Here is a 72,089-nt window from a genome sequence, read left to right on the forward strand (position 1 = left end):
ACTGAAATATTACTCAGCACTAAAAACCAATGAGGTATCAAACCACAAAGAGACGTGGAGGAATCTTTGGGTATATTACTAACTGAAAGAAGCCACTATGGTAAGGCTGTATGATTCCAACTGCACAAGATTCAGTGAAAAGCAAAATGATGGAGATAGCAAACGGCCCCATAGGAGGAGGGAGGGATAAGTCAGCAGAGCACAGAGGACTTTGGGGCAGTGAGACTTTACGTGACACTGTAGCGGTGGGTATGTGTCATCATACATTTACCCAAACTCAGAAGGTGCAATACCAAGTGTGAACCTTAACATAAACCAGGGGCTTTGGATGATAATGATGTCAACACAGGTGCACTGATGATAATACATGTACCATCTAGTGTGGGATATGGACGCTGGGGAGAATCTGTGTATGTGGAGGCTATGAACCTAGAACTCATCTAAAAATACTATAAAAAAATTTTTTTAAAGAATTAACCAGCTCTTGTTAAAAGACCTGGTAAAAAGTCAAGCTTAAAGCATAACTATAGCTGTATTTTGATCACTGCTGTCTTCCCACTCTCATTCATTATTCTGTACATGGAAGGAACTGACGTGCAGAAGGAGAGGCAAAGCTCTTGTTCTCAGATGCTGGGAGAGACGCTAGTGTCGCCATATCCTGCTTGTCTCATCAGCCATGGGCTGACTTGGCCAAGTGCATGCTCTTCCTGGGGGACCCACATGCATTGACCGATCGTGGTCAGAGACAGAGGCCCAGCCATTTCAGCCCAGCCTGGTACCACTCTGATGGTCGTTTCTGCTCCAGAGCTCTCTGTAGGGCTGTTGTTATTAGTCTGCATTGTAGTTTGACCCTTTCCTCCAAGAAATTCCACTTCCTTCATCTCCTTTCCACAGATAATGGTCTCTAATAAAAAACCCCTACACATCAAACTCTATCTCAGTATCTGTTTCTGGAAAACCCAACCTGTGACATCTTGGAAATTAATTACTTAAGTAATAATTGACATAATATATACTCTTACATAATACATTATTGTTAAAAATAGCATGGTTTAGTTTTATCATAGGGGAAACTGATTATTTTATATAGTGACTATCAGAATGAAAGATTCATAAGTTGAATACCAAAAAATAAAAGATAGCTGAGTCTCAAAAAGTGTTTTTAACAGCTATTATGCAAATTCATTATCTCTGTTGTGTTCCTTCAAATATGAGCCACCTCTTTACTTGGCAATATACTCTTTGTTGGGCTTCTCTGGTGGCTAAGACGGTAAAGAATCTCCCTGCAATGCAATAAACCAGGGTTTGAACCCTGGGTCGGGAAAATCCCCTAGAGAAGGGAATGGCAACCCCCTCCAGTATCCTTGCCTGAGAAATTCCATGGACAGAGGAGCCTGGCGGGCTACAGTCCATGGGGTTGCAAAGAGACACAACTGAGTGACTAACTTTCAACTTTTTTTCATATGCCTTGTTATTCACTACCCCCATAACTGCTTTATATTTCATCACACCATTGTATTTGAATATCTGTTATATCTCTATCTGCCTCCCCAGCACCTAGAACAGAGCATGATATATAACAGGTGTTCAATAAATATCGGATGAATAGATAAATGGATAGACAAATAAATGAATAAGTGACTGAGGGCCAAAGACAGAATAAAACATATTCAGACCAATAACGTATTTGACCTCCCTCTTCAGAAGAACGGAGCATGATATTAACTGGCCTCATATGAAATATTCACTATATGTACACAGGAGTATCCAGACCTCTCTGCAAACCACTTTCCTCTGTGCTCTCTCTTCTCCCACCCTCGTGCCTTTGCAGGCCACAGGACTGCAGAGCCTCAGGGAGGCTTACAGGAAGGTGTGTTCAGGGGATCAGGAGCGGTGACAGATGGCTGCATGCCCTCATTCTGCAGATCGCTCTCTATCTACACTGCTTAAAAGCATTTTAACTAGTAGAGGGTGAGACGTGTATTATCTTTCAGTCACAACACAAGTTTCTCGAATCCCAGATTAGCGCCCCGTCCCCTAAACCTCCCCCTTCGTGGATCACAGGCTTGTTGTGGTGAAGGGGCTTGCATAACTCAATGGAGCTATGAGCCATGTCTTGCAGGGCCACCCAAGATGAATGGGTCACAGTGAAGAGTTCTGACAAAATGTGGTCCACTGGAGGAGGGAAATGGCAAACCACTCCAGTATTCTTGCCTGGACAACCCCATGGACACTGTGGAAAGGCAAGAAGATATGACGCTGGAAGATGAGCCCCTCAGGTCAGAAGGTGTCCAGTATGCTACTGGGGAAGAGCGGAGAGTGGTTACTAATAGCTCCAGGGAGAATGAAGCAGCTGGGCCAAAGCAGGAACTTCTTTCTCAACACTTGGCTGCTGTTGCTGCTGCTAAGTCGCTTCAGTTGTGTCTGACTCTGTGCAACCCCACAGACGGCAGCTCACCAGGCTCCCCTGTCCCTGGAATTCTCCAGGCAAGAACACTGGAGTGGGTTGCCATTTCCTTCTCCAATGCATGAAAGTGAAAAGTGACAGTGAAGTTGCTCGGTCCTGTCCAACTCTTATCGACCCCATGGACTGCAGCCCACCAGGCTCCTCCGTCCATGGGATTTTCCAGGCAAGAGTACTAAAATGGGTTGCCATTGCCTTCTCCCAACACTTGGCAGTGGATGGTAAAAGTAAAGTTCAATGCTGTAAAGAATAATATTGCATAAGAAATGCAATATTAGGTTCATGAATCAAGGCAAATTGGAATAACCACAACAACCCCTGAACCTCATAGCCCATAATCCTCTGGGATGGCTTTTATGCTCCTATTGATGCTGGCTACTTTCAGAATTCAGTGAATACTGTTTCAGAAATGGCAACCCACTCCAGTATTCTTGCCTGGAGAATCCCAAGCAGAGGAGCCTGGTGGGCTACACTCACGGAATTGCAAAGAATTGGACATGACTGAGTGACTAGCGTGCACGTACACGCGCGCACACACACACAGGTCTTGTTTGGGGTTGGACTTTCCCCAACATTAGCTCCCTGGCTTGGAATGTTGGCTCATTTTTTTTTTTTTTTGGTCACACTATTTAAAGACAGGAGAATAAACCTGAAGAGGGTAAGTACAGGTGACACAAGAGGCCTGAGATAGACCTGGGACTTTGGTCATGAATCCTAGTCATCAAAACCTGGCACTCACCTTGTCGTTCTCTGACAGGATGGCAGAGAGCACCACTGATTTAAAGATCTAGTGCTATGTGGGAACAACCACGCTCCAATTCCTCCGTGGAAGGAGCTGACCTAAGAATAAAACTGAAGTTCACAGAAAGGCCAACAAGCACTGTCCAGGTTCATATTTTTAAGTTCAGCTGCAGCATCTTGGTCACATCTCAAGGCTGTAATTGTCCAAAAGCTTTCTATGTGAAAAAAAAAAGGATGAATATTAGTCATATGAAATCTTTGAGCTATAGGATCTTTCTTAGTTTCTAAATGAAACTTTTCCAGTTTAAGTAATTTGCAGGGGGCAGGGGCATGGATTGTCACCTTTTCCATTGTTTCCTCAGAAGGAATTGCTCTCATTTCCTTTAGAAGGAAATGAGTAGACAGAACAAATACAGAAGACCCCAAATATCTAAATCAGTAGTTTTAAATTACATAGTCAAACTTCTTAAGATATAATTCTACCTGTATTGCTGAAAATAGAGCTGAGAAATCTTTAGTTCTTGGCTTTTTTTCCATTTTTGTAAGCACTGTTATCACTTCCTCTAAGGTGAAGTGTCTATTATGCAATCCTGTTGGGAATAGCTTTTTCTTCACGAGCAGCTCATCATGCTGTCAGCACAGAGCTCCCTGGAGACCACAACAAGACTCCAAGGGGGAGCATGGGGAGGAAAAAAGGCCCATTTCCCTCAAGGAAGGTGAGTGGAGGAAAGAACTGGATCTATCTTCTCAAGGAGAAGTAGATGGAATGTAAAATCACAGCGTGAAGAACTTGCTGTTCATCCATAACAACCTCTACTCTCTGTGTGTGTGTGTGTGTGTGTGTGTGTGTCACTCAGTCATCTCTGACTCTGTGCAACCCCATGGAGTGTAGGCTACTCTGCCCATGGGATTCTGTAAACCATCTGTGGGTCATTCTGGGGCACTCGATGAACGTTGACTCTGACCCAGAACTTGTCTTGCACCAGCTAATGCAGCTTACAGCAGAGGTAACATTAGGTGAAAACCAGGTTGACAGATTTCCGGTGGTGTAACAGCAATGATCTATTCATAGTTGCTGGCTAGAGAGTTGTGTTGAGAAGGATTTAGGGATTATATCCCAGCTTAGTGGGAAAGAACACTGTGATCAGTCATCAATTAACGATGTCTGCTATGATCACAAAGTTGGACATGTCAGTATTTGGCCTATGGTATAGGTTAACTGACCCTGAGTTAAATGTTTACATTTAATCAGTCAACAAACATTTATTATTACTCATACACTGTGTGCATGGCCCTTTGTTAAATACAGAGTTGATGCAAAGATGAAAAAGACATAATTCCTAAGGAAGATCCAAATCTAGTCAGGAAGATATAGGAAAATAGATCTTTTTAACACAAATGATAATTATATCAACAGAGATGAACACAGGGTATCAAAAGAACATAAGGGAACAAAATATCAATATAATTTTACAGGTATATTGAGATGGGGTCATGAATGATTGAGATCACAAAGTTCCTACAAAGAAAAGAAAGAATTAGAGTAGAAAACACTCACTTTAAACTCTCTTGGGCTTCCCCAGTGGCTCAGCTGTAAAGAATCTGCCTGCAATGCAAGAGACACAGGTTTGATCCCTGGGTCAGGAAGATCCCCTGGAGGAGGGCGTAGCAACCCACTCTAGTATTCTTGCCTGGAGAATCCCATGGACAGAGGAACCCGGTGGGCTACGGTCCATGGGGTTGCAAAGAGCTGAACACAGCTGAAGCAACTTAGCACACACACACACACGGAGAGGAGACAGAAAGGCTGTAAGCAGGAAGGCATAACATTGAAGCAGGAGATTAAAAAATAAAAACGGATAAGGATATGAGATGAGGCCTGAGATGAATACACAAATGCATGCTGATGCGCCATGAATTTGACCCTTAGCTTTTTTCTCCTAGAAGAGAGAAACCTGACAAATTGATAAGGCTATGTTCAGATAGATGCTCAGAGAAAAGGGAAGGAGCTCTGATATGGGCTTCTATGAGAAGGGAATGGGGTAGTGGAGGAGGACTAGGGCAGAGCACAGCAGGAGAGGACAAACCGTGACTCCTGCATCCATGGAAACTTCCAGAAAGAGACCACCAGCAGCCTGATTAGACCAGTCTTAATTGGCCTGTTGTGGTAGTGGGGTGACTTTTTGGATCTGAGATATCTGAGGGAAAAACCCCACAACACTCTTTGTTTGACCACCTTAAGTTTTTATTTTGCTAAATGGTTTATAGAATGTTTTACCCACATGCTCTTGTTACTCAACTTTTCATGTGAATTAGCCAATATTACAAAAAATTCTCAGACCTGCTTTTTTTTTTGGGGGGGGGCGGTTGTAGGGGCTGGGTGGGCAGCCTTATCATGAGTTTCACATGACTTCCAATGTTTTCTGAATTTTTAAAAGGTGGAGTATGCAGTGTAGTTTATTTGAAAAGGCATTATTTCAGAATCGGAAGGTGATATAAAAGGCAGCCTTATTCTCTCACAGTCAGTCAGTCAGTCAGTTCAGTCGCTCAGTCGTGTCCGACTCTTTGCAACCCCATGAATCGCATCACGCCAGGCCTCCCTGTCCATCACCAACTCCCAAAGTTCACTCAGACTCATGTCCATTGAGTCCGTGATGCCATCCAGCCATCTCATCCTTTGTTGTCCCCTTCTCCTCCTGCCCCCAATCCCTCCCAGCATCAGAGTCTTTTCCAATGAGTCAACTCTTCGCATCAAGTGACCAAAGTACTGGAGTTTCAGCTTCAGCATCATTCCCTCCAAAGAAATCCCAGGACTGACCTCCTTCAGAATGGACTGGTTGGATCTCCTTGCAGTCCAAGGGATTCTCAAGAGTCTTCTCCAGCACCACAGTTCAAAAGCATCAATTCTTCAGCACTCAGCTTTCTTTACAGTCCAACTCTCACATCCATACATGACCACTGGAAAAACCATGGCCTTGACTAGATGGACCTTTGTTGGCAAAGTAATGTCTCTGCTTTTCAATATGCTATCTAGGTTGGTCATAACTTTTCTTCTAAGGAGTAAGCGTCTTTTAATTTCATGGCTGCAATCACCATCTGCAGTGATTTTGGAGCCCCCAAAAATAAAGTCTGACACTGTTTCCACTGTTTCCCCATCTATTTCCCATGAAGTGATGGGACCAGATGCCATATCTTCGTTTTCTGGATGTTGAGCTTTAAGCCAACTTTTTCACTCTCCTCTTTCACTTTCATCAAGAGGCTTTTTAGTTCCTCTTCGCTTTCTGCCATAAGGGTGGTGTCATCTGCATATTTCTCCCGGCAATCTTGATTTCAGCTTGTGCTTCTTCCAGCCCAGCGTTTCTCATGATGTACTCCGCATATAAGTTAAATAAGCAGGGTGACAATATACAGCCTTGACGTACTCCTTTTCCTATTTGGAACCAGTCTGTTGTTCCATGTCCAGTTCTAACTGTTGCTTCCTGACCTGCATACAGATTTCTCAAGAGGCAGGTCAGGTGGTCTGGTATTCCCATCTCTTTCAGAATTTTCCACAATTTCTTGCGATCCACACAGTCAAAGGCCCACCTTAAATCATTTTTGGAACAAGATAGAAACAGAAGTAAAAATTTTAAACTTATAAACAAAGGTAGTTTCACGTCCCAGGTTTTCAAAGTCAAGGACATCTTTCTCCCTGTGCGGGACAAGCTTCCAGCCTAGAAAACTACTGAGTCATCTTGGCCACCTGCACTCGTGTGTCCACTCAGAGCCTCTTCTATTCTGACAACTTTGCATCTTTTTTTCTCTAGACCCCGAAACAAGTATGTCCAAGAATCCTCCAAGAATTCAACAGACACTCTCTTCTGGTCAGAGAGCCAGGGCTCACCCGACTGAGTTCAAAACAACCTTGACCTTGGGTTTTGTTTTGCAGATTAAAAAAAACAACAACAACAGTGCCTCAAAAGCACACGAGTGAAATTCCTTCGTCATACTGATAGTATTTTTGTCCTCAGCTTTGAGTCAGAGGAGGCTTGCTAAAGGAAGAAGGAAATCTATTACACAGGCTCCCGGGAGTGAAGTCCCTCGGAGGCTGTAATTGCAGACTCGCAGTCCTCAGGGAGCAAAATCGGGCAGTGGCACTAAGACTTTGGCGACATCGTGTATGTTCTTAAGACTTTGACTTCTGTCAGTCAGCACTACAGCCTAGAGATCTTGCAACAAAAAGCAAGAAGTTCCCAATTCCTCCTACGGATGCTCAGCATCCTAAAGTGGGTGTAGCAGCTTCCTATTAGCAGACGCTCCGGTTGTTTCTATCACAAGAGCTGCTGCAAATGGATGCAGGCAGATCTTCAGGGCACACTGTCGGAGCGGGGATGTGGGGGTCCAACTGCTACCTGCCTTCATGAGTCCTTTCCCAGCAAGGGTCCTCCTACACCCAGCAGCTCACGCCAATAGGAGCTTCCACAGGTAAGGTCTGGGGCGGGGCTGCTTATAAGGATCTCTCAGCCGAGAGGGGGCTGAGTTCTCGCGGGATCCCGGGGGCAGCGCAGGCGCAGGCGCAGTTGCTGCTCCTGCACCAGATCAAGGCGCTGGGTGCAGCGTCTCTGCACACGGCTCCCCCACGCCATCTTGAACAGAGTGTTGGGGGCGGAGCCTTTGCCGTCGTCGCCATCATTTTGCACCAGGCATCCTGTTGGGAAGAGCTGAAGGGAAACCTTTGCACCAGGTGCCTTGGGAACTAGGGAGCTAGACTCAGCGCAGTGAAAACAAGGTGAGACTATCCTTTTTTATCACCTAGGTTCTATTTTCATTCCCTGGGAATATAAATGGGTTTTGCTGGTGACAAACCCCTTCTCTGCCCTGTGTCTCCTCCTCACTGTGTGGATGGGAGAGGGCGCCGAGGACCTGAGTCCTTTTCAGTGAGTGCTTCCTGCTGAGAGAGAGTGTCTGGTAACGTTGGGTGGAAGAGGGGAACTTCTCTTCAGGTCTGTTTGGTTGCCCACAGGCCTCGGCCTTGACCATACTCATCCCTGGACGACCCCCATTGGTGTAACCTTTGGGGGACAAAGGAACCCAGACAGTTTAAGGTCCCTGGCCCCTATATGGACAAGAGAATAATGCTCACATGTCACATTTTTCCTGAAAATGCAGGTCTCTGGCCCTTTGACCCTGATCCAGTGCTTGCTGTGGGGCCTGTCTCCCTGGCCACACTTGGGTGGTTTCTCAGAAGAGAAGCTTCAGGTCAGAGAGTCACAAAAGTGGTCCAAGGGTCTGTTACCCCAGGTCATGTCTCTGGAGTTTGGGGCAGAATATTAGGTCCTGCTGGGTGACAGAGTGCCCAGCAATGTGTAGGGATTAGGGATCATGTAGGTGTATACTCTGTGGCTTCACTGACTGCCCTGATGTCCTGAACTATCCAGTATTCCCCATTGAGTTTCCTTATGGGAAGAATGGGGTGTTACAAGCTGATTGGCCTGGTCTAATAAATAATAAGGCTCTGGTCATTTAGGGTCTGTGTTACAGGGGAGATGCTCAACAGGGCCTCCTGGCAGAGAGAGTACTGTTTTCTCTTGGGCTGTGTATGTCCAGGTTTTAGATGAACTATTGCAAGATCGGCTCCTTTAACTGGTCCTACCTGTGCCAGGGCCCAGATCTCAGGATTCACTCCAGGGAGATGGACTTGCTCTGTTTGGGGAGGTTTGTCCTCAGTCGTTAACATTATCATCTCCAGCCCCTTGTCTAAAGAGACAACAGTCTCCAGTTTGTCTCCCATTAGGTGGAGGGTAACCCCCCAATTTATGTAAGGTATCTCTTCCTAGTAGGAGTGGAGGGCATTCAAGGACGAACAGGAAGGAATGGATGCACATGTGTTCATCCAGTTCCCATCCTAGTGGTAGTGGCTCTATAATTCCCCTTCTTAGGACTTCCCTGAAAACCCCATAATTTTACAGTTCTTATGACTGTTCGCCTGATCTGGTGTTCAGAACCAAAAAAATTACATTGGTGTCAACTAAGAATTCAACAGTGTTTTTGCCCCATATCAAATGTCAGCCAGGGCTCCTTAGGGGTCATTTGGAGTGCCAGCTTAGGAGCCTCCTGGCTCTGTCATTCTTCATCTCTTTGGATCATTTGCTGTCGAGGGTAGTAGTTGAGATCTACCATTTCTACCCCTTTGAGGGGATTATGAGGACATTCTGTCTTTCCTGTTAACTTATGTGTACTTATGGCACACTGATTAGGTCCTGGTTTCCTTGGCTTTCTATCCCTTATTGGGGGCTGAGGTTACTCACCAGGGTTAAAAGGTCTCCGGACAGTTAGTCCAGATTCCTATGCTCTCTCACTGAAGGAAAATAGCCAGTATGTGGTCTTTCCTACAGGCCTTTTTATCGTTTGCCTCTTGAGAGCTACTCACAGGTCTCCCCAGTTTGCTTCAGAGAAACTCATGCTGACTGGACAAGGTCAGGTCACTGGTCGCGTGCCTACCTTGGAACCCTTTCACACTCAGGTGTCCTCGATGCCTTTTCTTGAACTTGGATTGAGTGTCCTCGTTCTCTTCTGTCATGGATACTTGTTACCTGGGCTTTTTCCTGGTTTCACCTCTTGACTCAGAGGGCTGCCCTTGCACTTTTACTAAACTGGAAGTATGGAGAATGCTACTGTTGACCCCCGAGGTTGGCAAGGACAACAAAAAGCTGATGCAGCCACTACACCATGTACAGAAGTCAAGAGGACAGCACTACTGGTGAGACCACAAGCAGGACTGCTGAAGTTCTGTCTTGTCCACAAGCCCCCACTGTCCCCAGGTGTCCAGCACCTGGGGGCCAACCAGAGGCAGCAGAAAGACACACATGAGTTTCAGTCTTCGATCCCCAATGATGCCACAGTGTGACCCCCTCAGAGGGGCACAGTCCAGATGACTATGGGGGTTATGCTGAGTGCACGCCACCCGTGGGTAGGAGGTTATTGGGCAGAGTTGCTCTGAATTCAGCCAGAGGCCACCACCATTCTACCTGTCAGAGTGTCCTCAGAGATTACAGTCAGTCATTCTTGCAGGAGCTTCCCAAAGCCACCTGGGCCAAGCCTGGAGCCTAGCCGACAAGTGCAGGCAAGAAGGCCATGACCTGTTTTATCTGGGTCACCAGAGTTTGTTATTAACCACCCTGTGTCAGTCCTCAGTAAGAGTCTTCTTGCCCTGTGTTGTTTAAGCCAATAAAATGAGACAGGCTTGATTAAGAAGCAAAGGAAGGCTTTCTTCTTTGACCAAAGAATGGAGAGGTGGGAGCTTGTGCTCTAGAGCAGCAACCTTTTTGGCATCAGGGACTGGTTTCATAGAAGACAATTTTTCCATGGACTGTATTGGGTAGGAGGGATAGTTGTGGGATGATTTGAGCACATTACATTTATTGAGTTCGTTGAGCAAGAGGCAGAGCTCAGGCAGTAATGCAAGCGATTGGGAGCAACTGTTAATACAGATGAAGCTTTGCTTGCTTACCTGCCATGCATCTCCTGCTGTGTAGCTCAGTTCCTAACAGGCCATGGACCAGTACCTGTCCATGGCCCTGAGGGATAGGGACCCCTGCTTTAGAGTATATGCTCCCCAAAAGGCTATAGGCAAGGCTGCTTTTTAGGATTCTTTTAAGTGAAGAGAAAAGTGGGATTTTGCAGGTTGGGCACAGCTGTGTTACTCATGCTCCAGATCCAAATATCATTGCACAGCATCTCTGCACACGGCCCATTGTGGCCATCTTGAATTGAAGTGCCAAGTACAGCATTTCTGCACACACTCTACCAAGTTGAGGTGTTGGTGCAGCCATTTTGTACTAGAAACTTTGGTCTGAAGTACTGGGTGTGAGGCCCATGGTTCCCTGTGAGCAAGTGAAATTAGATTAAGCACAAAGGAAAAGGAAAAGAAGGTTAAACTTTATTTTATTGCCCATATTCTATTTTTATTCCTCAAGAATTGTTAATGGACTTTGCCAGTGACAATACCTTCATTTTTAGCCATAAGAGTAGAGTGACAAGTTGTTGACAAAGATAATTACAGTAATACTTCTTAGCTCTGTATCCACATCCTTTTGCCATGGAGCTTGGCCACTCCTGTCTCCCAGGAAATTCATTTCCCCACTCTTGGAACTGGGCTAGCTTGTGACTCACTTTGGCCATTAGAATTTGGAAAAGGGACTTCTGTGGTGGTCTGGTGGTTAACAATCCGCTTTCCAACGCAGCAGACACGGGTTCAATCCCTGGTCAGGGAAGGATTCCCCATGCTAGAGGGCAACTAAGCCTGCACGGCGCAACCTTTGAGTTCACAGTTAAGAGCCCACATATGGCAACTAAGACCTAACACAACAAATAAATAAAATTTTTGTTTTAAAAAAGAACATGGAGAAAGGACTTCCAAATCTCTTAAAGTCTCAAGTTTCCAAAGTCCCTGAAATGAAGACTCCCTCCTGCACATGAGCATTATGTCTCTCTCCCTCCCTTTCCTCTTTATCTCCCTCCCGCCACCCCACTTTCAGAGCCCACAGTCCTCCAGGTAAAGAGCCTGAGCTAACAACCTCTATGTCAGTTGAGATTAGCCAACAGCCAGTACACATGAGGAAGGCCAAGTGGAACTGGCAAATGATTACAGCCACGTGTATGACTTGAAGGGAGAGCAGGAATGTCAAGCTAAGTTATTCCAGTCACCAGCCCAAGGACCAACTGCTGTGTGAAAGTACTCATTTTTGAGAAGATTTATCATGTGTAAGTGGACCACTGATGCCTCAGGAAGTAGTTTCTCTTAGAAAGACTTTGAAACAATGAACAGTATGTTCACCCTGCAAGCCCATAATATCTTTTAACACAGTCTGTGGACTCAGATTTCCTGAGCAAGTGCAGTTGGGCTTGTATTGGATTTAGCAGTAGGTGTTGGGTATTGTAGCTGTTCAGATAGACCTTAACCCTGACCACACTACACAAGCCTGGCTGGCCATAAGCAGTCCCACTTTCAGAAAGACAACTGGCTGCTTAGTGTCTGTCTGAGTGGTGGCCTTATGAGAGATTCTCTGCACAAGGCATCACATATCACTCATGGATGGTTTGCATTGTTGAAAAAAATCTACTCTTCAGTCATCCTTTCTGGCACATGCTGTAAAGAAAGCTGAGCACCAGAGAATTGATGCTTTTGAACTGTGGTGTCAGAGAAGACTCTTGAGAGTCCCTTGGACAGCAAGGAGATTCAACTAGTCCATCCTAAAGGAAATCAGTCCTGAATATTCATTAAAAGGACTGATGCTGAAGCTGAAAGAGGAGAGTAAAAATGTTGGCTTAAAGCTCAACATTCAGAAAACGAAGATCATGGCATCCGGTCCCATCACTTCATGGGAAATAGATGGGGAAACAGTGAAAACAGTGGCTGACTTTATTTTTCTAGGTTCCAAAATCACTGCAGGTGGTGATTGCAGCCGTGAAATTAAGACGCTTACTTCTTGGAAGGAAAGTTATGACCAACCTAGACAGCATATTAAAAAGCAGAGACATTACTTTGTCAACAAAGGTCCTTCTAGTCAAGGCTATGGTTTTTCCACTGGTCATGTATGGATGTAAGAGTTGGACTGTGAAGAAAGCTGAGCACCAAAAAAATGGATGTTTTGAACTGTGGTATTGGAGAAGACTCTTGAGAGTCCCTTGGACTGCAAGGAGATCCAACTAGTCCATCCTAAAGGAGATCAGTCCTGGGTGTTCATTGGAAGGACTGATGTTGAAGCTGAAACTCCCATACTTTGGCCACCTGATGCGAAGAGCTGACTCATTTGAAAAGACCCTGATGCTGGGAAATATTGCAGGCAGGAGGAGAAGGGGACAACAGAGGATGAGATAGTTGGGTGGCATCACTGACTCAACGGACATGAGTTTTTAAGTAAGCTCCAGGAGTTGGTGATGGACAGGGAAGCCTGGCATACTGCAGTCCATGGAGTCACAAAGGCTCAGACAGAACTGAGCAACTGAACTGAACGTTCTTCCCAGTACAAGGAAGGGAAATGAGTCTGAAACTGCCCTGGTTAGCTTCACATGGCTCAAAGGAAAGGATATGTTTGATCTCAATGAACCAGAACACCAGGTTTTTCAAGGTCAAGAAAATCAACTTAATGTGTTGCAATTGGCATTTTTTAAAAAGGTATTTATACACTTATGTTCACTGCAGTGTTATTCACAACAGCCCAGAGATGGAAGCAACCCAAGTGTTCACTACAGATGAATGGATAAACGAAATGTGTTTATACACACAATGGAATATTATTCAGCTTTGAAAGGATGGAAATTCTGGCATGGGCTACAACATGGATGAACCTTGACGTTTGTGAAATAAGCCTTTCACAAAAAAAAAAAAAAGGCAAAATCCACTTGTATGAGAAATCTATAGAGTACTCAAATTCATAGACACAGAGAGTAGAATGGTGGTTGTCAGGAGCTGGGGTTGAGGGGAAGAGGATTATTGTTTAATTGGGACAGAATTTCAGTTTGAGATGATGAAAATGTTCCAGATGGTGGTGATGATTCCACAACAATGTGAATGTACTTAATATCACAGAACTGTATGCTTAAAAATGGTGAACTTTATGCCTTGTATATTTTACCTCAATAAAAAACCAGAATGAAATAGAATAAGATACAGGTTACTTGGATAGATTCACTGTGTGAAAAGTCAAGAATTCAGTGTGTGTGTGTGCATGTGTGTAACACATTTCTGATTGTGGTTTTTTAAAAATTGAGAAAACAGTGCTAGAGGCAAGTCTCCATTTCCCATTTTTGTGGTTCTTTACTTTTTGAATTTGATACACTTTTCCCAATGGAATTGATTTAATTTTGACATTTAGTTATTCGAGCAGAAAAATCCTTTCCCTTGGGCCTTCTCTTCATCATAATCATTTTTCTCCATCTGACTGCTCATGGTAACTAGATTTCACATGCTAGATTAGCCAGGAAATTCATGTACAAACATTCTGTCATCTTGCTCTGTGGACTGTTCATGAAAGCATTGCCATACATTGTGCTGAGTGATTACGACTTGGGGTTTATGCTTCAGTGCAGAAAAACTAGAATTTACCTAAATCTTAGAGTGCAAATTTTAATTTAAAAATTCCTTGGTGGTTATGGTCTTTAAACCTCTCTTACTTGTAGGCATCTTCTCAGTAACATCCAAAACAGTGGGTTGTTCATCTCATGCATGAATGCTTCAGAGACAGTGAAGGACCCCAGTTCATTACTAAGTAGCTTCAATTGTAGAAAGAGTATAAGAACAGTTACATCATGTACTCAGGGAGATAAACCCTTGTCAAAAAGAAGGCATGATAGAGAAAGATTTGTAATCATGCAAAAAGATTGCATGATTATTGTATAATCATAGAAAAAGAAACTCAGAGACAAAATATTGACCTTTAATGTATCAAGACATGGATTTTTCAGTGATTTCCTACAATATACTTGAACTGGAATATAATGCACAGCACCCTAGACACTCCCCTTGGCTAGTACTCCACTGGAGCTTTAGATGTCTCCAAATTCCAAGAAATTAAAACACTTTTAAGGGTTATTTTAAATAAACCAGATAAAGTATGTTATCACATATGTGGAATCTAAAATATACAGCAAATGAATATAACAAAACAAAAATGGACTCACAGAGAACAAATTACAGGTTACCAGAGGGGAGAAGAAAGCAGTGAGGGGCAAGTTAGGGGTAGGTTAATTAAGAGGTACAAGCTACTATGTACAAAATAAATAAGCTACAAGGATATATTGTACCATACAGAGAATAGCCAATATATTATGATAGCTATAAATGGAGTATAACCTTTAATAATTGAATTATTTTTAAGAAAAACAGGATATTGATTTATACCAACTCTTGGAGTATGATTTATAATATGTAGCTTTGGAAATGCATACTAAATCATATGCTAAATATATTCAAATTTATGGTTACCACTATAATATTTAAATGTGATAAAAATAAGCTAACTCAAATTCTTTGTGGAATTAAGTGGGATTGTTAAATTATAGATACATTTAAGTTCTGGAAGAATAAAACTTACCTGGAACCAAGCACACACTCAAAAATCTCCCTAATATACCTCATAACTCTTCTTAACAAAATAATTCATCTACTTTTTGCTGGGGAAAGGTCTGGGAAATACCATTCCACCATTATTAGGAGTAGGACTATGTATTTCATAAAGTTCTATTTTTCCCATCTTTGTAACCTAACAAAGATATAAACTCTGGAATTCTGCCTTTGTTTCTCTGACTTCCTCTTCTGTCTCAAGAAAGGATCCTTAGGTTGAGATACAGGCTTTATTTTACTAAACAAATTTATAGAAATTTATTAGGAAAATTGTCTTTGATAAAGCAGCTATGATTCTGCTTTGAGGGATAAGCTGTTATGCCTCAAAAATGTGAGGAATAATGATAAAAACTGAAAGCTTTTCCCCAAAGATTAGGAACAAGTTAAGGATACTTGGTTTTGCTACTTCTATTCAGTAATACATTGGAAATTTTATCCAGAAGAAATTAAAAAAGACTTAAGCAATGTAAAGACATCCCATGTTTATACATAAGAAGACTTAGTATTATTAAGGTGGCTATTGGACTGCAAGGAGATCCAACCAGTCCATCCTAAAGGAGATCAGTCCTGGGTGTTCATTGGAAGGACTGATGCTGAAGCTGAAACTCCAATACTTTGGCCACCTCATGCAAAGAGTTGACTCATTGGAAAAGATCCTGATGCTGGGAGGGATTAGGGGCAGGAGGAGCAGGGGACAACAGAGGATGAGATAGCTGGATGGCATCACCAACTCGATGGACATGAGTTTGGGTAAACTCCAGGAGTTGGTGATGGACAGGGAGGCCTGGTGTGCTGTGATTCTTGGGGTCGCAAAGAGTCGGACATGACTGAGCGACTGAACTGAACTGATACTCCATAAAGCAATCTACAGATTCCATGCAATTCGTGTCAAAATTCCTCCTCCCTTTCTCTGAAGAAATAGAAAAGCTGGTTCCAAATTCATACGTAATTGCAAGAGACACAGAATAGGCAAAACATCTTGAAAAGTTGAAGGACTCACACATCTCAATTTCAGAACTTACTACAAATCTACCGCAATCAAGACTATGTGGTACTGACAAGGATAGACATAAGGACCAATAAACTATAATCAAGAGTCCAGAAATAAATCTATATCTCTATGACCAATCTGTTTTCAACAAGAGTGTCAAGATCATTCAATATGGAAATAATAGTGTCTCAGCAAATGGTCCTAGAACAACTGGATAAACTGTATACAAAAGAATAAAGTTTGACACTTCTCACACCATCTACAAAAATTAATTCAAAATGGGTCAAAGACGTGAATATAGGAGCTAAGACTATAAAACTCTTGGAAGAAAACATAGCAGTAAATTTTCATATTCTTGAATTTGGCAATAGATTGTTAGATGTGACACCAAAATCATAAACAACAAAAGAAAGAATACATGTAAGTTCATCAAGATTAATAACGTGTGCATCAAAAGACTATCAATAAAGTGAAAGTGTGACCCACAAAGTGGGAGAAAAATTTCCCATTCATATACATGGTAAGGACCTAGTGTCTAGAAGTAAAAAACTGCTATAACTTGAGGACAAAAAGACAAGCACTCCAGAGACAACAAAAAACAAGGGTGAATAGATGTTTTATCAAAGAAGACATAAAATGATGACTAAGTACATGAAACAATGTCATCCAGGAAATCAAACTCACAAGATGCCATTTCACACACTATAGGATGGCTAAAATCAAAAATATCAGGTGTTGGTGAGGATATGGAAAAATTTAAACCCTTGAGCATTGCTGGTGAGAATGTGAAATGGAGCAGTCACTACAGAAAACAATTTGACAGTTCCTCAAGAAATTAAATGTAGCATTACCATATGATGCAGCAATTCCAGTCCTAGGTATATTCCCCAAAGAATTGAAAAAGAAGTGCACATAAAAACTTGTATACAGAATGTTCATAGCAGCACTCTTCATTATAGCCAATAAATGGAAACAGCCCGAACGTCTTTCAGCTGATGAATAGATAAGCAGTTTGGTACATTGACACAATGAAATGAAATGAAGGTATAAAATGAAGCACTGTACATGGTACTGAACCTGGAAAACAGTGCTAAGTAAAAGAAAGCAGACACAAAAGATCACACATTGTATGATTCTGTTCATGTGAAATATACAGAAGAGGGCAATCTGTAGAGACAGAAAGCAGGTTAGTGGTTGCCAGAGGCTGGAGGAAGGGGGAGTAGAGAATGACTGCTTAATGGATATGGGGTTTCTTTTAGTGAGGTGAGAAAAATGTTCTGGAGCCAGTTAGTGCTGATGGTCACACAAGATTGTGAGTGTACTAAAATCCACTAATTTATACACGTTAATGGTTAAGTGATGAATTTTATTCTATGTGAATCTTGCCTTAATTTTTTTAAGTTTGATGAAACCTGGAAAACTGTGATTTGGGGGTATGCTAACTTTGATATCTAATAGTCATAAATAATAATTCTGAGTGTTTGGTTTTGTTTCAGAATTATTCACTATTTTTATATCCTTTTAAATATCCCAACACTGCTAGAACGTATTACATTTTGTACCAAATGGTAAACCCTGAAGTTGGCTCTCTATATTTGTGTAAGTCAAAAAATTAAAAACTTGAACAGCAAAGAGGATTTCTGCAATTTAAGACAGGACTAGGCAAACTACAGTCTGCTGCCTGTTTTCATACAGCTCACCCCCTAAAATTTTTTTACATGTCTTAATACTGATAAAAGCAACAAAACAAATATTTCTTGACATGCATAAATTACAAAAAAATTAAGATTTCAATTTTATTAAAACATAGTCATGTTCATTTGGTTATGGATTGTCAGTAACTTTTCCTGCTGCATCAGCAGATTTCAATAGTTAAAGACTATGAAACAGCACATAAAACATTGACCTGCTTAAACTGGTTCTGCTTCCTTAAGTAGGTTGTTGATTTGGTCTGGAGCCAAACATGTATGTCTCTAAGGTAGGCCTGTATGTTGTTCAGTCATCAGGTTGTGTCTGACTCTTTGTGACTCCATGGACTGCAGCATGCCAGGCCTTCCTGTCCCTTGCCATCTCCCAGAGTTTGCCCAAGTTCATGCCCATTGAACTGGTGATGCCATCCAACCATCTCATCCTCTGTCACCCTCTTCTGCCTTCAATCTTTCCCAGCGTCAGGGTCTTTTCCAGTGAGTTGGCTCTTTGCATCAGGTGGCCAGGGTATTGGAGCTTCAGCTTCAGCATCAATCCTTCCAATGAATATTCAGGGTTGATTTCCTTTAGGGTTGACTGGTTTGATCTCCTTGCTGTTCAAGGAACTCTCAAGTGTCTTCTCCAGCATTACAGTTCAAAACAATCAGTTTGTTGGTGCTCAGCCTTCTTTATGGTCCAGCTCTGACATGTAAGACTCACGTGAGACTTACCTTACTTGATTTCAAGACTGAAATTCAAATAATGAAGACAGTGTGGTATTATTGTCATAGGATAGAAATAGGAATTGACAGAGATAGAGATCTGTGAAGAAGAATATATGGTCCAGAAACAGATGCACATTTATATGGCAAGTTGATTTTCTTAAGATACTAAGGTAGTTGAGTGGGGAAAGAAAAAGTTTTCAATAATTGTTGAATATCCACTTGGATAAAAATTAACCTTCATCCTTACCTCATACTATATATTAAACTTAAAATGAGTGATAGATATTAAAGTTAACACTGTAAAATTTCTCGGAAAAAATGTAAGAAAATCTTTGCAACTTTGTGGTAGGCAGAAATTTCTTAAAACACCAAAAACGGGTCATTAAGGAAGAAAGTGACAAATTAGACTTCATCAAAATTAAAATCCTCTGCTCTTCAAAATAAAAAAGAAAATGCAAAGATATGTTAGCAAAAGGAAATTTTTACAAAAAAAGAATTCTTAACAACTCAGTAATAAGACACATAATCCAGTTTAACGTGGGTAAGATATTTAAATGAAAACTTCACCAAAGAACGTACACAAATGCCAAGTGAGCCCGGGAAGTGCTGCTCCATGTCAACAGTCCTCTGAAAGCACAGGAGATGCCTCTGCATACCAATGGGGATGTCTCATTAAAAGCTGAAAAATATCAAGGGTTGGGGTGGTTATGAGGCAACCAAAACTCCCATTGATTGTTGGTGAATATGTAAAATAGTATAACCATGTAGGAAAACAGCTTGGCAATTTCTTACAAAGTCAGATACACTCTTACCATGTGACCCAGTTATTCTACTTCCAGTATTTTCTCCAAGGGAAAAATAACCTATGTTCAAAGACCTATACGGTAAAGTTCACAGCAATTTCACCCATCACAGCCCCAAACAGAAAACAAGTGTCATTGGAAAACAATCCAGTAATCTCTTACGAAACTAAATATATTCTTACCGTATGATCCAGTGCTATGCTCCTTGGTATTTACCCAAAGGAGTTGAAAACTCATGTCCACATAGAAACCTGCACATGGATGTTTATAGTACCTTTATTCTAACCCAAACTCCAATACTTTGGCCACCTGATGCAAAGAACTGATTCATTTGAAAAGACCCTGATGCTGGGAAAAATTGAAGGCGGGAGGAGAAGGGGACGACAGAGGATGAGATGGTTGGATGGCATCACCAACTCAATGGACATGAGTTTGGGTAAACTCCGGGAGTTGGTGATGGACAGGGAGGCCTGGCATGGTTCAATCCATGGGGTTACAAAGAGTTGGACACGACTGAGCAACTGAACTGAACTGAATTCATAATTACCAAATCTTGGTAGTAATAAGATGGCCATCAGTGATTGGATGGATTAATGCACTGTGGTCCATCCAGACACTGGAATATGATTCAGCACCACAAAGAGATGTGGAAGAATCTTAAAGGTATATTACTAACTGAAAGATGACAGTCTGAAAAGCTTACATACTATATGCTTCCAATTATATGATGATCAAGAAAAGGCAAAACTATGGAGACACTGGAGAGGAGATGAGTGGAAGGAACACAGATGATTTTTAGGGCAGTGAAAGTGCTCTGTATGATGTTATAATGGGTCCAGGTCATGTTTGTTCAAATCCATAGAGTATACAATACCAGGAGTACATCCTGATGTGAACGGCGAACTTTGAATAATTATGATGTGTCAATGAAAAGGACATCTTTTTGGGGTGTTAGTTCTAAAAGATCTTGTAGGTATTCATAGAACCATTCAACATCAGCTTCTTCAGCATTACTGGTTGGGGCATAGACTTCGTTTACTGTGATATTGAATGGTTTGCCTTGGAAACGAACAGAGATCATTCTGTCGTTTTTGAGATTGCATCCAGGTACTGCATTTCAGACTCTTGTTGACCATGATGGCTACTCCATTTCTTATAAGGGATTCCTGCCCACAGTAGTAGATATAACGATCATCTGAGTTAAATTCACCCATTCCAGTCCATTTTAGTTCGCTGATTCCTAGAATGTTGACGTTCACTCTTGCCATCTCCTGTTTGACCACTTGCAATTTGCCTTGATTCATGGACCTGACATTCCAGGTTCCTATCCAATGTTGCTCTTTACAGCATCAGACCTTGCTTCTATCACCAGTCACATCCACAACAGGGTATTGTTTTTGCTTTGGCTCCATCCCTTCATTCTTTCTGGAATTATTTCTCCACTGATCTCCAGTAGCATATTGGATACTTACCAACCTGGGGAGTTCCCCTTTCAGTATCCTGTCATTTTGCCTTTCATACTGTTCATGGGGTTCTCAAGGCAAGAATACTGAAGTGGTTTGCCATTCCCTTCTCCTGTGGACCACATTCTGTTAGACCTCTCCACCATGACCCACCCGTCTTGGGAGGCCCCACACGGCATGGCTTAGTTTCATTGAGTTAGACAAGGCTGTGGTCCATATGATCAGATTGGCTAGTTTTCTGTGATTATGGTTTCAGTGTCTGCCCTCTGATTCCCTCTTGCAACACCTACCGTCTTAGGTGGGTTTCTCTTACCTTGGTCGTGGGTTATCTCTTAATGGCTGCTCCAGCAAAGTGCTGCTGCTGCTCCTTACCTTGGACGAGGGGTATCTCCTCAGGGGTCCCCCTCCTGACCTTGAACGTAGTCAAAAAAAATGTCCTTTTCATTATAGGGGACTGGAATGCAAAAGCAGGAAGTCAAGAAACACCTAGAGTAACAGGCAAATTTGGCCTTGGAGTATGGAATGAAGCAGGACAAAGACTGATAGAGTTTTGCCAAGAGAATGCATGGGTCGTAAGAAACACCCTCTTCCAACAACACAAGAGAAGACTACACATGGACATCACCAGATGGTCAACACTGAAATCAGATTGATTATATTCTTTGCAGCCAAAGAATCGTAGAAGCTCTATACAGTCAACAAAAACAAGACCAGGAGCTGACTGTGGCTCAGATCATGAACTCCTTATTGCCAAATTTAGACTTAAATTGAAAATAGTAGGGAAAACCACTAGACCATTCAGGTATGACCTAAATCAAATCCCTTATGTTTATACAGTGAAAGTGAGAAATAGATTTAAGAGACTAGATCTGATAGAGTGCCTGATGAACTACGGACGGAGGTTCATGACATTGTACAGGAGACAGGGATCAAGACCATCCCCAAGAAAAAGAAATGCAAAAAAGCAAAATGGCTGTCTGAGGAAGCTTTACAAATAGCTGTGAAAAGAAGAGAAGCGAAAAGCAAAAGAAAAAAGGAAAGATACAAGCATCTGAATGCAGAGTTCCAAAGAATAGCAAGGAGAGATAAGAAAGCCTTCCTCAGTGATCAGTGCAAAGAAACAGAGGAAAACAACAGAATGGGAAGGACTGGAGATCTTTTCAAGAAAATTAGAGATACCAAGGAAACATTTCATGTAAACATGGGCACAATAAAGGACAGAAATGGTATGGACCTAACAGAAGCAGAAGATATTAAGAGGTGGCAAGAATACACAGAACTGTACAAAACTTTCGCGACCCAGATAATCACGATGGTGTGGTCACTCACATAGAGCCAGACATCCTGGAATGTGAAGTCAAGTGGGCCTTAGAAAGCATCACTACGAACAAAGCTAGTGGAGGTGATGGAATTCCAGTTGAGCTATTTCAAATCCTAAAAGATGATGCTGGGAAAGTGCTGCACTCAATATGCCAGCAAATTTGGAAAACTCAACAGTGGCCACAGGACTGGAAAAAGTCAGTTTTCATTCCAATCCCAAAGAAAGGCAATGCCAAAGAATGCTCAAACTACCACACAATTGCACTCATCTCACATGCTAGTAAAGTAATGCTCAAAATTCTCCAAGTCAGGCTACAGCACTACATGAACCGTGAACTTCCAGATGTTCCAGCTGGTTTTTGAAAAGGCAGAGGAACCAGAGATCAAATTGCCAACATCTGCTGGATCATGGAAAAAGCAAGAGAGTTCCAGAAAAACATTTCTGCTTTATTGACTATGCCAAAGCCTTTGACTGTGTGGATCACAATAAACTGTGGGAAATTCTGAAAGAGATAGGAATCCCAGACCACCTGACCTGCCTCTTGAGAAATCTGTATGCAGGTCAGGAAGCAGCAGTTAGAACTGGCCATGGAACAACAGACTGGTTCCAAATAGGAAAAGGAGTACATCAAGGCTGTATATTGTCACCCTGCTTATTTAACTTCTATGCAGAGTATATAATGAGAAATGTTGGGCTGAAGGAAGCACAAGCTGGAATCAAGATTGCCGGGAGAAATATCAATAACCTCAGATACGCAAATGACACCACCTTTACCGCAGAAAGTGAAGAGGAACTAAAAAGCCTCTTGATGAAAGTGAAAGAGAAGAGTGAAAAAGTTGGCTTAAAGCTCAACATTCAGAAAACGAAGATCATGGCATCCAGTCCCATCACTTCATGGGAAATAGATGGGGAAACAGTGGAAACAGTGGCAGACTTTATTGTGGGGGGCTCCAAAATCACTCCAGATGTTATTGCAGCTATGAAATTAAAAGACGCTTACTCCTTGGAAGGAAAGTTATGACCAACCTAGATAGCATGTTCAAAAGCAGAGACGTTACTTTGCCACCAAAGGTCTGTCTAGTCAAGGCTATGGTTTCTACAGTGGTCATGTATGGATGTGAGAGTTGGACTGTGAAGAAAGGTGAGCGCCGAAGAATTGATGCTTTTGAACTGTGGTGTTGGAGCAGACTCTTGAGAGTCCCTTGGACTGCAAGGACATCCAACCAGTCCACTCTAAAGGAGATCAGTCCTGGGTGATCATTGGAAGGATTGATGCTAAAGCTCAAACTCCAATACTTTGGCTACATCGTGTGAAGAGCTGACTCATTGGGAAAGACCCTGATGTTGGGAAGGGTTGGGGGCAGGAGAAGGGGACAGCAGAGGTTGAGATGGCTGGATGGCATCACTGACTCGATGGACATGAGTTTGAGTGAACTCCTGGAGTTGTTGATGGACAGGGAGGCCTGGCATGCTGCAATTCATGGGGTCGCAAAGAGTCGGACACAACTGAGTGACTGAACTGAACTGAACTGATGCGTCAGTGCAATCAACTGTCACACATGTACCATCTGATGGGGGGTGTTGGAAGTGGGAGTGGTGTGAATTGTTGGTGGGGGTAGAAAGTATATTGGGAAGCCTATGTACCTGACTCTTAATTTGCTGTAAACCTAAAACTTCTCTTTAAAAAGCTGCACCGTGTTCTTGTAGAGCAGACCAAGAATTAATACTGGTTATGTTTTCTTGTAGTGGCTGTATTGGTCTGCACCACAGAATACCACAAGCTGGGGGACTTGAGCCATGGAAATTCATTTTCTTACAGATTTGGAGGCATAACGTCCAAGGTCAAGTGTTCTCAGGGTTAGTTTCTGGCGAGGGTCTCTTCTCTGCTCACAGAAGGCTCCTTCTCTGTGTCCTCATGCAGCCTTCCCATTGAGAACACACATAAAGATGCTACAGCTGCCAAATTTCCATCTGCAAAACGTGGACTTAACATCCATCTCACAAAGTTAAGAGAATTAAATGAAATTATGTATGAAAGTGATTAGCAAATTACCTTGAACAGAGTAAGTCCTCAGTAAGTGGGCATTACAGATATTATCCCCTACAAGGAAACTCTTCAATACATCTTTGTTTTTGAATCTGAGATCTTAAGAACTAGATATAAAATTGTATTGATTTATAGTCATTTCAATTTTTTCTGCTTTCTGATTGGAAATGATTTATTTAAGCACAATAGCTAACAAAGTTCATTTATTTAAAGTTTGCTAATGGAGAAATAAGACATGTAACACTTCAATAAACAAATTTCTTTTGATTGAAGTTCAAAAATGAGTCTAATTCTGCATTATCTAGAGAGCTAAGGAGCTGTTCAATATGTCACATAGTCTTGCTCACCTAATTGCTTAGTCACAGCTGCATAAAACCTTTTTAAAATTCTGTGCAAATCACAAGTTTAAAAGCATCGGTTATATGTATGCAGAAAGGCTACAAGAGAAAAAGGACTTTGCTTTACTGTACCCCAAAGAAGGCTACCGGCTCTGAATATTTTACTTCAAAAGCTTCTTTCAAAATACCAAAGAAAAAAAGAGTGAAAGTCAGGAGTGTTTTTTACTTGGAGTCTTCAGTCAAGGGCTACTCCTGCTGCCATAGCAACTGGACTGCTAGGTGGCTTTGCAAAGGAAGCATCTCGCCAGACCAGCTGCCTGTGGCAGCTGCCCTCATTTGCATCTTTCTCAGTCAAGTTGCTTCCAAAATGTTTCTAGAACATCGATCTCAATTTCATGAAACCTCAGTTATAACCCCCTCTCTGTTCCTCTCTAGCACAGAGCCAGCTCCGCTCAACAAAATTCAAACCTTGCTCAGTTCTCCCCCTCCCTTCCTGCCCTGGTAGAAGATAGTGATTTATCATGTGATGAACCGAAGATTGCCGGGGACCTAGGAGATGGCCCTCTTGCATCTTAAAATGGGATGCTGGGCCGAGACCTGTTCAGAGTTTTCGTTTTGAGGCACTGCTCCCAATTATTTTAACCAAGACTGGTACTTGGAGAATGGAAGTAGAAAGGAATAGTAGTTGCGGCCTTACACTGTTATTACTTACACCTGTTTCCAGATGCGCTCCCTGTCCCACCTCCTCTCACCCCCCACCATCCCACCAATGGGAAAAAAAAACTCTGAGGCAGAGTTTCTATGCAGGAGTTTATCAGGGAGCACCACCTGTGCAGGACAGGGAAGCAGGTTAGGGCAGAAGGAGCAGTTCAGCTGCAGTTCACTTGTATTAGGGGCTCAGCTGACCCTGCCAGGTGCTACAGCCCTTCAGGGTCAGCCACCCTTTGTCAGGAATTTGGGTAAAATCAGTGCGTCACTGAGACTGACAGCTCAAGGTCATTAGGATTGTAGGATCTCAGAGGTCCCACAGTTTTGCTGGCACCTGGAGAACAAACCACCTGGTGGTGCGGACGGTGCTGGGCTGTGAGTATGCAGGCAAACAGAACGGTGCGCTCAGACAGGGCTAGGTGTGCCTTACAGTGAGGACTCCTGTTCTTGCAAGTTGCTCCAGAAGCAACTCCAGACTTCTGTCCAGCACTTTGGAGCTTGATGCTGAAATTGTAAAGAATTACTCAAAAGGTGTTCTTCCAGAGAGGAAAGCCCTAGGACCTGGGTGTTTCTCTACCTACTTCCTGATCAGGAATTCCAGTTATTAATGTATAAAGCTGCTATGTTTGTGTGTCATTCACATTGGTCTTTTTAACATTGCTTTGAGCTTACTGTTGGGTTTATTATACTGGGGATTTTTTTTTTTTCCCCAAAAATAAGTGCAATTTTCCCTAAATTCATGTATACAAAAACAAGGGAAGTTGCTTGAGGGCTGACTCAAATTGTTCTACTTAAAAACACTCTTTAAAATATATAGCAAAGTTATGCTAGTACCATAGTTTTATTTTTCTTTTTTGTTTTTGAAAGTTGAAGACTAGTCCTTTATAAAGACCATAACAGTGAAGACTGGTGCACTTCAAAAAATATCACTATAAACTCAATTTTTTAATTGTATTTCACATATACAGACACAAAATTTGGAGAAATACAACAATGAGAACTAAATTCTGTAGGTATTCACTACACTTCACACTTTTTCACTGCCACTGTGCATTGTACAAAAGAAAATGATTTCATAGTTGATTTCAAAAGTAGATGCCAATGTTTCATGTTTTTGTTTTAGAAAGTAATTTTATATAATTAAAATTTTTATGCAAAAAACAAAGGTTGCTGGGAAGCTTTTGATGCATCAAGTTGGTTCAGGCCCCACTTGAAGGCTGCTAATTACTGGGCTAGTTTTCCATTGCAGCCAAACAAATTCTCAACAAACTCCAGACCAGGTCCTCTTCTTGAATTCACTTCTGAACTCTTATCTGGCTTGTTCAGTTGTAGGACTGAGGTTCCTTGCTGACCGGTGGCCAAGGGGTTAGTCAGTTCCAGAAGCCAGTCTAATCCCTGTACATTGTCCTCTCCATCTTCAAGGCCAGCAAATGATGTCGAATCTTCTCCTGCTTCTCTTTCTAACATCCTCTTCTGCTACCAGCTGATGTAAACTCACTGAGGGTTCTTCTTAGGTTAAGTCTACCCAGATAATGTGAAATGCTGAGCTGGATGAAGCACAAGCTGGAATCAAGATTGCTGGGAAAAATATTAATAACCTCAGATATGCAGATGACACCACCCTTATAGCAGAAAGCGAAGAACTGAAGAGCTGCTTCATGAAAGAGGAGAGTGAAAAAATTGGCTTAAAACTCTACATTCAGAAAACTAAGATCATGGCATCCAGTCCCATCACTTCATGGCAAATAGATGGGGAAACAATGGAAACGGTGGCAGGCTTTATTTTCTTCGTCTCTAAGATCACTGCAGGTGGTGACTGCAGCCATGAAATTAAAAGGCACTTGCTCCTTGGAAGAAAAGCTATGACCAACCCACACAGCATATTAAAAACCAGAGACATTACTTTTCCAACAAAGGTGCGTGTTGTCAAAGCTATGGTTTTCCCAGTAGTCACATATAGATGTGAGAGTTGGGCCATAAAGAAGGCTGGACGCCAAAGAATTGATGCTTTCAAATTGTGGTGCTGGAGAAGACTTGAGAGTCCCTTGGACTGCAAGGAGACCCAACCAGTCTATCCTAAAGGAAATCAGTCCTGAATATTCATTGGAAGGACTGATGCTGAAGCTGAAACTCCAGTATTTTGGTCACCTGATGCAAAGAACTGACCCACTGGAAGACACTGATGCTGGGAAAGATTGAAGTTGGGAGGAGAAGGGGTAGAGGATGAGATGGTGGGATGACATCACCAACTTGATGGACATGAGTTTGAGCAAGCTCTGGGAGTTGGTGATGGACAGGGAAGCCTGGCATGATACAGTCAATGGGGTCGCAAAGAGTTGGACACAACTGAGCAACTGAACTGAACACAGATAATCTCCTTCCATTAAGTACAGTTGTCAACCTTAGTTACATCCACAAGATCGCGTCTATGAAACGTAAGGTAGTCATGGAAGTAAAACCAGGAATGGAAGGTCCTGGGACCATCTTGGGACTCTGCCCTTCAGGCCCATGTAAAGGACTGAGCAGAATTCTGGAGGGACATGTGCTGTCTCCCACCCACTGGCTTCCTTTTTGATGCTTGGGGACCAAAGCAATTTTTCCTCGATTCCTGGAGGGACATGTGCTGTCTCCCACCCACTGGCTTCCTTTTTGATGCTTGGGGACCAAAGCAATTTTTCCTTGATTCCTGGAGGGACTGATCATCATGAATCTATCTACATAGTTCCAAGGAACTTTGCTTAGTGAGCAGACCCTGAATTTTGTGGGGGGTTATCAGATCCTCCTGCAGACAAATGTGAGGATATGGCAGTCAGGGCCTTTGAAGTGAAGACCCCTACCCCCACCTGTCAACCTGCAGGACATCATCTGCTGAGTGAACAGTTTGCACACCAGTGGGTAGAGGCACTTGTACAAAACCTTGACAGCTTGTTGGTGCCAAATGGGAGGGAGGTCTGCCTCGGCAGCACTTCCTCCCCAGTGCTCTTCCTGATCAGGGAGTCCCTATGACCTTGTGGGATGGGGAAGTACAAGCACATAACACATGGATTCCTCCCAGATACTCAAGTGCCGATGGAGCAGCAATACAGCGACTTGGCCCAGACGGCATGCAGCCAAGTTTTTGTTAGTTTCCCCTTCCCTGTGAGGTCCCTGCCCAAACCCCGTCAGTTGAATTCAAGTGCCCTTCTCCCTCAAGGGCCAGGTATGATGTTCATGTGGGTGTCTGTATGCAACACAGCCAGGACAGTCTGAGGCACTCCCCACCCTGCCACTGAAGTTCCCCAGCACATTAGATGGGTGTGCTTGATGACACCCATCCCACCTCTAATCACTGCTTTCCTTAAAGCAGCTGAAGGCTGGGGGGATCAGAGGAGAGAGCTGCTGTGGGCCAGTAAGCAAGCACATTTATTTTCAGTTTCAAGTGGCTCCTGTTCAGACACAAGCAAGCTTCCTTTGATTTCAGCTCACCTCAAATTCTGTGTCCTCATTGCTGGCACCATTTATGTTTACTCTGAGAACACTTTGACTTGGCAGCCAAGCCCCATTGCCTTCTGGCTGGGTTTATAGGGCATGATATCCTCCCTTCCTCTTCCTGCCTGAAGGAGAGTGGGCAGTAGCCAGTGCACCAGTTGGAAGGCTTCTTCAGTTCTTGCCTCTCAGCCTCTAAACATTCATTGAGAGAGAAGGCAGTGAGAGGCACTTACTCCCCACCAATCACTACCTTGCAAGAGCATTCACATCCCAATCCCAGAAAGTCTTTGTATCCCAAGCCTTGGAACTTTGTTCCTCTTCCAGAAAGCCATGAGAATCCTGTCTTCTCTCCAAAACTGTCAAGATCTGGGGAGGGTCTGAGATTTTACCCTGCTAACAAGCCAACAAGTTAGCATGTTACTGTACAATATTGTACTTACAGGTGACAATACTGTATCGTACACTTAAAAACTACTGAGTGTAGATCTCATGTTGTGTTCTTACCACAATAAAATAAAAACTGTAAAGAACCCAAAGAAAAGAAGGAAGAGGAGGAGGATAAAAAAAAAAAAAAAACCCTTCCCAAGGTCTTTATCCTCTTCATTTTTTAATCAGGGAAATAGAGGCATGATGGTTATGAAGCTGGGCTCTAGAGACACACCTCCTGGGTTTGGATGCTAGGTTTTTTCATCTTGTCTAGCTGTGTGACCTTGGTTACTTTAAGTAACCAAGTTACTTAACAGCTCTGACTTCATTTCCCCAGCTATAAAATGAGGATAATAGTGTCTTATAGGGCTGCTATAAAGATTAAAGATGTCAACCCATGTGAAGACACTTAGACCCTGGCACTCAGTAAATTATTACTGCATGAGATCCTGAATAAATGGTTAAAACAGTGACCCATTCAGAACATGTAAACCATTTAATCTTTGTTCCTAAAGAAACAGAACATTTGTACAAGACTTTTTCTCTCATTTATTTTAATCTACTGACCAGATGGCAGTAATGGTGGATGTCCATGTTCTTCTAGACAAGAAGGAATGGGCTTGGGTTGATTGATGCCTGCTGTCTGTTCAGCACAGTGTCAACGGTTTTACATAGATTGATTGTTTTATCCTGTTCTCACAGCAAGGTGGCAAACTGGGCATTTTGCCCCCGTTTTTCTGAAGAGTGAAATTTGCCCCAAGGATGAGTACTTTGTTCCAAATCACAGCGCCCAGCAGGTCTGGATATGAATTCAGATCTGTCTGATGGCAGCACACAGTGTATTGATGCAGGTGTCCGCAGCTGCTCTGGAGGCAGCCACCTCATTTCCTGGAGCCAAGGGAGAGAACAGAGATCATTATATATAGTTGAAGGGGTGCAGTGCCAGTTGAAGGAGTTACTCATCAACTGTCCCAGACTTCATGGGTGTTTGTCTAGGTGTAATACTCCAGGTGACCAAATCTTTTCCTTGATCATTAACTAACCTGTCCTACAAGAAAGTAAATTAGAAAAAAAACAAATGTGTTGGGACTTGAAGGATAAATTAATATAGATGCCTCAGAAAAGATGGGATAGGGCAATTAAGTTTGTAATTTGGGGACATGTAATGACCCAAAAAGGCACTATCGCTAGTGCTGAACTTTATTCAAATGTTGAATAAACTACCATTTAGTGAAACCCAAAAGCAATGGCACCCTACTCCAGTACTCTTGCATGGAAAATCCCATGGATGGAGGAGCCTGGTAGGCTGCAGTCCATGGGGTCTCTAAGAGTCAGGCACGACTGAGTGACTTCACTTTCACTTTCATGCATTGGAGAAGGAAATGGCAACCCACTCCAGTGTTCTTACCTGGAGAATCCCAGGGATGGGGAGCCTGGTGGGCTTCTGTCTATGGGGTCGCACAGAGTCGGACACGACTGAAGTAACTCAGCAACCTATTCTCAAAAAGATAGGTCACTGAAAGATGAACTCCCCACGTAGGTAGTTGCCCAATATGATACTGGAGATCAATGGAGAACGAACTCCAGAAAAAATGAAGAGATGGAGTCAGAGCAAAAACAATACCCAGTTATGGGTGTGACTGGTGATGGAAGTAAAATCCAATGCTGTAAAGACCAAACTGCATAGGAACCTGGAATGTTAGGTCCATGAATCAAGGCAAATTGGAAGAATTGGAAGCGGTCAAACAGGAGATGGCAAGAGTGAACATCAACATTCTAGGAATCAGCGAACTAAAATGGACTGGAATGGGTGAATTTAACTCAGATGACCATTATATCTACTACTGTGGGCAGGAATCCTTTAGAAGAAATGGAGTAGCCATCATAGTCAACAAAAGAGTTCGAAATGCAGTACTTCAGTGCAGTCTCAAAAATGACAGAATGCTCTCTGTTCGTTTCCAAGGCAAACCATTCAATGTCACAGTAATCCAAGTCTATGCCCCAACCAGTAATGCTCAAGAAGCTGAAGTTCACCAGTTCTATGAAGACCTACAAGGCCTTCTAGAACTAACACCCACAAAAGATGTTCTTTTCATTATAGGGGACTGGAATGCAAAAGTAGGAAGTCAAGAAAAACCTGAAGTACCTGGCAAATTTGGCCTTGAAGTACAGAATGAAGCAGGGCAAAGGCTAACAGTTTTGCCAAGAGAACGCACTGGTCATAGCAAACACCCTCTTCCAACAACACAAGAGAAGACTCTACAGGTGGACATCACTAGATGGTCAATACCAAAATCAGATTGATTATATTCTTTGCAGCCAAAGATGGAGAAGCTCTATATAGTCAGCAAAAACAAGACCAGGAGCTGACTGACTCAGACCATGAACTCCTTATTGCCAAATTTTGACTTAAACTGAAAAAAGTAGGGAAAACCACTGAACCATTCAGGTATGACCTAAATCAAATCCCTTATGACTATACAGTGGAAGAGACAAATAAGATTCAAGGGATTAGATCTGATAGGCAGAGTGCCTGAAGAACTATGGATGGAGGTTCATGACATTGTACAGGAGGCAGGGATCAAGACCATCCCCAAGAAAAAGAGATGCAAAAAGGCAAAATGGTTGTCTGATGTGGCCTTACAAACAGCTGTGAACTGGGATGACCCAGAGAGATGGTATGGAGAGGGAGGTGGGAGAGGGGCTCAGGATGGGGAACACCTGTACACCCGTGGCAGATTCACATTGATGTGTGTCAAAACCAATATAATATTGTAAAGTAATTAGCCTCCAATTAAATTTATATTTTAAAAAACAGCTATGAAAAGAGAAGTGAAAGGCAAAGGAGAAAAGGAAAGCTATACCCATTTGAATGCAGAGTTCCAAAGAATAGCAGGGAGAGATAAGAAAGTGATCAATGCAAAGAAATAGAGGAAAACAATAGAATGAGAAAGATGAGATCGCTGCAAGAAAATTAGAGATACCAAGGGAACATTTCATGCATATATGGGCACAATAAAAGAAATGGTATGGACCTAACAGAAGCAGAAGATATTAAGAAGAGGTGGCAAGAATACACAGAAGAACTGTACAAGAAAGATCTTCATGACCCAGATAATCATGATGGTATGATCACTCACCTAGAGCCAGACATCCTGGAATGTGAAGTCAAGTGGGCCTTAGAAAGCATCACTACGAACAAAGCTAGTGGAGGTGATGGAATTCCAGTTGAGCTATTTCAAATCCTAAAAGATGATGCTGTGAAAGTGCTGCACTCAATATGCCAGCAAATTTGGAAAACTCAGCAGTGGCCACAGGACTGGAAAAAGTCAGTTTTCATTCCAATCCCAAAGAAAGGCAATGCCAAAGGATGCTCAAACTACCACACAATTGCACTCATCTCACATGCTAGTAAAGTAATGCTCAAAATTCTCCAAGTCAGGCTACAGCAGTACATGAACCGTGAACTTCCAGATGTTCAAGCTGGTTTTAGAAAAGGCAGAGGAACCAGAGATCAAATTGCCAATATCTGCTGGATCATGGAAAAAGCAAGAGAGTTCCAAAAAAAATCTGTTTTATTGACTATGCCAAAGCCTTTGACTGTGTGAAATTTATTTTCCACAATAAACTGTGGAAAATTCTGAAAGAGATGGGAATACCAGACCACCTGACCTGCATCCTGAGAAATCTGTATGCAGGTCAGGAAGCAACAGTTAGAACTGGACATGGAACAACAGACTGGTTCCAAATAGGAAAAGGAGTACATCAAGGCTGTATATTGTCACCCTGCTTATTTAACTTATATGCAGAGTACATCATGAGAAATGCTGGACTGGATGAAGCACAAGCTGGAATCAGGCTTCCTGGGAGAAATAGCAATAACCTCAGATATGCAGATGACACCACCCTTATGGCAGAAAGTGAAGAACTAAAGAGCCTCTTGATGAAAGGGAAAAAAGAGAGTGAAAAAGTTGACTTAAAAGTCAACATTCAGAAAACTAAGACCATGGCATCTGGTCCCATCACTTCATGGCAAATAGATGGGGAAACAGTGGAAACAGTGACAGACTTTATTTTGGGGGGCTTCCAAATCACTGCAGATGGTGACTGCATCATGAAATTAAAAGACACTTGCTCCTTGGGAAAAAAGTTGTGACCAATCTGGACAGCTTATTAAAAAGCAGAGAGATTACTTTGCCAACAGAGATCCATCTAGTCAAAGCTATGGCTTTTCCAGTAGTCATGTATGGATGTGAGAGTTGGACCATAAAGAAAGCTGAGCGCTGAATAATTGATGCTTTTGAACTGTGGTGTTGGAGAAGACTCTTGAAATTCCCTTGGACACCAAGGAGATCCAACTAGTCCATCCTAAAGGAAATCAGTCCTAAAGGACTGATGCTGAAGCTGAAACTCCAATACTTTGGCCACCTGATGTGAAGAACTGACTCACCGGAAAAGATCCTGATGCTGGGAAAGACTGAAGGTGAGAGGAGAAGAGAACGACAGAGGATGAGATGGTTGGATGGTGTTACTGACTCTAATGGACATGAGTTGGATTAAATTCCAGGAGTTGGTGATGGACAGGGAGACCTGGTGTGCTGCAGTCCATGGGGTCACAAAGAGTCGGACACGACTGAGGGACTGAACTGAACTGAACCTATTCTCTGCCATTTGGGACATATAATGGAGGTTTTATGGAGACACTGTTTTAAATGTTCAGTAATAAAAGCAACCATCTACAGTTAGAAAAGTAAATAAAAGGGGAAAAAGTCTTCTTTTGCTGTAGAACTATCTGTTATACTAAGGGATTCAGGATATATTTCATATATTAGCTTATGTAACTTTTACATGCTATTTTCACTTTGTGGTAAGGGAAAAATGGGATAAGAACAAGATGATCTTTCCATTTCCAAACAGAAAACTGGAAGAATGAGCACTGCCTTCTTTTGGTTACACAATACAGTAATCTTACATTGTTAACACTGAACGTCTGGCAGAATGTGTTGTCATCACCAAACGAGCAGAGACACTTACCTGGCCTGAGTCAAGTTCTAGACTTCTTCCTCATAATATCTTTCTCCTGCAAAGTAATCACAAGGGTTCCAAATTCAGATCTGTCCTTTAATCATAGAGATGTAGTGCTGGTGGGTTGTTTAGGTTCTTTTGCAGACAGCTGACAGTTCTGATCATATTTAATCATTCTAAAGCATTCAGAGTGGATGAAAATGAAAGAGACTCAGAGAATTTTTTGTTTAATCATTAGAGCCAATTTCACAATTGCCCCAGGGCGGAGAACTTGAGAGAGAGGCTGGGCTTCCTTAGATGAAGAATGCTGTGGCCGGAGAAGAGGGGGCAGATGGGGCCCATGTCCCCCCTGCATGGCTTCACCTACACCAAGCAAAGGAGGAAGAATAGGAGGTCTGGGCTCAGTACTGGCACATTCTGGGAGTGTCCTGTGTTCTAGGGAAACTGTGCTACATTAGAAGGAAGCCTTGAGAAGTTTACCAGGAAGTCCTGTCTGGGGCCCGCCTCTCTGCATTAGCTGCAGGAAGACCATGGTCACCAGTGGGGGATGATGTGTGTGGTGTTAACAATGGTCCTGAAGAAAAGACTCAGTGAGTAGGTGGAGGGTATATATACATATATATATTTTTTTAAGTTGAAGTATAGTTGATTGTTATGTTGTGAACATTGTAAGGTGTACAGCAAAGTGATTCAGTTATATATGTGCTGCTGTTTAGTTACTAAGTCTTGTCTGACTGTTGTCTGACTCTGCAACCCTGTGGACTGTAGCCCGCCAGGCTTCTCTGTCCATGGGATTTCCCAGGTAAGAATACTGGAATGGGTTGCCATTTCCTTCTCCAGGGGATCTTCCTGACCCAGGGATTGAACCTGGGTCTCCTGCTTCCCAGACAGATTCTTTGCCACTGAGCTACCTGGGAAGTCCTATATATATATATATATATATATATATATATATAAATTCAGGTTTATCTGTATATTCAGGTTTATGTATATATTCCTTTTCAGATTCTTTTTCAGTATGGTTTATTACAAGAGATTGAGACTAGTTCCCTTTGCTGTACAGTAGGTCCTTGTTCATCTGTTTTATATTTAGTAGTATATATCTGTTATTCCCAAACTCCTGGTTTATCCCTCCCACCTTCCCCTTTGTAATTATAAGTTTGTTTTCTATGTCTGTGCATCTTATTTTGGTTTTGTAAATAAGTTCATTTGTATCATTTTTTAGATTCCATATATAAGTGGTATCATATGATGTTTATTTCTGTCTGACTTACTGCAGTTAGTATGGTAATCTCTAGGTCCATCCGTGTTGCTGCAAATGGATGGCATTATTCCATTCTTTCTAGGACTGAATAGCATTCTTTTGTATGAATACACCACATCTTATCATCCATTCATCTGTTAGCGGACATTTAGGTTGTCTCCGTGTCTTGGCTATTGTAAATAATGCTGCTGTGAACATTGGGGTGCATGTATCTTTCCAAATTAGTTTTCATCTTTTCCAGATATGTGTCCAGGAGTGGGATTGCTGGATCCTATGGCATCTCTATTTTTAATTTTTTAAGGAAATCCCTTACTGTTCTCCATAGTGGCTGCACCAATTAACATTCCCAGCAAGAGCGTAGGAGCATTCCCTCTTCTCCATACCCTCTCTAGCATTTGTAAGTTTTAGGCTTTTTTTGGTAGACTTTTTAATGATGGCTATTCTGACTGGTGTGAGATGAGTCAGTCAGTCAGTTCAGTTCAGTTGCTCAGTCATGTCCGACTCTTTGCGACCCCATGAACTGCAGCATACCAGGCTTCTCTGACCATCACCAGCTCCCAAAGCTTGCTCATACTCATGTCCATTGAGTTGGTGATGCCATCCAACCATCTCATCCTCTGTCATCCCCTTCTGCTCCCACCTTCAGTCTATTCCAGCATCAGTGTCTTTTCCAAGATGAGTAGAAAGTATGTATCTTTAAGAAGAGACTTGGATTTGAAGAAGAAAGATGTTTGGAAAAGAGATATCCCCTTAGATTGTGTGTGGATCCAGAGAGGAAAAGGTCATCTGGGGAGCAGGAAACAGAATGTAAAACCCAGATGAGAATTTTAGGGATGTTTGGAATAAAAAGGTATTTGGCAGCTTCCACAGTTTAACCACCTCTTTTGCAGGAGATCTGATTCAAAGACTGTTTGCAATTACTGTGTTTTTTGTTGTATGACATGATAGCAAGAGAAGATGGAAATAATTAGGACTTAATTTGGATGCCAGAGTTCCAGATTTCAGATTGGAACATCATGCCTGTCCTTCAGTATGAACACCTGGAAGAGTGCATCAGATGGGTAAGTAAGAAATGTTGAAAACTGCGTGTGGAAGGAGACATTTTTCTGACTGGGCTGACGCCAAATGAGAAACGGAAGCCCCTGCGTTGTAGAAGTCGGAGCTCCCTACTTCGTGTCAAAGTGGCTGCTGAGATCTCCACATTTCGTTGTGTGTCCATTTTCTTATCTCTTTGGGATGGCAGCATGTTCAGAGGGATAAAGATAAGCACTGGATTTAATATTTCCTTCTTTCTTGGGGGAAATAACACGAGACCAGACAACCCAGATCCCCATTGGCCTACTTCCATATCATTTGTCATGGTGCGCCATTCCAACCCGCCCCTTCATTCCTCTAAGAACAGATTTTGACCAGTGGGAGCCCCAGGACAGACACCTGAGGAAATCCCTGGAGGGGAAGGACTTTTCCCCTCCCTCACTCCCACAAGTTGTGATGTTGATTCATCCGTGAGCTCTTTGTGTTGATGGTTCTAGAAGCATTGCCATGCTTGCCCTCCTTTGTCACCGTTGAAATCAGCTTAAAAAGATGCACTCCAATAGGGGACGAGAGATTGCACTGCACAGAGTATAAAGGTTAGAGTTGCAATTCCATAGGAATTTGGTACATTTCTAAATTAATGCTCTGCATCTTTGCGAGACTGACCTGTGTTCCCTTAGCTGGTCAGCGGCTTTCCCGGGCCCTGTGCTCCCTAGCGCCTGCTGTGGGTGTCTTCTGGCCAGGGCCTCTGAGCATCAGATCCACAGAGGGAGAGGGGCTTCCCAGGAATGATGCGAGTGGGGAGGCTCAGCACTCCAGCAGCCTTGCCAGTCTTCAATTTCTTAAAAATAAGTGCAAATAGATTTTGTTTGTAAAAGTAAAGGTCTCGCGTTTTTCACAGCCTGGTGACTCATCCCTCCCTAGACAAAAGGGAACAAGGATTCCCTTGGTTTTCAGCAGCCATTATCTGCCACCTTTATTCTGAAAATGATCTTTCCACCTGTCCTTTCGTTTACTCAGTCCTGAGGACTGTAGAGTGGGCTCTCGTTTACAACATGAGGGAGGAATGGAACACTGTGTAGACAAACTCAACACTTGCCCAAGCCCTTCCACTCCTCGGGATCAGTTTTGTTCACTTGGCCCATCAAGTGCTCCATTCCGGAGCAGGTCTCCACAAGGAGACCAGTCCCTCCCTGCCGGCCGGCCACCTACCCTGACAGCTTTCCTGCTTCACCCCGTGCTACCCCTCCACAGCCCCTCTGAGAGGCACGGTCTGCCCGCAGGAGTGAAAGACTGAGACTTTACCCAACTCAGACTCTGACTAGCTGCCCTGCTCCTGTTTCCTAGCGGCTGGCAAAAGACAAGACTCTGGGGTCAGAGACCAAGGACTTCGGTGCTGACAGCCCAGCACACAACGCCCCCTGTTTGCATGAGTTCCCTTTGCCCCCATGTAGCACAGAGATGACACCAGGACGTGCAGGAGAGGGACCGGAGTTGAGTGCCCTGCACATGACCAGGCAGCAAGCAGTGCCTGCCCCCTTGCAGTGACCTGCTTCATTCAGGGGACAGCTCTGCCTGTCAGGCGCCCTCAGCACAAGCTTGCCGGGTGTCCAGGGCCCACGACGGGCTGCCTGTCCCAGCAGGGCCTAAGGACATGTCGTCATGCCGGCTTCCCTCCAGAATGATGTCATGCTAAAGCCTGCAGCACCAAGTGCTGGAAGCCCAGGGCTGGCTCGTGAAGGCCCACGGCATGTTGAGTTCTTGCTGAAGGAAGATGGGACGGTGGGACGTCCATCTGTCTCGCTATGTTTAAACAGAAGCACTCCAAACCCCGCCCCCCCAACCCTGCCCTGGTTTCAGTTCCCACCAGACTGTTACATAAACCCTCAGTTCCTGTTCAGTGGTAATACTAAAAAAGAAACAGCACCTCCTCTCCAACATGGATGGAGAATTCAGCATGAGAAAAGGAAGTTATGTGCAATATAAAACTGGACCCCAGCATGTCCGAAACCAGACTTCTAGTTGTGTTCACAGCTGGGGTGACTCTCCGTCCTACCCCCTCCTCCCTCCTGGCCTTTCCGCCCCGAGGGACAGGTGGAAGCCTGCCCACATGCCTTCCCCTGGAGCCCTGGTGCTTCTTGCTGGGTGATTAAGTGGTCCACTCACTGTTCTGTGGCTATATCCTTTACCTTCTCACACTGATTCTCAATACAGCAGCTGGAGGGGTCCTTGCTGAAAAAGGATGGAAAGTCAGATCCTATCGCTTTTCTGCCCAAAACCTCCCACTGACTCTGAATGCAGCCAGACTAAAAGAACCTGCCTGGTTCCACCTGCCTCTGATCTGACCCTGACTCCCCTCCTCGCTGCCTCCACTCCCGCTCCCATCACCCTGGCTTCCTGCCCGCCTGCCCCTGGGCCCAGCGCCGCCCAGGGCCCTCGAGCTACTGCTGCTCTGCCTGGTACTCCCTGACCCGAGATGCCAGAGGGTTCCCCTCTGCTTCCTTTCACCCTGACCCCAGCCCCCTACTGCATGTTCATCTGTGGCACTTGTCACCATTAGACACGCAACAGACATTTACTTCCCTCCTTCCTCTGTTCCAGGAGCCAAGGACACTGCAGCCACACAGTGACCCCCAATGAATATTGTTAGATTCATTAATTCAGCAGTGCTTTGTGTACTTAATTGAAGTGAAGCATCTTTTAAACTTTACTGAATATCCTCTCATTATGCCCAACTCTCCTCTAATTTTTACCATTGGGAATATATTTCACAGAATTGTATGTACCTACACACCTTTTAAAAATTGCTACCTTTTCATGGACTATCGTTTCATCTGCGCTTACCTCTCTGGTGCCCAGTCTGTATGACTTTCTCACTCTACTTTGTTCACCCTGTTTCTCTGCTTTTTCTGATGATTTGTCTTCCTTCAAACAGCAGAGGTTCAAATAAGCCATCAAATGGAGGCTTTCCCTGCAGACCTGGGGTCAGAGTCAGTTTTTCTCATCATTTTCCCTTGGTATCTCTCAAGGCTCCCTCTGCCTCCTCTTGTCTTCCGTTCCCAGAGGCTGTGTGTTTCTGTTGGTTCTGAGTTGGCAGGACGAGGAACAGAGGTGATGTGGGCAGTTTATGATTTCTTTTCCCAAAGGTCACAGAACTCCAGCCACGTGCCTCTTCCACTGTGACCATCACTCTTGTCGACCTTCCTTCTCCCTCCTCTCCCAACAGATGATGGGAGGCAGAACTCTTAAAAGAAAAACCTGCTTCAGGTTTACAAAAAACAAGGCCTAACAGCTACTGCACATTAAGTCCTGACCATGTAGCAAGCTTTCTGCACACACGCATCTTGTCTCCGCCACACGCCATGGGCTTGGTCCCAAGGCCACCTCTGGCTGGGCAGGCTGAGCGCCTTGTCTGAGGGACCTGAGTACTGGGTGGAGGAACAAATTATTTTCTTCCTTTCAAGAGTAAAAATTTTGCTTTTGAAGAACTTCATATGGACATTTTAAAGAGAGTCCCATACGAAAGCAAAAACATCACCTTCCCCTCCTCCCAGGAATAAATTTAAAAGGCAAAATATTTCTTTTTAAATCACAGCATTTGAATGTTTGGCACTAGCATTCAAAATCTAAGAAAGGGGGAAAAAAGCATTTTTATGGTTCAGATTTCTTTGGTTGGGCTTCTCCCCATGGGGTTGTGATAATAATATTTCATCTTTCAACTGGTATTACCAAAACAGTCAAAATCAGGGGAAAAGTACCACCTAGCAGTTTCTGGAACCAAAGAAGTCCCTAATGTCTTCCTTCCAGGCATCCCAGGATCTCAGCTTGCTAGAAACCTGGCTGACATGTTCCTTCTGTAGTTGACTGTTCATAAGAAATAATCACAAATGCTGTAAAGTCAAAGACTTGGACAGTTATTTATTCTTCCACTTAGTTTGGATGTTTCTTTGGCATTGCCAAACTCATGGTCTGCTCTATGCCTTGTTTTAGCTTTTGGAACCATCCTAACATTCTTTAGGTCTCCTGCTGATGGTGGAGATGCTTGGGGGCCTGGTGTTACTAAACCCTGGTACAACCACCCTGAGACTCTGGTCAGGGAAGCTGATGGCAGCTGCCTGAGAAACCCTGTTGAGACTGGCCATGTTTGGTCCTTGTCCTCGAAGGAAGGTGCCTTTCCTAGTCCCCAGGGTTTTGTTCTCAGGGGACCCCACCCTGTCTGGTTTGGGTTGAACGCAGGGAAAGCTCCTCAGACATGGTCCCAGGAAGGTCAGGTGGGCTTACCCATGAGCCTAGTAGTGAGACTCACAGGCCATGTAGGACCTGCCTCCCTCTACCCTCCACTCAGCCTCCAGCCCAGGACCAAGCTTTCTAGCATCCCAGCAGGCCCCTGAGGACAGCAGGTGTACCGGCTTCTGCCCTGGTGCCTGGGCTTTCCACCAGAGCAAGGCCCCAAGGCTCCTCTCCTGGGAATCAAGCCAGCCAGAGCCTGAACTGACTGGGACACATCCTCCTCCCTTAACCAACCCTTCCCAAATGTGGCTGCACCTCTGGCTCTTAGAATGCATAGGCTGCTGTCTTCTCCCTCTACCCTTCCAGTTTGTCCAGGACATTCATCCCAGGCCTCTGAATCAGGGCTCCTCTTTGCCACATTGTCTGCTGGCATCTGGGGCCATGAGGGCCTAGTGACCACAGTGGCAGTTGCTGCTATTGGGGAACCCGCCTGCCTTGCACGTGAGCACCAACAGCAGCTGCTACTTCCTGTGTGAGAGCTCAGCCCAGAGGAGACCCTCCACCTTGTCAGAGCATCCAGCCAGGGGACTTTTCTAGCTGTGAGCTCATCTGCACAACGAAGATGACTAGATCGGGGCACCCGGACCCCTCCCAGCCCAGTGATGGGTTCTCCTGCCCTGGCTGTCCGTGAGAATTCATCTGTGGGCCCCACAGGAGGACTGTCCCACGGAAGAGACTCCACCAGAACCCACAGTTTCACACCCAAGTCTTTCATATCCTGTGCTCACAACTTTGTCAATGTTGAGTACGCCCTATATTACTGTGTTTTTTCTTTGAATCAGTGCCGGGGGCCAGCGTGAGGAACTCCGCCCATGGCAAAGGTCATGAGGAAGGAGTCTTGGCATACATACGCAAAGGCATGATCAAGCCTCAGGAAACCCCCTGTTCCCGAGCATCTAACCCCAAAACCAGAGTCTGTTTTATGCTCTCACCTACACCTCTGACTTTATGGGGGGCTCTCCCCCATAACCGTTTCTCTCGGAGAAGGAGTAAACGTGCAGCTCCAAGGCAATAAAAATTCTTGGGCGTGACAAGAGTGTTTCAGCTTATGGACTCCTCTGAAGGTTATCTAGCCCACCTGTATAGGTTCGTCCAGCCACATGTGATTGTTTATAGCCTCCCAATCTGAGAGGCATGAGATGTTTTAGACTTACTAAAGGCAAATTCTTTTGGGGAGTTGGAAATTATTAGTATACTGGGTTGGTTAGGAATTATATTGGTGAAGGGTTTTTCATTTGTTGTGTCAATAATTGCTGCTAATTCTCTCCCCTGGGTGGGACAAGGATGTCTCAGGTCAAACCTCTCTGCTGACAGACTAGCTTGTGTGACAGGAATATCCATATTCCTGCCACATGATTATTTACTACCTCTTAACCATAAACAGCACAGAGAGCTTTGGAGTATTTTGAGAGTCTTAATTAGCATAGGGCTTTTTCTTCTTGTTGAGTCAATGATTGCCGCCAGGCCTCCATATCCTTAGGCACCTGGGAATATATTAATCAATGTATTTGGAATATAGAAAAGGAAATATAGTAGTTTTTGATGTTAGCAATACTAGATTTTTTGAGTTAATGGATTTTCTCTTTTGTAATAGATCACTGTACTTTGTTATAAATCACTGTGTCCTTGCTATGTAAAAATGTAACTTTATCACTATCTTAAGTCTAAATAGATCTTAAGGGGAGCATTGGTGAAAGGATTTTCATTTGTTGGGCTGATGTTTGCTGCTAAATCTCCATGTTCCCTACCCTTATAATGAATATAACTAACATATAGGATAAATAAGTATTAACCTTTAAGAGTAATCATGTTAACCTTGGGTTAAATAAATTCCTTTCTTGATTGTAACTCACTACACCCTCACCCTATAGGAATGCAGCTTTATTTGGAGGGTGGTGCCTGGTTTAAGAAAAAACACCTTTGGAAGAAATAAGTTTTTTGGTTATCAGAAAGAAAGAATCATAAAATCCCTAAGACCTTTTTATGTAAAGCACCTGATTTTGATAAAGGTCAGGACTGCTGACCCCCACGTGACTCTGTATTCATCCCTATATGTAACAAAAGGTATATAAACAAACCCAAAAATAAAGAAATCGGATCAGTTTCCAGAAAGACTGATTCCCCCATGTCGCTTCTTTCTTGCTCCTGTTTCTCTGGCTGAATTCCCATCTGGATTCATCCTCTTTTTCTCCACTAATCTTCCTACTACACTATCTGTTTCTAATCTCCCTCTATATCTGTAATTAAATATGTATTTTTCCAAAGACGCTGACACCGTCCCCCCACCTTCGAATCACCCTGGATCCACCGGGGCTGGACCCTGGCAAATCAGCTCAGCTTTTCACTTTTAATTTACTTCTCTGTTGTCTCAAACACTGTCATTTCCATGATTAATGATCTGAGGTGCTAGTTATATCTTTTCAAATACACACTAACTAAGCACCTAATTATGAGAACTGGAGTCCATCTGTGTCAATATAATGTTGTTCAATTACTCAGTGTGTCCAACTCTCTGCGACCCTGTGGACTGCAGCACACCAGGCTTCCTTGTCCTTCACAGTCTCCAAGAGTTTGCTCAAACTCATATTTATTGAGTCAGTGATACCATCTAGCCATCTCATCCTCTGTCGTCCCCTTTTCCTTCTGCCTTCAATCTTTCCCAGCATCAAGGTCTTCCAATGAGTCAGCCCTTTCATCAGGTGGCCAAAGTATTGGAGCTTCAGCTTCAGCATCAGTCCTTTCAATGAATATTCAGAGCTGATTTCCTTTAGGATTGACTGGTTTGATGTCCTTGCATCCCAAGGGTCTCTCAAGAGTCTTCTCCAGCACCACAATTTGAAAGCATCAATTCTTTGGTGTCCAGCCTTCTTTATGATCCAACTCTCACATCCTTACGTGACTCCTGGGAAAACCAGAGTGTTAACTATACAGACCTTTGTTTAGACAGGGGGCTTAAACAACAAGCATTTATTCTTGCAGTTCTGGAGGCTAGAGTCCACAAGCAGGTTGCTTGGCAGATCTGTATCTGCTGAGGGTCCTCTTCCTGGTTTGCAGATGGCAATCTTCTCGTGGTGCCCCCAAATGGTAGGGGGAGATCGTTGTCTTTTCTAATAAGAGCACCAATCCCATTCATGGGGACTCCGCCCTCATGACAAAATCAAAGGTCCCACCTCCAAACCATCACTCCAGGGAGTAGGCTCCCATTTGTGAATGTGGGGGGATATAAACATTCAGTCGGTAGTCAGCACTTACTGTGGCTAGGATCTATTTCAGCACATCTACCCTCATTACTCATTTAATTTTCAAATCTACTGTGAATGGGAGGTACTGCTTTCTGCGGTTTAGAGCCGAGGAAACTGAGGCTCCACAAGGTCTGCTAACTTGCCAAGGCTGCACCACTGGTGAGCGGCAGGCCCCGGCGCCCTCACCGCCTGCCTGTGTTGCTAACGTTCCCGAGATGGATTCAGGACCTGAAAACGCTGGACACTGGCGCAAGCCCACTGTCTTCACAGCTTCTTTGCTCATTTCCTCATCAGGACACTCTCAGCTCCCCCACAACCAAAAGGCAAGACAGGTGCTATTTTCAGCAACACTCTGTCCATTCATGTTCTCCTGGGGCTGGAGGAGCAAAGAGGAGGGAGCAGAGGGTTGAGGAGAGACTGAAGGGAAGGGGCGTGAATGCAGCTGGACTCACAGATTCAGAGAGCGGCCTGGTGCAGCCAAGAGGCGGGGCAGGTGGGTGAGGGGGAGAGAGGGTCGAAGGTCAGACTTCTAGTTGTAGATGAGTCCTGAGGATGGAAACACAGCGTATGATTACAGCTAACAATAGTGTGCTGTATGTTTGGAAATTACTGAGAGAATGGATCTTTCAGAGTTCTCATCACAAGAAGAAAGATGTGTGATTTCATGTGGTGATGGATGGTAACTAGATGCACCGTGGTGACAGTCTCACATATTTACAACTGTGAGTCACTGTGGTGCACACCAGACACTGATGTTATGTTCCATGTCAGTTCCCCCTCGGTTTAAATCAAACAAAGAAGATGGGTCCTCACCTTCTCTCCAGGCCTGCTCTGCTCACAGAGACACCGTGGTTCCACTTGTGTGGTCACTCCCCCCAGGATGGTATCCCACTTTGAGAAGAAAAACCATGAGAGACCCATGTTCTCTGGTAACGTGGCCCTGCAGATACAAGGAAAACACTTCCACTGAGACTTATAATAAACACAATCATAAAGAATGCAGAGTTCAGGCTCTCATTGGCCTGCTCTGGAGAAGCGATCCTGATTGGGAGTCGGGTTTTAAATTCTTATAGGGATATTTGCAGTTCTAAGCTGTAGAGATCTGGAGCCATAAGAAAGACAAGAACTGTTTGAAAAGATGCCAGTGCAACACTGGCTGTTTCTACCAAAGATCCACTGGAGAAGGGACAGGCTACCCACGCCAGTATTCTTGGGCTTCCCTTGTGGCTCAGCTGGTAAAGAATCCGCCTGCGATGCGGGAGACCTGAGTTTGATCCCTGGGTTGTGAAGATCCCCTGGAGAAGGGAAAGACTACCCACTTCAATATTCTGACCTAGAGAATTCCATGCACTGTATAGTCCATTGGGTCGAAAAGAGTCAGACACGACTGAGCGGCTTTCACCTTCAGCTGCGTGTGCTGGGCACACTGGTGTGCATTGGCCATGTGCTTCTCACGACAGCTCCACGCAGTAAGCGTGAACAGTTTCACATTCAAATTAGGACACTGAGACCACAGAGGCTGACATACAGTGAGAATCATCTGCTTCGGAATTCAAAACCATGGTTGTCCGGCTCTAAAGGCTGGGCCCCATCACCAAGGCTTCCAGACCATCTGGCACGTCCTCACATCAAAGACAAAGGGTAGATCGGTCCTCACATCAAAGACAAAGGGTAGATCAGCCGACAGAGTTCCACTTCTGCGCTCTGGATGCTGATGGTTCCCTGCCTCAGGGCATCTTAAACCGCCTATTTCAGAAACAGTGAAGCTGTTTACATACAAGGAACCCTAATCAATTTGCAATATAACATTTTTATCTGTAATTTGGGTGTTTTTCAAGAACAACAGAGCAGAGCCTTTTGAACTTTCTTGAACTTGTCCCGCAGGATGAAAAGCCCTTTACCTCACGACAGAAGACATATAACACATATGCGTGTAACAGGTTTCAAAGAATTACATTCACCATACATGTTAGAGGCTGGTTGACATTTTAGATTCCAAGCTAGTCTGTTTTTCTTTCTTTTTTTCTTTGTTGTTCATAGTCCTCCTGAATGATCCCTTTTTTATTGTGATAACATGTAACATGACATCTACCCTCTTAAAATGCCCAGTGAACAATATGGTGTGGTTAACGACAAACACAGTGTTGGTCAGCAGATCTCTGGAACGTCCTCATCTCCTGTAACTGAAACTTGACCTCCACCTCACCCCTCCTGCTTCTGGGAGTCCGACTGTCTTGGATTATTTCTCACAGAAGTGCGGTCGTGTCGTGGAAAACAGTGTGGAGACGCCTCAAAAAATGAATATTTTATTTGTTAATTCTGGACAAGACCCCCTGTATTGATGTCAGGATCCACTCATGTGTTGCTCCCACAATTTGAAATACTTTGCAAGGGGACCCAAATTGTTTTTGCATTAAAACAAACGGTTGAGTTGTTGCAGCTGGTATCAAAGACTAATGAAATAGGTAGCAAGAGCTGGAGAAGGAGGACAAAAAGAGATTTTTAAAAATTAATTATTAATGGCAACTCAGTGGAGAGAACACCTTTATGTATTTTTAATGCTTGAAAAGAGGAAAAGATGCAGCTTTTAATGCTGCTTATTCTTTCCTACGGGCTGATCAAAGATGATGAAATACCACATTTGCTTCACTAACCAGACATTTTGAAATCCAAACCGAAACTAAAACTCAAAGGGCAATTCATCTTCTTTGTCCCAAACAGTATTCATCAGTTCCTTACCTAACGGGCGAGCAATGTGCCGGAGCCTGGGTGTCGTTGTCCACTAGGTGGCGGTACAGAACAAGAGTAGCCCTTATTCTTCCTGACACGTAGGCTGGAAAAGAATTTAGAAACCCAGGGTTGTCCAGTGAGTCACATCAATTCAGCCTGAAAGTTTACTCAGTGCTCCAGGCATGTTTCTGCCTTTTCTTGGAACATCCCTGGATTTCAGCTTCATTCTTGCTGACAGCTTGGCATTTAAAATTAGTAATATCTTAGTTGTTTCCTTGTGGCAATACAGATGCAGCATAATGTCTGTATTTGTTAACAATTTGCAAAGTTAGCATGTGCTGTGAAGCTTTAATTCTGCCCCTTCAATGTAACATTTAAGAAATACTGTGGGCACAAAGACAGAAATATAGATCAATGGAACAAAATAGAAAGCCCAGAGATAAACCCATGCTCCTATGGACACCTTATCTTTGACAAAGGAGGCAAGAATATACAATGGATTAAAGACAATCTCTTTAACAAGTGGTGCTGGGAAAACTGGTCAACCACCTGTAAAATAATGAAACTAGAACACTTTCTAACACCATACACAAAAATAAACTCAAAATGGATTAAAGATCTAAACGTAAGACCAGAAACTATAAAACTCCTAGAGGAGAACATAGGCAAAACACTCTCCGACATAAATCACAGCAGGATCCTCTATGACCCACCTCCCAGAATATTGGAAATAAAAGCAAAAATAAACAATGGGACCTAATTAATATTAAAACCTTCTGCACAACAAAAGAAACTATAAGCAAGGTGAAAAGACAGCCTTCAGAATGGGAGAAAATAATAGCAAATGAAGCAACTGACAAACAACTAATCTCAAAAATATACAAGCAACTCCTGCAGCTCAATTCCAGAAAAATAAATGACCCAATCAAAAAATGGGCCAAAGAACTAAACAGACATTTCTCCAAAGAAGATATACAGATGCTCAACATCACTCATTATCAGAGAAATGCAAATCAAAACCACAATGAGGTACCATTTCACACCAGTCAGAATGGCTGCTATCCAAAAGTCTACAAGCAATAAATGCTGGAGACGGTGTGGAGAAAAGAGAACCCTCTTACACTGTTGGTGGGAATGCAAACTAGTACAGCCACTATGGAGAACAGTGTGGAGATTCCTTTAAAAAACTGGAAATAGAACCACCTTATGACGCAGCAGTCCCACTGCTGGGCATACACACCGAGGAAACCAGAATTGAAAGAGACACGTGTACCCCAATGTTCATCGCAGCTCTGTTTATAATAGCCAGGACATGGAAGCAACCTAGATGTCCATCAGCAGACGAATGGATAAGAAAGCTGTGGTACATATACACAATGGAGTATTACTCAGCCATTAAAAAAGAATACATTTGAATCAGTTCTAATGAAGTGGATGAAACTGGAGCCTATTATACAGAGTGAAGTAAGCCAGAAAGAAAAATATCAATACAGTATACTAACGCATATATATGGAATTTAGAAAGATGGTAACGATAACCCTGTATACGAGACAGCAAAAGAGACACAGATGTATAGAATGGTCTTTTGGACTCTGTGGGAGAGGGCGAGGGTGGGATGATTTGGGAGAATGGCATTGAAACGTATAATATCATATATGAAATGAATCGCCAGCCCAGGTTCGATGCATGATATAGGATGCTTGGGGTTGGTGCACTGGGATGACCCAAAGGGATGGTATGGGGAGGGAGGTGGGAGGGGAGTTCAGAATGGGGAATACATGTACACCCATAGCGGATTCATGTTGATGTGTGGCAAAACCAATACAATATTGTAAAGTAATTAGCCTCCAATTAAAATAAATAAATTTAAAAAGAAAAAAAAAGGAATACTGTGGATCCTTGTGCCATTTCCCTTTGCTAACAATATCTATATCTTAGTTGTGCTATATATTATAAAGTTACTAAAATATCTAATGGACATTTTAGTTCTAATTTTTCAGCCAAAAAGAATGATCTTCTCAAATACACATCAGCAAAAAGAACTAATAGCTGATAAGTTAAATGCCTCTTAAACAAAAATGTATGCTTTTGCAATGTGGAAAGTCTTTGAAATAATCCCATGTATGAGAGAAAAATTCTCATCAAGTGATGCCTGTTATGAGACATATTTATAATTATTTGCAAATCTTGCCTATTTTTACAATATTTTTTGATGTAGGTAAAGAAAAGATATTGAATAATTTTCTCTTGCTTCTTACTATATTTGTATATCATTTGAATTTTTATGAATGCATATTACTTTTACAAACAGGAAAATAAAGCTGGTTTGTCATAAAAATAGTATGAGAAAAAAATATAGATTTTAGTGTGACATAACCTGGAAAGTTATTCGTTACAAGTCAGTTGAATGCTTACACAGTTAAAGTGCTGTGTAGGGTAATGGTGATCATAAATTGCTGACATAGGAAGTAATATTTCTAAATTTGAGTCATTTCTATCATGTTCCTATCTATATTTAAAATCTTCCATAAAGTGGAAAGAATATCAAGTTTTTCATTATTTTCACAGTAATATAATATTAAGAAAACTGGTATTAACATTGTTCGTTGTTAAACAGCAGAATTAGTATATCTAAAATTTTACTATTATTCAATCTGCAGGTATCCCACCTCTATGTGGTGATCATAGGTTTATGGCATAAGAAGCACTTTCACTTACTTTAGCTCATTTTGTCTCCTAATAGGTGTGCAGCATAGGCAGAGCCCATGAAGGTTCTGAGATACAAAACCATCCATATCAGGTCCTAATCTAGTGGGCTACAGAGCCGGGGGCACTGACCGTGTGATTCTGAGTTCAGGCCCTTTTCTTTTCATTCCTGTGGGCTTGCAGACTGCCCAAAGCGCCCTGTGAGTCCATGAGGAAGAGGAAGTCTTGTTAGCAGCTGTTTAAAGTATTGGATGCTCTTTCTCCCTTTCCTTTTTCCTGCAAGTGGGGAGTGTGCAGGCTTGAGGGGTGAGGGGAGGGACAGGAATGATTCTGCAAATGCCTGTCATGCTCACACTCGAGGTGGGGTAGCTACACAGGTCTTCACGGTGCCATGTTGATTTGGACTCTGTCCATCACCTTTCAAACTGCCTCTCCCTGAGGCATAGTTGAACATTCACTCAACAGATAAGTGTGTCAATTGACCCCTTCTGGGTGCTGGGGACTTGTGTCAGGGCTGTGTCCCCAGACACAGGGTTGAGCACAGCACACGGGCTCCCTGCCCACAGGGAGTCTGAATTCTAGCAGAAGAAACAGACAAACTATATCACTAATTCTACTGTCGGAGAAAGTAAAGGGAGAAAGTAACAGTGAAACATAGCTTAGATGGTGGAGGGGTATGTCAGGAAGTTCCTCTCAAAATGCCTTATTTAAGCTCAGACCTAAACAATGAGTAGGGGTCTAGCAGGAAGGATGGTTGGGAACGTTCCAAGATACACAGGCCCCGGGGTAGGAAGATGCTTCTCTTGTTGGCAGAACAGAGGCTTATGGGGCCCCAGCTGCTGCTGCTGCTGCTGCTGCTGCTGCTAAGTTGCTTCAGTCATGTCCAACTCTGTGCAACCCCACAGACGGGCAGAGGCCGCAAAGGGAGGTCCATGTGCCCCACACTAAGAATGTTGTATTTTATCCCAACCACAGAGATGGGATTCCTTGGTGGTTCAGATGGTAAAGAGTCTGCCTACAATGCAGGAGACTTGGGTTCGATCCTTGGGTCAGGAAGATCCCCTGGAGAAGGAAATGGCAACCTGATCCAGTAGTCTTGGCTGGAAAATCCCATGGATGGAGGAGCCTGGCGGGCTACAGTCCATGGAGTCGCAAAGAGTCAGACACGACTGAACAACTTCACTTTCACTGAGATAAGCCATTGATGAGTTTTAAGCAGAGAAGAGATATAATCAGATGCATGTTTTTTAAAGATGAGTTGGCATTTAAAGCTTTGATTCGATTAGAGTGAAGTGAGTCTCCGTGGGAGACTCCCTGAGAGGCGCCTGCTGGTCCAGGACAGTGGATGGTCACGCGCACGAGGCAGCAGGAGGTGTAGGAGAGAGAAACCTGGGCAGCGGTTTCTCTCAGCATGTGAGGTGGTGTGCCCGGAGTTCATACTGGCACTTACAGGGATGGGACTCAGGAAGACAGTCCACTGGAGTGTTTAAGAGTCATCTGGACATGAGTGGTATTACATTAAGTGAAATAAGTCAGAAAAAGATAAATACTGTATGATATCACTTACACATGGAATCTAAAAAATACAAAAAACTAGTGAATATAACAAAAAAGAAGATAGATTCACAGATGTAGAGAACAAACGAGTGGTTACCAGTGAGAAGATGAAAGGGGAAGAGGCAGTATAGGGGTAGAAAATTAAGAGGTACAAACGATTATGTATAAAATAAGTTACAAGAATATACTGTACAACACAGTTAATATAGCCAATATTCTATAGTAACTATGGATGGAGTATAACTTTTAAAATTGTGAATCACTCTATCATACACCTGTAACATATAATATTGTACAACAACTACACATCAATTTTTTTTAATGAAAACAAAAAAGAAAAGCAAGCTTTGGGCATAAGAACATTCCACAACTAAATACTCCAACATCTGTATCACTGACCAGAGTTCGGTGTTTGTTTATGTTCTCTTTTGAGGTTAACTTCTGAAAGAATGAGGAGCTGAAATCTTAAGCGGACGAGAGGATGCCTTTGGATAAACCCCTGCCCTGGGTGCCCATCTTGTCACGTTGTAGGAAGCTGGTCACTGCCACCGTCTCTCAGAAACCACAGGTGACGTCGGGGAAGAGCCTGGTCTCGGGCTCTGCCAGGAACACAGCGAGTGTAAACTCCTCCCCTCTCCCTGTGCCGGGGGTGCTCTGCCGTCCGTTGTGGAGATTCACCCACATTCTCACTAAGATAGACATTGAACTCCTCCTAAAAGTGCTGTTGTGATCATTTCACAAAACACCCTTTGTGGAGAAGGACAATGGTATCCAGTGAACCAAGCACAACACGGGAAACCGTAATTCCTTCCCTAGAATCCTGTTGTGCTGGCGCTGAGCAAGCTGAAGCCTCGGCACTCTGGTTTGTCACAGAGGAGCAGTGCCCATCTCTGTCTGCAAGTATAGATAGAATTACCTCGCAGGTTTACTATATGCACGCACAGAGTCCTGGGGGAAGGTAACAAGACTCCACCACCGGGCCGTGACCATTCTAACTAAGCTGCCTACTTCCCCAGGTTGCCCCTTAAGCCCCATCCCCACCTTGCTGCGCAGCTGGGGTCTGTGGGTACAGGTGTGCATCAGGGACATTCCGTGTGGAGGTCTGTACCTGCTCAGGTTCGGCACCAGCTCAGGGACGGAGCCATTAATTAAGTCTTACCAATTCAAAATCTATTGTTAACAACCCCTGGAGCGGCTGTGGGCCTAGTGTGTTTGTCTGTCTTCATGCTTTTGTCTTCTTTTGTCACTCTCGGCCTCAGGAAGATGACTTGTTGGAATGAAGCGAGGGTTTCTCAAGTCTCAAGAACCCAGAGACTTCAGTTGACGTGCTGGCAACTTCTAAGATTTAATGAAAATTTGCTTGACCTTCTTCCCAAGTCAGTGAGAGTTCTCATGATTGCCCCTGATTCACTTATTAATTCTTGAGATTTTATAGACTTGTGTTCACGTTCACCCTCAGTTACAAAAGCCTGCTCTGGCTGTGCTCACATCTCTTTTGGGGGCCAGTTCCACTGTCTGCATCTTTTCTCCGTTTGGACCAACCCAGACATGAAATTAGCCACTTTCCTTTGCGTTCCCCCAAGACAACCGTCCCAAGAAAGCCCTGGTGAAATCCACCTCTCTTTAATCTGCTTCCTGTCTGCTCTCTTGATTCCCAAATTCCTCTGGATGTTTAGATTCACATTGGTTTAGCTATGACTTCACTTCCTTCCAGCCCACAAGTATATAATCAAGATATTTTGCTAAACAAAGATGGTTGTCAAGAGGGACTTGGAGGACTTCCCTGGCTGTCCAGTCCAGTGGCTGGGTCTCCGTGCTTCCAGTGCAGGCAGCCCAGGGTCTGTCCCTGATTGGGGGACTAAGATCCTGCCTGGTGTAGCCAAAAAATTAAAAAAGAGGAACTCTTGTGCAAATTATCTGTAATATGTGTGTGTATGTGTGTGTGTGCGCGCACATGCGCTTAGCCGCTCAGTTGTGTCCTACTCATTGTAACTTTGTAAACCATAGACTAACTTGCCAGGCTCCTCTGTCCATGGGGATTCTCCAGGCAAGAATACTGGAGTGCATTGCCATGCCCTCCTCTGGGGGTCTTCCCCACCCAGGGATCAAACCCAGATCTCCTGCATTGCAGGTGGATTCTTTACCAGCTGAGCTACCAGGGAAGCCATAAATATGCATATATATATATATATATATTCATATACTTCTATACACATATAAACATATACCCATAATACATATACACTTATCCATATTTCTATATGTATACACAATATACAGCACTTAGAAATGTAGAAATAATACATGGCTGTGTGTATGATAATTACACACAAAACACATACTATCTGTGCATATACACACATGTATACCCTATGACCTATGTCTACATAGATCTAAACCACCATCACTAAGGAACTGGTGGACACCAGCTCCTGCCTCCTCTTGTTGGAGTCCTGTGCTCATCTTTTCATTTCTGTACCACACAGATCCTGCTCTGTAATTGACCCGGATCCCACCTACTTTGCACTGTTTCATGTACAAAGCAGGGACCTGTGCAGTCACTTATTTATGCAATCACACGTTCACTTAGAAGACGATAATTGATCACCCATGACAGCCCTGGGTTGAACCCTATATTGAGAAGAGACAAGGAAGGAGGGGCCCACGTCTTTAGATACTTGAAATCCAGCTGCATGCAACCCTTAGCACGCACGAAATAAAACGTCCTTACACGCACAGTTCTCATCAGAGGAACCGCAGAGCCGAGCAGAAAGCCCATGCCTGGCCATGCACAGCAGCGTTGCTGTTTCAGCAGAACGTGCAGGAGGAAAAAACCGCTGTGGTCAAAAGAAACTGCTGGCTGCTGGATTTTTGTTTAATTACAATTTGCGTGCTCTTCTAACAGCGCTTGTTCTGCTTAGACGGCAGAGTGGCTTTCATGAAAGTATGAGCTCAGCCTTGCCTTATGCCTGCTGAAAAAAAGAGGTCAGGTAAAATGACTGTAGTGACAGCACCAAACTGGTGGAAAACCACACTGTCTTTCAGACAAGATGTAAAAGAGAAAAAAAAAAGAAAGCAGACTGGAAATTTTTTGCCTGCTAAAAAAAAACCCCTTGAAGTCATCTCAGAAACACACATAGAGGCAATTTCCTCTTTTCTCTCCTTAGCAGCGTCCTCAAGGAAAGAGCTTTCCAGATCTGAGGGAGTGGACCAGTGATGCAGTCACGTAGCCTGGCTTCATTCTGAATTCTTCTCCATGGCTGTGTTCACCGAAGGACTTAATCCTTAGGCAGCTCTTCCAAATCTCATACAGTTCTGCGACTTTTATCTGAACTCTACCCTGAATATTCTAATCATGTAAAATGTTTTCAAACCACTGTAGCACAGAAATTAGTAATGACCAGATATGTTTGCAGAAATCCATGCTTTGTGTATTGTAAAAGGTCTGCATGAATGCTTGCTCTCCTCCCACATGCTAATAAACATGATCTGTGTACGGTTTTGATCATTTTTAAATTCAAAAATCAAATGTAATTTTAATGTACCCACGGAGGAATTTACATATAAGTTTCATAAAGAACAGCAAGTATTAACACACTGAAGGGTGATATTCGTCTATGCAGAGGACAGATACGATGGCCTGTTTCTTGGTGGTGATGAAATTTGATAAGTGACTTCTTTCCACAGAATCTCCAAGATAGAGTGATTGCAGGTACTCACATTCCATCAAATTAGTTAGAGCTTTTCTAGGACTTGGCTCTGTTTCTCTTTATGTACTTCTGTGGCAAAATTAAATTATTTTTTAGAGGCAATATCAATAGTCTTAATTTGAAAACATTTAGCAAGATGAACCTAGTGTGCTGGAGGTGACACTAGGAAAATTTGTGCCTGGTTTCGAAAGCTGGCAGTTCTTCGTGCCATAGTTTCCCAAACCGTGGAGAACTGGCTGTTCCTGGGGAGGCCTGGCTCTTCACAGGGTTCTCCTTTCTCATTCTTTTTACTTATTATACTGCTTAAGGAAATGAGACAATCACGTGATATTCTCTAACTTGAAAATCCTGTAGCTTGATACTTCAAGTTCTACAAATTGTGTCCAGATCTAGTATTAATTCTTTAAAGATATTTTTATATAGTTTTAAAGGGGAATCTTCCATTTACAGTAATTATGAAATTTTGAGCCCGTGTTACATCTGATAGTTTTTGTCTCCCACTCCCCCACCGCAATATTCCCCCTCTCTCTCCTACCCACTGGTTACCACTAGTTTGCTCTCTGTATCTGTAGGCCTGCTTCTGTTTTGTTATATTCACTAGTTTATTATATTTTTCAGATTCTACATATAAGTGATATCATACAGCATATGTCTTTGAGCGGTTGTAGCTCAGTGGTAGAGCATGTGCTTAGCATGCACGAGGCATCTGCTTTATCCATTCTTCTGTTGATGGACACATGGGCTTTTTCCATATCATAGCAACTGTAAATAATGCTGTTATGAACATTGGGGTGCATGTATCTTTTTGAATTAGTGTTTGGTTTTTTCAGCTTTATACCCAGACATGGAATTGTTGAGTCATAAGGCAATGGCAACCCACTTCAGAACTCTTGCCTGGAAAATCCCATGGATGGAAGAGCTTGGAAGGCTGCAAACCATGGGGTCGCTGAGGGTCAGACACGACTGAGTGACTTCACTTTCGCTTTTCACTTTCATGCATTGGAGAAGGAAATGGCAATCCACTCCAGTGTTCTTGCCTGGAGAATCCCAGGGATGGGGGAGCCTGGTGGGCTGCCATCTATGGGGTCACACAGAGTCGGACGCAACTGAAGTGCCTTAGCAGCAGCAGCGGCAGCATGGCACTCCTATTTTTAGTTTTTTGAGAAACCTCCACACTGTTTTCCACAGTAACTATATTGGTTTACATTTCCATCAACAATGTGAAAGGGTTCTCTTTTCTCCACATTCTTCCCAACATTTGTTATTTGTGGTCTTTTTGATGATGGCCATTCTGACAGGTGTGAGGCGACACCTCCTTACGGCTTTGATGTGCATTTTCATGATGAGGAATGATGTTCTAGTATTAATTATTTAAACTTGCCTGAATGCTAGTATAGTCCCCTCCTTGTGCGATAGCTGCAGGATCAAAATGGGGGTCGGGGAGAGGGGACTGCGGTCAAGCGATGTTGAGAATATCAGTGGTGACTCTTGGGGCAGTAGGATTTCGAGGAAGTTATTTGTATAGATTTCCCTGGTGGTCCAGTGGCTAACAACTTCAAGTCCCCAATACAGGAGGCCTGCATTCCATCCTTGGTCAGGGAACTAGATCCTTATACTGCAACTAAGACCTGGCAGAGCCAAACAAGTAAATAAAAATTTTTTTGAAAGTAAGTTATTTGTAAATATTAATATATTCAGTTAGAACCTTACTGAACACTATATATGAAGCACAACTTATATACTATTAGAAGGAAATGTGTATATTATCTTCATGACTTCGAGTTGAGCAGAATTTCTTAGGCTCAAAAGAGCATAAATCATAAAGGAAAAAACTTAAAAGTTTGCTTATAATTTTTAAATGATGCCAAAATTAAAGTTTAGCTTGAAAATTTCGTTAAAAAGAAAAAACAAACCATGAACTCAGAGAAGATATTTGTAACATGTATTGCAAAGTATTTAAGAACCACAAGGAAATAAAATTAAAAAGCAACAAGACAAAACCCCCATTTTTTTAATGGACAAAAAATTATGAACAGGAAAGAGAAAAGGCAAACAAAATCACCAAAATTCATAAAATGTTCTCCTCTTCACTGTACTTAGAGAAACATGAATTTAATTAAATGTCACATGATATTCCTCTGATTGTTTACAAGATGTTGAACTGGACAAGATGAGACGCTGGAAACGACTTCGAAATAGGAACTTGGATTTCTACTAATAGGAGTGAAAATGAATACAATTGTTCTGGTATCAAATTACCAGTATCCAGTAAAGCTGAAAATTTACATTCCTTGTGATCTAGATCTCTTCTAGAGAAACTTGCAAATCTGTGTGAGACAAAGTTTGTAGGTCCAAGAATGTTAAAATAGCAGTTTAAAAACAAACTAGGTCTCTAATCTCTATATGTTAATCTTATTAACATAGGTCACTAAAAATAGCACTCAGAAGAAAAAAAAACAGGTTGCAGAGAATTTAAACAGTACAATACAAATGATTTAAAAATTAAAAAAAACACCATATATGATGATGTGTACGTATACACACAATAAACAGAGCTGTGTTCTGGAGGGTATTCCTGGGGGTTGTCTCTGTGGAGAAAAGTGGAAGAAGGCAAAGGAGGAGGGGAACAAAGTGGACTTGAATTTTATTTGAATATTGTGTTGCTTTTATTAAAAATGCTTATAAAATGTATTGCAAAAGATGAAAGTAATGAGCTCAGACTCATTCCTGCTTGTTACAGAGCTGACCACCTGACCAGAGGTTTCATAAACAGGATTTGTGGGGCCCTCGAGTTGGGGGGCAGGGGGAGTGTACCTCAGCAATGGGAATAGAACACAGCTGCATTCTCAATTTCTTTTTTTTTTAATTTTAATAAAAAAAATTTTTTTTGTATAGAAGTATAGCTGATTTACAATGTTTCAGGTATACAGCAAAGTGATTCAGTTATACATACATACATATATATATTCTTTTCTCATATTCTTTTCTATTATAGGTTATTATAGTTCCCTGTGCTCTACAGTAGGCCCTTATTGTTTATCTGTTTTATGTACAGTAGTGTGTATCTGTTAATCCCAAACTCCTAATTTATCCCTCTCCCCACCTTCCCCACTTGGTAACCATAAATTTGTATTCTGTCTTTGAGTCTGTTTCTGTTTTGTAGATAAGTTCATTTGTATCATTTTTTTAGATTTCACATATATTTATTTTTCTCTGTCTGACTTTCTTCATTTGTTATGATAATCTCTTGGTGCATCCATATTGCTGCAAATGGCATTATTTCATCTTTTTCTACAGCTGAGTAATATTGCACTGTATATACGTACCACATCTTTTTAATCTATTCCTCTGTTGATGGACATTTAGGGTGCTTACATGTCTTGGCTATTGTAAATAGTGCTGCTGTGAACACTGAGGTGCCTATAACTTTTTGAATTAGAGTTTTTGACTTTTCTAGATATACGCCCAGGCAGGCTCAATTTCTATTTGCAGTCATGATGTGAATCAAACGCTACTGCAGGCCCAGCATGAACCCAGATTATGTCACCCCCAGGGTGTCCACTGTGATGATCCACAAGATACTAGTAGTTTCTGGACCAGACACCCACAGCATTGGAGGAAAAACAGCCTTCAGCCCAAAGAAAATTATACTGAGAGAAGAAATCGAAAGCCTTCTGAACAAACTTAGATTGCACATGGGATTGGTCAGGTTGGTTTGAAAATGTGTCCCTGCCCCCGCAAAAGACAGCTTTTAAACATCTTTAAACATAATCCAAAGCACACAGCCTCTCCTGGCAGGAGGAACATGTGTGTTAGGATGAAAGGGAGTATTTTCTCAGCAGAATTTCCAAGGGGTTTCCTCCCGTCTCTGCTGCCAGTGGCTTGGGGATCATGTTGGGAAGCATCTGGCCACCAGCACCTTTGGGTAAAGACTTGGCCTCTGGCTGTGGTACACAGGGGAGATTGTCTACTGAAGGCTGCACTGAACTCAGCTGTTTATTCTTTGTGAAGCTGGAACTAGAAAACCAAGGTGCAAACCAAACTCACAGTGGAGTTTAGATGCCAAAATGTGTTTGCTTTCACAGCAGAACAGCTTAAACTTCCAGCGGTTAGGCGACAGGGACATGTCAGCTTTCTATCAGAGATATCTGCTCAGTCTGTCTCAGGCTCCTCACCCGTGTGTGTGAGCGTGGCATGCTCAGTCGCTCAGTTGCGTCTGACTCTGTGCCCCTAAGGAAAGACTGTAACCCATCATCCTCTGTCCATTGGATTTTCCATGCAAGAATGCTGGCGTGGTTTGTCATTTCCCCCTCCAGGGGATCTTCCTGGCTGAGTAAGAGATGGAACCTGCGTCTCCTGCATTGGCAGGCAGTTTCTTTACCATTGTGCCACCTGGAAGCCTTCATTAGTGTCACTTGGTGTATCTAAACTTGTCCTTTGTGCTGAACTTGGGGGCTCTGAGAATCAGTGTTAATCTAAGCAAATCTGCGGCTACTTTTTAAAAAAAAAACTAGAAATTGAAAAAATAAATCTTTGCCAAATCCTCTAGAGATTAGTGTATTGCATGTGGTCTAAACTTTATAAAAGCTTTTTGATTAAACCAAAAAAAGGTAATTTATTTAAAAATAAATATCTGCATTCCCACTGTGTCACTGGGGACCTTTCAGTGCTGGTTTGGGTGATTACAGCTGGAGCCAGTTGCAACAGTGGAAGGGACCCTTGTTTTCAGCTTTTGCTCTTCAAGACCTGGGAGGATTCAGGAGGTCAAGAGGTCAGAGCAAGAACATAACCACCTCTCCTGGGACCTCGTTTGAGGCAGAAGTGGGGCTTCTCCAGGTGACCAAAATCTCCGAGCTTTGCTGAAGGAAACCAGGCTCTGTGTTGACTTATAGGTGTTAGCAACTTATTTGTTAATATTCTAAAAATTTATTGGGACATCCAAATCATTTTGGAAAATCATCTGTCAACTCCAAGATAAGGCAAAGATGTACTGTAGATTGAACTTTTCCTCTCTAGATTTCTAGGTCAGTTTAAGGGTATTTGAAACAAGCGTCGTAAGTGTTGTGATTAAGCAGCTACATTTCTCAGAATATTCCTCTGGTGTTTGAAATCTCGTCTCCTGTCTAAGAGGCTTAATACAAATTTAGCTTGATAAGTATGTCTTGAAAATGGAACATTTCACCAGTCCTATATATTAATGGTTACCTGGGGCACAAACATGTGCTCACTGGAGCCCTTTGACAGATAGACAGACAGACACAGGGCTGATAACTAGCAGGTACCAACATCCACTCTGGGCACCACTGTAGTCCACCTTGATCAGTTGGTACCTGGACCTCACCCAGAGTTCAGCACTGTGTCTGTGGCCCCCCATCACGGGTCTTGGCAGATGTACTGTCTCAGCGCTGAAATCTGGTTGAGGTCTTCCTCTCCCCATTGCTGGGTCAACCCGGTCCTTGTCGCCAGCCTTGACCTCGGCCAGTCTCCGGGGTCAATCAGAGATGCCAGTGATGGAAGGAGAACCCAGTTTATTTTTTTTCCTCAGGCGACCTCGCTCACATCACTCTTTCTTCAAGCGGGGCCTCCATTAGGGACCCACAAGCCGGCACCCTGACACGCTGCGGCTCTCCTTCCCCACGGCCGCTCCCCGTCGGCCTGCCCGGCGCATGCGCACACGGGCACACCTGGCAAGAGTTGTGACTTCAGCTCCGCTGCGTCCTACCTGCTCAGTCTGGGAGGCGTCACTTCAGCAGAGACGGTCGGCTCGTCCAGGAAGCAGCATGACCAAGAAAGGACTGGATGAGTTCCTTGACCATGGGTGTTTCTGAGATCACCCTTACCTTCCTTCTCCGTTCAGAGCGAGTTCTGTCTCCAGGGGCAGCGTGGCCGCTCCCGGCTGCCCCCAGTTACTCAAGCAGAGAAGGGATACACTCACCTCTTGCCCTCACTTTACATTTTGTTGCTAAAACCTTTCCACAGCCTTCATGCTGCCAATGAGGGAACTGAGCTCAGAAAGGCCAAAGCTGTGGCTCCAGGGCCCCAGGGACGGGGCATAGATCGGCTTCTGCTTGTTCTGTAGCCTGAGTTCAGTGTTAGATCCTGGTCAGCCCCAGAGGCCCCTAACCCTAGGACCCAGAGGCCTCCTTTGTTCCAGCAGCTCCTCCTCAGAGAGTGAAGCCCCCGGCCCTCACCCTGACTCAGTGCTCGAGTCCAGTCCCTCTGACCACGTCCCCACCACAGCGGCTGCCTGAACGTCCAGAGATCACCCAGACTCACATCATGAAGCTTTCCCCCTGGGGTGCTGCCCTCCTGCAGGTGAGTCTCTGTAGCCCGCTGCTTACGTAACTGCTGTCTTGTGGCCACTGCCTTTGGTGACAGCCCTGGAGCCCAATTTTCTCTCCATTCCAGCAGCTGGATCTGAACCCCCATGTTCATCCCACCCCAGGGAGCAAGTCAGCTTAGAAGTCCTGCACCCACCCACCACCCCAGCGTTCTTCACCAGATCCCTCTTCACCAGGTTATGTCTAGTCCTTAAGGTGCTTGAGCAAGCCAGCTTCAGCAGGACCAAGGCACCCAGACTCTGACTTCAGCCTCCGATCTTTGTTTATTCACTAGGGTCTTCAGTTGGGTTTCCACAGAAGTCAACTTTGGGATGAAAATTTGAGTCCAAGTAGTTGATTTGAGGGGGAGTGACCCAAGGAGTCTGATCGAGTGGATTACCCATGGTGTGCCTGGAGCTCAGTGCTGCTGAGGGGCTGTGGATGAGAACACAAACACAGCTCGGAGTCCTCTCACCAAGGAAGGGTGCAAAGCTTCAGGGTCCTTCCTTCTGGTCAGGTGGCCCAGGGCCGAGGGCTGCCCTGCACTTCTGGCTGAAGCCCTCTCAGGGAGAGCTGTGGGTGCTTGCAGTAAGGTTGTTCTAGTGAGTACGCTGGGGATGTGAGCAGAACACAGGCAGCGTCCACTACGGCCAGTGATTCTGGAAAGCCTCTGGAGGAAGCACGCAGCGTCACACTCAGTATGACCTGTGGAAGACTTCCAAGGGGCTTTGTTTGACGAGTTGTCTTGAGAGCCCTGTATGAGCCTGCATTGGCAGCCCCTTGTCCCTCCATCTCCATTCCATGCCCCAGGGCTTTCAAAAAACTCAGAGGTTTTCCGTGTCCTTTTAGCTCTTTTACTGTGAGGCTGTAGTTCATCATTCACATTTTGCGAGCCCTCTCCTCATACAAAATGGCAGGAACTAGGTGCTTAAAAGAGCACTAAGTATAAAATACTCTCCCTAACCCCAAGTAACACATCACGAAGCAGGGCAATTCCAATATGTACTATTATTCTTCATTTCAGGTGGTGTACAGGGCAAGCACTAAAGTGATCGGGTTGCTCATGAGCTTTGCCAGCTGGAAAGTCTATGACAGAAATCAAGTGAGCTTGAGACAAGAATTACAATACCAGAACCAGGGAATTGAGTCCTTCATTTAAAGCCCTACCAAGTCATTGAAGGTGGCACTTCTTTTCACGTTGTGCTGTAGTCTGTGTTCTGTCTGACTCTGTCCATGCAACCTCTTGAGAACAGGGGTAGTTTCCACATTACACATCTATTGCTGCATTACACATTACTAAAACTTACCTGCTTATAACAAGTTACATATATAATGTCACAGTTTCTGTGAGTCGGGAATCTGGGCTCAGTCGGCCAGGGCCCTCTTTCTCAGTCTCTTACAAGCTGAAGTCAAGAAGCTGGCCAAGTTGGAACCTCACCTGAGGGCTTGACTGGGGAAGGATCTGCTTCCAGGTTCACAGGGTTGTTGGCAGCATCAAGTTCCTCAGGGACTGGGAAACTGAGGGCCTCAGTTCCAAGATGGCAGTTGGCTGGAAGCCACCCTCAAGGTCTTGCCAGGTGGGCCGCTACAGTATGGCAGTTTGCATCACCAAAGCATGGAAGCCAAGAAAACAACAGGGGAAGAAGTCAGAGTCTTTCCTAACCTAGCTATAGATGTGACATCCATCACAGATGTCATGGTCTATTGGTTAGGGATTATTTAAGGCCATGAGTACAAGGAAGGTGGATACTTGAGTATCACCCTATAAGTCTGCCTGCCATGATGTCCTTACCACCTGGTTATAGCAGGTGCTCAGTAATGTTTGTTATTTTGCATATGTATTATTCCCAAGACAGCAGGATAAGTTGCAAAATTACATCACAGCAAAAGAACACTAGATTTCAAAGAGAATTGACCATGTATTAATAATAGGAGAGTCTGAGATTGTACATTCCATTCCCTTCCATGGACATATCCACCTAAGAACCCAGGTGTGTGCTAGTAGCTGGAATGTGAGCTCCCTGAAGGCAGGACTGTGTCCTTAGTCTGACATCGTCAGCACCTGCGGTCCCTTCCCTGACTCATGAAAGGAACTTGGCAAACACTGAATGGACTGAGGACTGATTCAGTGGATAAAAAAGTCTGTTCCTCTTAGAACTTTTTTCACCTGGGTTACACATTTAACAAAATATTATGCTAATTTAGAAAGTAGTCACGAAAAGAGGAAGTTTACTGTTGCTGCAATCTGAACAAATACTTGGTTGAAAGAATGTCAACTGGGCAATCCCCGCATTAGCTCTGGTGACTTCATTTTTCAATACCTTTCAAAATGCTATTCTGAGAAAACCTACAATGTGGACTAGAGAAGGAAATGGCAACCCACTCCAGTATTCTTGCCTGGGAAATCCCATGGACAGAGGAGCCTGGTAGGCTACAGTTCATGGGGTCACAAAAGAGTCAGACTTAGTGACTAAACAATGTGGACTAACAGAGATGGTACCTGGTGAAATCTGCACTTGTTATTACCATCAGGTTGATCTTTGTAGTACATTCATTGGGCAAGTACAATTTAGAACTCAGGTTCTAGAATCTAGCAAGGTTCACTAGCAAGGACTGAGGTCCTGTATGTGCTGTGAAGTCTGGCATCTCACAGAGATTCTGAATTGGAGTTTAGCAGAAGAGTGAATCCATGTGAAAATTATTGCAAGCCCTTTTCTGCACAATGCCAGCTGGGCATTTTGATAAGCCCTTGGAAGTCCAGGATTGCTGTAGGTTTTCAGAATGTGCCTTTGTTTGCCTCAGATGAAATGCTAGTTAGAAAAGAAAGTTCTTTTATTCAGGGAAAATTAATCCTTGGTGTGATATACTCTCTCCTATTTCTCTTTCTCTCACCCCACCTCCTTCTCTCTTCTCTCCATCTCTATCGTTTCCTGTCTCAGGGAAGAGTGGTTTCCTGGTTCTATACATATCAGATATTTGTGGAGAGTCACAGACCTTACAGGACAGCTCAGCTGTCTTATTCTGTTGTGGGTGGCACACATCATGCAGTGATACTCACATTCCTTAGATGCTGGTAGATGAGTAAGAATCAGATTGTGCGCTTCGTGAGAACGACACGGGGGTTCCCAAGAGCTACAAATTCTTCCAAATAAATCCCTTAAGTAAATAATGGAAAATGGTAGTTTATTTTAAGTTCTTTGAAAAGTTGAAAAGTGATGCAAAAGGAAAGGGCTCATCTGTTGTTAGTCAGCTTTTGACCTTTGACTATATAAACACAAGAAGTACATGGGGCTGCAGCTAGGAAACCGAGCATTACCATGCTACTCCCCAAATGAACAGAATGGGTCTTTTCATTAAGTTTTAAAGAGTGTGCTAGAGCACCATTTCACAGAATGTGACATTTAATAATTTATTCTTAAAAGAGAGGACAGCTGTTAACAGCTTGGCCATCTCAGTAATTTAAAAAAATTTTTTTCTTTTAAGTGAAGAGATTGGACCAGATCTTGTCTAGTCTCTTCTGCACTGAAAGGCTGATACCAAGACTCATGAGACCAGGCTGTCTCCAAGTCCACACAGCCACTCCTGTCCTTCCACCTCCTGGAACCACAGCTCCTTCTTGTCTTGACGCTAATGCACACAGTTGGCACACAGTTTGCAAATCCTGCCGAAAGCATCCCTCTTCCACGAAGGACCATGAAGGCCTAGCACCTGGATCAAGTGCCCTTGCTCAGTCAGTTCAGTTGCTAAGTCAGTTCAGTCACTTAGTCAGTTCAGTTGCTCAGTCAGTTCAGTCGCTCAGTCATGTCTGAGTCTTTGCGACCCCGTGGACTGCAGCACACCAGGCTTCCCTGTCCATCACCAACTCCTGGAGTTTACTCAAACTCATGTCCATTGAGTCAGTGATGCCATCCAACCATCTCATCCTCTGTCATTCCCTTCTCCTCCCGCCTTCAATCTTTCCCAGCATTAGGGTCTTTTCAAATGAGTCAGGTGGCCAAAGTATTGGAATTTCAGCTTCAGCATCAGTCCTTCCAATGAATATTCAGGACTCATTTCCTTTAGGATGGACTGGTTGGATCTCCTTGCAGTCCGAGGGACTCTCAAGAGTCTTCTCCAGCATCACAGTTCAAAGCAATCAGTTCTTTGGCACTCAGCCTTCTCTATAATCCAACTCTCATATCCATACATAACTACTGGAAAAACCATAGCTTTGACTAGAAGGAGCAGTGGGAGGGATTCCAGAGCTAATTCTTTTGCCTAGAATCACAACTCCCCAAAGAGCCTAAGAAACAGCCCATTTCCCTCTTCCCAGCCCTAAACAAAGACCTGAACAAAAATCAGTAGTAGTTAAAGGAAGCAACTCTGAAGGTTTTCATCCAGTAAAAAGAAGTAAGTATAAAAGAAAATTAACAAAGTTATTCATTAGAACATTTTTTTCTTATTGCTCTTTTTTTTGGGGTCATGCAGGATCTTAGTACCCTGACCAAAGATGGAACCCATGCCTCCTACAGTGGAAGCACAGAGGTGTAACCGCTGGAACACCAGGAAGTCTCCCCAAAGTACTCATTTTTAACGTTTTTTTTTTCTTAGACTGTTTCTCAAAAGGAACATAGTTTTCTTTTTCATGTGATGAAAATAATACATATCAATTGAAATAAATTCAGTACAAAGGGTGTAAAGTTCTCTAACCCAGAGAGAACACTTTTTAGCATTTTGATGTGTACCTTTCTGCATTTTCTCCTATACACATACAAAAAATGTGCTCATGTTATACATAATATTCTGTAAAATTTTTAAAATTAATCTATTGTGGGTGTTTTTCTTTTATGATAAATACTGATCTTTATTATTAATTTTTAATCTATAGCTGTTGTATGGCTGCACTGTAATTTGTTTAATCATTTCTCTATTGATCATGATCATTTACACGGCAATCTGGATTTCAATATTATGAATGATACTGTGTGTCTGTGCTAAGTCGCCTCAGTTCAGTTCAGTTCAGTTCAGTCGCTCAGACGTATCCGACTCTTTGCAACCCCATGAATTGCAGCACATCAGGCCTCCCTGTCCATCACCAACTCCCTGAGTTCACTCAGACTCACGTCCATCGAGTCTGTGATGCCATCCAGCCATCTCATCCTCTGTCGTCCCCTTCTCCTCCTGCCCCAAGTCCCTCCCAGCGTCAGAGTCTTTTCCAATGAGTCAACTCTTCGCATGAGCTGGCCGAAGTACTGGAGTTTCAGCTTCAGCATCATTCCTTCCAAAGAAATCCCAGGGCTGATCTTCAGAATGGACTGGTTGGATCTCCTTGCAGTCCAAGGGACTCTCAAAAGTCTTCTCCAACACCACAGTTCAAAAGCATCAATTCTTCGGCGCTTAGCCTTCTTCACAGTCCAACTCTCACATCCATACATGACCACAGGAGAAACCATACCCTTGACTAAATGGACCTTTGTTGGCAAAGTAATGTCTCTGCTTTTGAATATGCTATCTAGGTTGGTCATAACTTTTCTTCCAAGGAGTAAGCGTCTTTCAATTTCATGGCTGCAGTCACCATCTGCAGTGATTTTGGAGCCCCCCAAAATAAACTCTGACACTGTTTCCACTGTTTCCCCATCTATTTCCCATGAAGTGATGGGACCAGATGCCATATCTTTGTTTTCTGGATGTTGAGCTTTAAGCCAACTTTTTCACTCTCCTCTTTCACTTTCATCAAGAGGCTTTTTAGTTCCTCTTCACTTTCTGCCATAAGGGTGGTGTCATCTGCATATCTGAGGTTATTGATATTTCTCCCGGCAATCTTGATTCCAGCTTGTGCTTCTTCCAGCCCAGCGTTTCTCGTGATGTATGCTGCATATAAGTTAAATAAGCAGGGTGACAATATACAGCCTTGACGTACTCCTTTTCCTATTTGGAACCAGTCTGTTGTTCCATGTTCAGTTCTAACTGTTGCTTCCTGACCTGCATATAGGTTTCTCAAGAGGCAGGTCAGGTGGTCTGATATTCCCATCTCTTTCAGAATTTTCCACAGTTTATTGTGATCCACACAGTCAAAGGCTTTGGCATAATCAAAGTTGCCTCAGTCCTGTCCAACTCTTGTGACCCTATGGACCATAGCCCACTGGACTCCCTTGTCCATGGGATTCTCCAGGCAAGAATACTGGAGTGGGTTGCCATGCCCTTCTCCAGGGGATCTTCCTGACCCAGGGATCGAACCTGCATCTCTTATGTCTCCTGCATTGCCAGGCAGGTTCTTTTCCACTAGCGCCACCTTGGGAAGCCCAATAATACTGTGGGGTACATACAACTTTGTAGACTTTTCTAGTCAATTCCTTAGAATAAATTCACAGGTGTAAACTTGCAGGGTAAAGGATCTGCATATTAAGAAACTGAGTGCAGCAGATGAATGGATAAGAAAGCTGTGGTACATATACACAATGGAGTATTACTCAGCCATTAAAAAGAATACATTTGAATCAGTTCTAATGAGGTGGATGAAACTGGAGCCTATTATACAGAGTGAAGTAAGCCAGAAAGAAAAACACCAATACAGTATACTAACGCATATATATGGAATTTAGAAAGATGGTAATGATAACCCTGTATGCGAGACAGCGAAAGAAACACAGATGTATAGAACAGTCTTTTGGACTCTGTGGGAGAGGGCAAGTGTGGGATGATTTGGGAGAATGGCATTGAAACATGTATAATATCATACATGAAACGAATCACCAGTCCAGGTTTGATGCAGGATACAGGATGCTCGGGGCTGGTGCACTGGGATGACCCAGAGGGATGGTATGGGGAGTGAAGAGGGAGGGGGGGTTCAGGATGGGGAACATGTGTATACCTGTGGCGGATTCATGTTGATATATGGCAAAACCAATACAATATTGTAAAGTAACCTCCAATTAAAATAAATAAATTTATATTTAAAAAAAATAAACTGAGTGCACATTGCTGATCTTATTTACATTGCTGCCATGATGGATGACAGGCTGTTGCTCCACATTCTGATACCAGTGATGAGCAGTCTTAAAATTTCTCCAATCTGTTAGGCAGACATTATATTCATTGTTGTTTAAGTACTTTGATTACTAGATCAAATTGATCAAATTCTGAATAGAAAATTTGAGCCATGGAAGCCACTAGGTTCAGTCTCACATTAGGGGAGTCACCTGAATATGTTAATGGCTTAGGTGACATTTTGCTTATTATTATAATTTTTTTAACAGTCTACTCTAGGAGTCCATGTAGCTAAGTTACTGACTGTTCTGATTTTCATTCCCGTTTGGTCCCACACATCCCTGGTTAATTTGAGGAGAATCTGGAAGGACCATGAAGAGATGATTCACTGTCTTTATCCCCACTCACCCAGGTGTGAAACAGCACGAAACAGCTGAGCTCGTCAGTGGACCACTGTGACTGGTGACTCTTCTTTGCACTCTCAAATCTCCTGCTTGAAGAACTCCCCCACCCCCGCCCACCTCCTACAACTCTCTCTTACTCACCAGCAGTAACCTTATCCCTTTTTTTCCTTCCTTTGAATTTTGATTTTATAACAACTGGCTCTCAGCCACACTTCTTCCCTTAAAGCAGGACTGGGCCTGCATTTCACGTTACACATTAGAAAGCCAGGCAAGGCAGGCCAGTCGACAACGTTGAAGGCAGGGTACACAGTGATCTGCCCAAGGCTGCCTTAATAAGTAGGCTATGACCCAGGAGATCATCACAATTTAGAACTCCCGACTAAAGCGTCCCACAGATGGAGCAGACCCCCTCTTAGGTACTGGAAGGAACTCTGTGCCAGGAGTCACCTTCATCATTTTCCATAAACTGAACAGTTTAATGTTCCCATTATACTTTCAGAAATTGAGGACCATAGCTTCACGGAATCTAGTATGTGATGAGGTCAGAATGCAAATCCAGTTCCCTCTGATGACAAATCTCAAGATTTCCATTATTCCATATCCTTAATGTTTCCTGTTTGCAATGCTTCAATTGGAGAAGAAAGCATAGGACTGGCAGAGCCAAAGTTCTCACAGTTGGTCATTTCCTCTCAACTTTACTCTAGCTCTCCTGACTCCCAGTGCCCCATCTCCAACCCCAAAACACATGTGTTCTTAAAGGGTTGACCACTATTGTTAGGGCCAACTTCTCTCGGCTTATGGTAATAGCACTAACTTAGAATAGTGGAATATATGCTATCCAGGGAACAATAATGTCCATTACATGTATGTTGTTCAGTTGCTCAGACTCTCAAAAGTCGTCTCCCAATACCACAGTTCAACAGCATTAATCCTTTGGTGCTCAGCTTTCTTTACGATCCTACTCTCACATCCATACATGACTACTGCAAAAACCATAGCTTTGACTATATGGACCTTTGCTGGTAAAGTAATGTCTCTGCTTTTTAATATGCTATCTAGGTTTGTCATAGCTTTTCTTCCAAGGAGCAAGTGTCTTTTAATTTCGTGGCTGCAGTCACCATTCACAGTGATTTTGGAGCCTAAGAAAATAAAATATGTCACTGTTTCCACTTTTTCCCCATGTATTTGCCATGAAGTGATGGGACCAGATGCCATGATCTTAGTTTTTTGAATGTTGAGTTTTAAGCTAGCTTTTTCACTTTCCTCTTTCACCTTCATCAAGAGGCTCTTTGATTCCTCTTCGTTTTTTGCCATGGTATCATCTGCATATCTGAGGTTGCTGATTCTTGATTCCAGCTTGTGATTCATCTAGTCTAGTGTTTTGCATGATGTACTCTGCATATAAATTAGATGAGCAGGGTGACAATATACAGCCTTGATGTACTCCTTTCCCAATTTTGAACCAGTCCATGGTTCCATGTCTAGTTCTAACTGTTGCTTCTTGACCTGCATATAGGTTTCTCAGGAGACAGGTAAGGTGGTCTGGTATTCCCATCTCTTTAAGAATTTTGCACAGTTTGTTGTCATCTACATAGTCAAAGGCTTTAGCATAGCTGATGAAGCAGAAGTAGATGTTTTTCTGGAATTCTCTTGCTTTTTCTATGATCCAACTGAATGTTGGCAATTTAATCTCTGGTTCCCCTGCTTTTTCTAAATCCAACTTGTATATTTGGAAGTTCTCAGTTCACCTACTGCTGAAACCTAGCTTGAAGGATTTTGAGCATTACCTTGCTAGCATTCGAAATAAGCACAGTTGTATGGTAGTTTGAATATTCTTTGATATTGCCTTTCTTTGGGATTGGAATGAAATCCACATGTATGTAATCAAGCCAGCTTTAATCATGCCTACATGGCTAGGTCACTAACATTTGAAATCACTGATGTCCATGTGGATCTGTGTTCAGAAACCATGACTTTGAAAGTAGAAGGAAGGATAAGATTTTTCAAACAGCCCCCACAATTCTAACCTAAGGACTCAGGGAAGAATAGTTGATTGTGCAGTGGGGTAGCTTTAGAAAACTCACTTTACTGGATATGAGAGATATTAATCCTGACATTTGCACTTGAGAATTATTTGGGTTAAGGATAAGTCAAAATCACCCTGGCCATTAACAAATCTTTTGGACTGCTGAACAGAGTGGTGTCGCACTTACCAGCAGTTCAATGTTGAACTAAAAGCATTTTACTTTGGGTATCATTGTTGGGAAAGGGTTAACAGGCTAGACATTCTCTTAACACTGAACTTCCATATTTTAAGCATTGCTCTTTTCACTCTTTGGTTTCGCTCCTAAGTAACAGAAATTAGGGACACCTATTTTGCTAAGTCTTTGCTCACTGCTGGACGCCAATGAAATATACACTGTATCTATGGATTATCACCTCCAAAGATGCTGCTCTACCATGGAAGACCCCCTGCTGACGCTTATTCTAAACTAAGTACTTTTAAAAGCTTTTCACAGGTGTTTCATTTTTACAGGCAGTTAGTAACCCATCTCATTTCCAGGGTAAAGCTTTGAGGAGGGTACCATTTAAATGGAAGCTCACACAGATAATTTGCCCAGAGTCACACTGCTACAAAGCCCTCAACCAGCTCTGATGCCAGAGCCTGTCTGTGAACTACTGTAGCAGGAATGCCCATGATACAGACATCTGCTGGAGGAACATCTGGGGCTCTTCCTTAAAAGGTAAGAGTTCTTTTTCTCCCTCGGAATGTTATCATGTCTATCCGGTCCTTGGAACTGCTGCAACCATCTTGTGACCATCACAGGAGACCCAGCTGAAAATGGAAGAGGAAAAGACAGAAGGCACGCAAGTTTCTAAGGACTCCTTGAGTAACTGAATTATCTAATCTTGGAACTGCTCTACCTCTGGAATTCTTTTCGTGTGAGATCATGAACCCAATACTGTTCAGTCAACTTTACTTAGGTTTCCTGTTCCTTGTATTAGAAAAGCACTCTCACCAGTACCTGTGCGTGTAAGCCTGGATCCAACCAGACATACAGCCCCTTTGGAGAGGCCAAATATCTGCACCATGTATGAGATTTTCATTGTCAACAAATACTGAATTCCTCTCATGACAGGTACAGTGTAGGCTGTTGAACCGAATGAGTTGGGAGGGGCAGGATTCTCCACCTATGTTGGTTATAACCTGGTGGTAAATGTGGTGATGAAATTGGAGGTAGGCGTATTTAGGGAAAGCAATTCAGACCAGAGGGTCGGAGAAGGCCCTCATGGAATCCAGCAAAACAGCATGCATTCCAGGTGTAAAGAACCCATGCCTTATCAGTCAATATCATCCATGTATAAGTTTCTATGTATTTGTGATATGTTTTGGTCTTAGTTATGTAAGAACTATAAAAGTTATGTGTATAATAGTGTTAGGTGTATTAATATTTAGGTAATGTTATAATATTATTATATGGTGGCTCAGATGATAAGGAACCTGCCTGCAATTTGGGAGACCCGAGTTCAATCCCTGGTGAGGAAGATCCCCTG

The 72,089-nt window shown here is 43.2% G+C and overlaps 1 long non-coding RNA gene across 2 annotated transcripts; it reads left to right on the plus strand.

Moving 5' to 3' along the window:
• On the plus strand, positions 7,806-54,653 carry LOC102173519. Of its 2 annotated transcripts, XR_311050.3 has the most exons (4): positions 7,806-7,973; positions 36,522-36,634; positions 51,568-51,702; positions 54,302-54,653. It is a non-coding gene; the product is annotated as an uncharacterized LOC102173519 (long non-coding RNA). The 2 variants fall into 2 exon arrangements; XR_311049.3 differs by lacking the exon at positions 36,522-36,634 and having other exon boundaries at positions 54,302-54,652.

Source organism: Capra hircus, chromosome 24, assembly GCF_001704415.2.
Source record: "Capra hircus breed San Clemente chromosome 24, ASM170441v1, whole genome shotgun sequence".
Taxonomy (NCBI): Eukaryota; Metazoa; Chordata; class Mammalia; order Artiodactyla; family Bovidae; genus Capra; species Capra hircus.